Raw genomic sequence first — 70894 nt, 5'->3', positions numbered from 1 at the left:
CTCCCGGGTATATAAAGACCAAGGCAAGACCGGTTCAAACGTTCCGCCCGGACCGGACGTGGGATTCGAAAACGCAAAGCGAAACAGCCATTCCCTGGACAGCTCGCGCACGCGCAACGGCCGCCCCGCCAACCACTCGCCCCGTCGCATTAACTCCGCGGTGGGACAGGCGGCGCCTCTGGCAGGAGAAGCGGACGACGCTTCGCCTTCGCCATAATAACCACGCCAAAAAAGGTACGTCGCGTCGTTCGATTTCGTATCCTTTTCCTTTTTTCCTCTTTCTCTCTCTTGCAACAGGGACCGGGAAAGGGGGATACCCCGAAAAGGATCCTTCCCCGTGAAGGAACCAGGCTCCGAGCCTCCCTACTGATCAGAGGTTCGAAGGCTGGCCCCCGGAAGGGTTCGACAGCCGCCTCAGATCGCGTGGGCCCTACACCCACTACTGGTCAGAGGTTCGAAGGCCGGCCCCTCAGAAGGGTTCCACGGCCGCCTCAGGCTACTCGGGCTCCGCGCCCATTACTGATCAGGGGTTCGAAGGCTGGCCCCCGAAGGGTTCACAGCCGCCTCAGACGCCGAGCGAGGGATGACCATGGGTACGTTCGATACATAACCAAGGCTCGGGCTGCGCTCCCGAGGTACCCTAGGACATTTCCGAGACCAGCGGGAACGATCTTGTAACGGAATCCCATCAGAGGGAGGCATCGAGCCCTCGGACCCTGTCGCCAGGGGACCGGGTCCGGCAGATCACCCATAGGTACTTTTGCGCGTGCCTCTGGGCCCCTAGCCGACCCCTAACGAACGGGGCACAGACGTCCACTCGGATTACCCGCTTGCAGCTCACCGGAGACACCATGTTCGGCGCCCATCGAGGGCAACATGGCGCTTTCCCCCCCTCCTCCTTGCGGAAAGGCGACGCAGGGGCGTATGTAAAAAAGCCGAGTCTGTCCCTGATCGCCCTCTCGCCCTGTGCAGAGGCTCGGGGGCTGCTCTCGCAAACCCAGCTCCGGCCGAACCGTTGACAGCGTCAACATACCAGCCCGAGAACTTGGGACCCGACCGTACACCCGGGCTACGGCCAGCTCGCATGAGGGAACAACCAGGCTAGCTGAAGCATTACGCGAGGCATTAAGACCTCGAAGGAGTGAAACCACTCCTCCGAGGCCTCGGGGGCTACACCCGGCGGGTGCGCTCGCGCGCACCCACCGGAACAAAATGCAACCGAGAAAGGCTGGTCCCCTTGCAAAAAAGTGCGACGAAAGCCTCCAAGCGAGTGCTAACACTCCCTTCGAGGCTCTGAGAGCACCTAGAGGGGGGCTGAATAGGTGATCCTGTATACTTCAAAACTTAAGCCACAAAACTTTGATTAAGTGTTAGCACAGTTAATGCCAAGTGGCTAGAGAGAAGATCTTGCACAATATGATAACCACAAGGAGTTCAACACAGAGTAGACACAGTGATTTATCCCGTGGTTCGGCCAAGTACAAAACTTGCCTACTCCACGTTGTGGCGTCCCAACGGACGAGAGTTGCACTCAACTCCTCTCAAGTGATCCAATGATCAACTTGAATACCACAGTGTTATGCTTTTCCTTTCAATTTCCCATTTGCGAGGAATCTCCACAACTTGGAGTCTCTCGCCCTTACACTTGAGATTCACAAAGAAATACGGAGTAAGGGAGGGAAGCAACACACACAAATCCACAGCAAAATGCGCACACACACGGCCAAGAATCGAGCTCAAAAGACTATCTCAAAGTTCTCACTAGAACGGAGCTCGAATCACTTAGAATGACAAACGAATGCGCAAAGAATAAGTGTGGATGATCAAGAATGCTCTTAGGTTGCTTGGTGTGCTCCTCCATGCGCCTAGGGGTCCCTTTTATAGCCCCAAGGCAGCTAGGAGCCGTTGAGAACAAATCTGGAAGGCCATCTTTGCCTTCTGTCGTCGGGCGCACCGGACAGTCCGGTGCACACCGGACACTGTCCGATGCCCGATTTCCTTCCTTAAACAGCGCAGTCGACCGTTGCATATGCAGGAGCCGTTGGCGCACCGGACATGTCCGGTGCACACCGGACAGTCCGGTGCCCCCTTCCGACCGTTGGCTCGGCCACGTGTCCCGCGCAGATCGCGCGGCCGACCGTTGGCCCGGCCGACCGTTGGCTCACCGGACAGTCCGGTGCACACCGGACAGTCCGGTGAATTTTAGCCGTACGCCGTCAGCAAATTCCCGAGAGCGGCCTCTTCGGCCGAGGCAGCCTGGCGCACCGGACACTGTCCGGTGCATCACCGGACAGTCCGGTGCTCCAGACCGAAACAGCCCTCTGGCTGTACACAGCCAACTCTTCTCTTTTTCTCTTCTTCCTGTTTCTGATACTTAGACAGGTATATTAGTACACAAAACCAATGTACTAAGACTTAGAAACATACCTTTGCTCTAGATTTGCACTTTGTTCATCCATGGGCATAGATTCACATTTAAGCACTTGTGTTGACACTCAATCACCAAAATACTTAGAAATGGCCCAAAGGCACATTTCCCTTTCAATCTCCCCCTTTTTGGTGATTTATGCCAACACAACATAAAGCAACTAGAACAAGTGCAAAATCACTTGAAATAGAACTCAAATCTATTTTGATTCATTTTTGGCATATATGGATCATCCTTTGCCACCACTTGGTTTGTTTTTGCAAATCAAATTCAAATCTCTATCTCTAAGTCAAACACATATGTTGAAGCATAAAGAGAGTCATTCAAAAGAGATTGATCAAAGATTTCAAAAAAAACTCCCCCTATTTCCCATAATCAACACTTCTCCCCACAAGAGGCCAAACTTTTGACAAAAGAGACAATGCAAGAGTTTTGACAAACAAAAAGCTCTATTCTACTATTTTCAAAATTTCTCATTTCTCAAGTGGTAGCTGATCCATCTATTGCTTTGGCCTTTATTTTCTCCCCCTTTGGCATCAAGCACCAAAACGGGATCAATCTTGGACCTTTAACCCCATTGCCTCACCAAAGTCTTCAATTAAGAGTGCAAAGGCAATAAGATCATAGAGATGAACTTGGAATAAGTTACCCTCTCATCGGAGTGCAGTGGAAGTCTTTCATGGTCCAAGTCCACCTTTTCCCTTTCAATCCTCCTTCGAGACTAAATCATCAAACTCAAGCACATGGTTAGTCTCAAAGGGTCAAGTTGTAACACATCTCCCCCTAAACATGTGCATCACTTTGCAACGGACTTGTGAGGTCCAGGGAGTGTTTGTACAACTTGAGCACCATAATAAGCAACAAAATGCAAAAAGGAACATGATCAAAAGCATAAATACATGTATGCTACAATTCAATCCAGGTTCCGCGAATCTAAGACATTTAGCTCACTACGCAACCTGCAAAAGGTCTTGTCATCTAGAGGCTTAGTGAAGATATCGGCTAGCTGGTTCTCGGTGCTAACATGAAACACTTCGATATCCCCCTTTTGCTGGTGGTCTCTCAAAAAGTGATGCCGGATGTCTATGTGCTTTGTGCGGCTGTGCTCAACAGGATTCTCCACCATGCGGATAGCACTCTCATTATCACATAGGAGTGGGACTTTGCTCAGATTGTAGCCAAAGTCCCGGAGGGTTTGCCTCATCCAAAGCAGTTGCGCGCAACACTGACCTGCGGCAACGTACTCGGCCTCAGCGGTGGATAGGGCAACGGAGGTTTGTTTCTTAGAGTTCCATGACACCAGGGACCTTCCTAAGAATTGGCACATCCCCGATGTACTCTTCCTATCGACCTTACATCCAGCATAGTCGGAGTCTGAGTATCCAACTAAGTCAAAGGTAGACCCCTTTAGATACCAGAGCCCGAAGCAAGGCGTAGCAACCAAATATCTAAGAATTCGCTTCACCGCCACTAAGTGACACTCCTTAGGATCGGATTGAAATCTAGCACACATGCATACGCTAAGCATAATATCCGGTCTACTAGCACATAAGTAAAGCAAAGAACCTATCATTGACCGGTATGCTTTTTGATCAACGGACTTACCTCCTTTGTTGAGGTCAGTGTGTCCGTCGGTCCCCATTGGAGTCTTTGCGGGCTTGGCGTCCTTCATCCCAAACCGCTTTAGCAGATCTTGCGTGTACTTTGTTTGGGAGATGAAGGTGCCGTCCTTGAGTTGCTTCACTTGGAACCCAAGGAAGTAGTTCAACTCGCCCATCATCGACATCTCGAATTTCTGCGTCATCACCCTGCTAAACTCTTCACAAGACTTTTGGTTAGTAGAACCAAATATTATGTCATCGACATAAATTTGGCACACAAACAAATCACCATCACATGTCTTAGTGAACAGAGTTGGATCGGCTTTCCCAACCTTGAAAGCATTAGCAAGTAAAAAGTCTCTAAGGCATTCATACCATGCTCTTGGGGCTTGCTTAAGTCCATAGAGCGCCTTAGAGAGCTTACACACGTGGTCGGGGTACCGTTCATCCTCGAAGCCAGGGGGTTGCTCTACGTACACCTCCTCCTTGATTGGCCCGTTGAGGAAAGCGCTCTTCACATCCATTTGGTACAACCTGAAAGAATGGTGAGCGGCATATGCTAGCAAGATACGAATTGATTCTAGCCTAGCCACAGGAGCAAAAGTCTCCTCGAAATCCAAACCTGCGACTTGGGCATAACCTTTTGCCACAAGTCGAGCCTTGTTCCTCGTCACCACCCCGTGCTCGTCCTGTTTGTTGCGGAACACCCACTTGGTTCCCACAACATTTTGCTTGGGACGAGGCACCAGTGTCCAAACTTCATTGCGCTTGAAGTTGTTGAGTTCCTCCTGCATGGCCAATACCCAGTCCGGATCTAGCAAGGCCTCCTCTACCCTGAAAGGCTCCATAGAAGAGACAAAGGAGTAATGCTCACAAAAGTTAACTAATCGAGATCGAGTAGTTACTCCCTTGCTAATGTCACCCAGAATTTGGTCGACGGGATGATCCCTTTGAATCATCGCTCGAACTTGGGTTGGAGGTGCCGGTTGCGCTTCTTCCTCCATCACATGATCATCTTCTGCTCCCCCTTGATCACACGCCTCCTGTTGATGAACCTGTTCATCGTCTTGAGTTGGGGGATGCACCGTTGTTGAGGAAGAAGGTTGATCACGTTCATCTTGTTCCTGTGGCCGTACTTCTCCAATCGCCATGGTTCGTATAGCGGCCGTCGGAACATCTTCTTCATCTACATCATCACAATCAACAACTTGCTCTCTTGGAGAGCCATTAGTCTCATCAAATACAACGTCGCTAGAGACTTCAACCAAACCCGATGATTTGTTGAAGACTCTATACGCCTTTGTATTTGAGTCATAACCTAACAAAAACCCTTCTACAGCTTTGGGAGCAAACTTAGAATTTCTACCCTTCATCACTAGAATGTAGCATTTGCTCCCAAATACACGAAAGTAAGATACATTGGGTTTGTTACCGGTTAGAAGCTTATACGACGTCTTCTTGAGGAGGCGATGAAGGTAGACCCTGTTGATGGCGTGGCAAGCCGTGTTCACGGCTTCCGACCAAAAACGCTCGGGGGTCTTGAATTCTCCAAGCATAGTCCTCGCCATGTCGATTAGCGTCCTGTTCTTCCTCTCTACCACACCATTTTGTTGTGGTGTGTAGGGAGCGGAGAACTCATGCTTGATCCCTTCCTCCTCAAGGAACTCCTCCACTTGAAGGTTCTTGAACTCGGACCCGTTGTCGCTTCTTATCTTCTTCACCTTGAGCTCAAACTCATTTTGAGCTCTCCTGAGGAAGCGCTTGAGGGTCCCTTGGGTTTCAGACTTATCCTGCAAAAAGAACACCCAAGTGAAGCGGGAAAAGTCATCAACAATAACTAGACCATACTTACTCCCTCCTATGCTCAGATAGGCGACGGGTCCGAAGAGGTCCATATGCAGCAGCTCCAGGGGTCTTGAAGTGGTCATCACATTCTTGCTGTGATGTGCTCCTCCCACTTGTTTACCTGCTTGACAAGCTGCACAAGGTCTATCTTTTTCGAATTGCACGTTAGTCAAACCTATCACGTGTTCTCCCTTTAGAAGCTTGTGAAGGTTCTTCATCCCCACATGTGCTAAGCGGCGATGCCACAGCCAGCCCATGCTAGTCTTAGCTATTAAGCATGCATCTAGACCGGCCTCCTCTTTTGCAAAATCAACTAAATAAAGTTTGCCGTCTAATACACCCTTAAAAGCTAGTGAACCATCACTTCTTCTAAAGACAGACACATCTACGTTTGTAAATAGACAGTTATACCCCATGTTGCATAATTGACTAACAGATAGCAAATTATATCCCAAGGACTCAACTAAAAACACATTAGAAATTGAGTGCTCATTTGAGATTGCAATTTTACCTAATCCTTTTACCTTGCCTTGATTCCCATCACCGAATATAATTGAATCTTGGGAATCCTTATTCTTGACGTAGGAGGTGAACATCTTCTTCTCCCCCGTCATATGGTTTGTGCATCCGCTATCAATAATCCAGCTTGAACCCCCGGATGCATAAACCTGCAAGGCAAATTTAGGCTTGGGACTTAGGTACCCAACTCTTGTTGGGTCCTACAAGGTTAGTGCAAATATCCTTAGGGACCCAAATGCAAGTTTTGTCTCCCTTGCATTTTGCCCCTAACTTCTTAGCAACTATCTTCCTATCCTTTCTACAAATAGCAAAGGAAGCATTCAAAGCATGATATATTGTAGAAGGTCCATTCATAACTTTTCTAGGAACATTAACAACATTTTTCTTAGACATATTATGAACAACATTTCTCCTATCAACATTTCTATCATGCACATAGAAAGAACTAGAAGCAAACATGGCATGAGAATCAAAATCATCATAAGCATTATAACTCCTATAAGCATTTCTAGTTTGTCTCCTATCATGGTACATAAAGGCATGGTTCTTTTGCATACTACTAGCCATAGGGGCCTTCCCTTTCTCCTTGGCGGAGATGGGAGCCTTATGGCTTGTCAAGTTCTTGACTTCCCTCTTGAAGCCAAGCCCATCCTTAATTGAGGGGTGTCTACCAATTGTGTAGGCATCCCTTGCAAATTTTAGTTTATCCAAATCACTCTTGCTAGTCTTAAGTTGGGCATTAAGACTAGCTACTTCATCATTTAATTTAGAAATGCACTCTAGGTGTTCACTACAAGCATCAACATTAAAGTCTTTACACCTAGTGCAAATCACAACATGTTCTACACAAGATGTTAATTTACTAGATTTTTCTAGCTTAGCATTTAAATCATCATTTATGCTCTTTAAGCTAGAAATTGTCTCATGGCAAGAAGATAATTCACTAGAAAGCACTTCATTTCTTTTAACTTCTAAAGCATAGGATTTTTGTGCTTCTATAAACTTATCATGTTCATCATACAACAAATCCTCTTGCTTCTCTAAGAGTCTATCCTTTTCATTCAAGGCATCAATCAATTCATTGATTTTATCAATTTTATTTCTATCCAATCCCTTGAACAAACTAGAGTAATCTATTTCATCATCACTAGACTCATCGTCACTAGAAGAATCATAAGTGACATCATTACGAGTGATTACCTTCTTCTCTCTTGCCATGAGGCAAGTGTGACGCTCGTTGGGGAAGAGGGATGACTTGTTGAAGGCAGTGGCGGCGAGTCCCTCATTGTCGGAGTAAGACGAGGAGCAGTCCGAATCCCATTCCTTGCCAAGATGAGCCTCGCCCTTTGCCTTCTTATAATTCTTCTTCTTCTCCCTCTTGTTCCCTTGGTCCTGATCACTATCATTGTCGGGACAGTTAGCAATAAAATGACCAAGCTTACCGCATTTGAAGCACGAACGCTTTCCCTTGGCTTTGGTCTTGCTTGACTGTCCCTTGCGACCTTTAAGCGCCGTCTTGAATCTTTTGATGATGAGAGCCATCTCTTCATCATTCAGTCCGGCCGCCTCAATTTGTGCCACCCTGCTAGGTAGCGCCTCCTTGCTTCTTGTTGCCTTGAGAGCAAGGGGTTGAGGTTCGTTGATTGGTCCATTCAAGGCGTCGTCCACGTATCTTGCCTCCTTGATCATCATCCGCCCGCTTACGAATTTTCCGAGAACCTCCTCGGGCGTCATCTTCGTGTACCTGGGATTCTCACGAATATTGTTCACGAGATGAGGATCAAGAACGGTAAATGACCTTAGCATTAGGCGGACGACGTCGTGATCCGTCCATCGCGTGCTTCCGTAGCTCCTTATTTTGTTGATAAGGATCTTGAGCCGGTTGTATGTTTGCGTCGGCTCCTCGCCCCTTATCATCGCGAATCGTCCGAGCTCGCCCTCCACCAACTCCATCTTGGTGAGTAAGGTGACATCATTCCCCTCATGAGAGATCTTGAGGGTGTCCCAAATCTGCTTGGCATTGTCCAAGCCGCTCACCTTGTGATACTCGTCCCTGCACAAAGAGGCTAGCAACACAGTAGTAGCTTTGTGCATTTTTATGGATCTGTTCATTAATAAATGAAGGACTATCCGAGCTATCAAATTTCATTCCACTTTCTACAATCTCCCAAATGCTTGGATGGAGAGAAAATAGGTGTGTACGCATTTTGTGACTCCAAAATCCGTAGTCCTCTCCATCAAAGTGAGGAGGCTTGCCAAGTGGAATGGGGAGCAAATGAGCATTTGAGCTGTGCGGAATGCGCGAATAATCAAAAGAGAAGTTTGAGTTAACCGTCTTTTGTTTGTCGTAGTCGTCATCCTTGTGGGACGAAGTAGACTCATCGCTGTCGTAGTAGACGATCTCCTTGATTCGTCTTGTCTTTTTCTTCTTCCCATCTTTACGTCTGTGGCCCGAGCCAGAGTCGTTGGATTTGTCATCTTTTGGCTCGTTGAAGAACTCCTTTTCCTTGTCGTTGATCACGATTCCCTTCCCCTTAGGATCCATCTCTTCGGGCGGTTAGTCCCTTTCTTGAAGAGAACGGTTCTGATACCAATTGAGAGCACCTAGAGGGGGGGTGAATAGGTGATCCTGTATACTTCAAAACTTAAGCCACAAAACTTTGATTAAGTGTTAGCACAGTTAATGCCAAGTGGCTAGAGAGAAGATCTTGCACAATATGATAACCACAAGGAGTTCAACACAGAGTAGACACAGTGATTTATCCCGTGGTTCGGCCAAGTACAAAACTTGCCTACTCCACGTTGTGGCGTCCCAACGGACGAGAGTTGCACTCAACTCCTCTCAAGTGATCCAATGATCAACTTGAATACCACAGTGTTATGCTTTTCCTTTCAATTTCCCGTTTGCGAGGAATCTCCACAACTTGGAGTCTCTCGCCCTTACACTTGAGATTCACAAAGAAATACGGAGTAAGGGAGGGAAGCAACACACACAAATCCACAGCAAAATGCGCACACACACGGCCAAGAATCGAGCTCAAAAGACTATCTCAAAGTTCTCACTAGAACGGAGCTCGAATCACTTAGAATGACAAACGAATGCGCAAAGAATGAGTGTGGATGATCAAGAATGCTCTTAGGTTGCTTGGTGTGCTCCTCCATGCGCCTAGGGGTCCCTTTTATAGCCCCAAGGCAGCTAGGAGCCGTTGAGAACAAATCTGGAAGGCCATCTTTGCCTTCTGTCGTCGGGTGCACCGGACAGTCCGGTGCACACCGAACACTGTCCGGTGCCCGATTTCCTTCCTTAAACAGCGCAGTCGACCGTTGCATATGCAGGAGCCGTTGGCGCACCGGACATGTCCGGTGCACACCGGACAGTCCGGTGCCCCCTTCCGACTGTTGGCTCGGCCACGTGTCCCGCGCAGATCGCGCGGCCGACCGTTGGCTCACCGGACAGTCCGGTGCACACCGGACAGTCCGGTGAATTTTAGCCGTACGCCGTCAGCAAATTCCCGAGAGCGGCCTCTTCGGCCGAGGCAGCCTGGCGCACCGGACACTGTCCGGTGCACCACCGGACACTGTCCGGTGCATCACCGGACAGTCCGGTGCTCCAGACCGAAACAGCCCTCTGGCTGTACACAGCCAACTCTTCTCTTTTTCTCTTCTTCCTGTTTCTGATACTTAGACAGGTATATTAGTACACAAAACCAATGTACTAAGACTTAGAAACATACCTTTGCTCTAGATTTGCACTTTGTTCATCCATGGGCATAGATTCACATTTAAGCACTTGTGTTGACACTCAATCACCAAAATACTTAGAAATGGCCCAAAGGCACATTTCCCTTTCAGGCTCGGGGGCTACTGTCGGGGACCATAATTAGGGGTACCCTCAAGACTCCTAATTCTCAACTGGTAACCCCCATCAGCATAAAGCTGCTAAGGCCTGATGGGTGCGATTAAGTCAGGGATCAGTCCGTTCGAGCGACTCGATCATGCCTCGCTCGAGCCTAGCCTCGGACAAGGGCAGCCGACCCCGGATGATTTCCGTCTCGCCCGAGGCCCCCCTCCGACGGCGAACATATTCCCGGCTCGCCCGAGGCCCTGCCTTCGCTAAGAAGCAACCTTGACTAAATCGCCGCACCGACCGACCAAATCGCAGGAGCATTTAATGCAAAGGTGGCCTGACACCTTTATCCTGACGCGCGCCCCCCGGCAGAGCCGAAGTGACCGCCGTCACTTCGCCGCTCCACTGACCGGCCTGACAGAAGGACAGCGCCGCCTGCGCCACACCGACTGCGGTGCCACTTGACAGAGTGAGGCTGACAGGCAGTCAGGCCCTGCCGAAGGCACCATAGGAAGCTCCGCTTCGCCCGACCCAGGGCTCGGACTCGGGCTAAGTCCCGGAAGACGGCGAACTCCGCTCCGCCCGACCCAGGGCTCGGACTCGGGCTAAGTCCCGGAAGACGGCGAACTCCGCTCCGCCCGACCCAGGGCTCGGACTCGGGCTAAGTCCCAGAAGACGACGAACTCCGCTTCGCCTGACCCCAGGGCTCGGACTCTACCTTGGCTTTAGCCGACGACCTCCGCCTCGCCCGACCCAGGGGCTCGGACTCGGCCTCGGCCACGGGAGACAGACTCGACCTCGCCTTCGGAGGAGCCTCCACATCACCCAACCTAGGGCGCAGGCCAGCCACGTCAACAGGAGGCGTCATCATCACCCTACCCCGAGCTGACTCGGACCGCAGGGAACAAGACCGGCGTCCCATCTGGCTAGCTCCGCCAGATAGGCAATGACGGCGCCCCGCATACTATGTGACGACGGCGGCTCTCAGCCCCCTTACGGAAGCAAGAGGACGTCAGCAAGGACCCAACCGCTCCAACAGCTGTCCCTCCGCCAGGCTCCATCGCTCCTTGAAAGGGAATTAGGCTTACACCTAGTCCCTAATTAATTTTGGTGGTTGAATTGCCCAACACAAACATTTGGACTAACTAAGTTTGCCCGAGTGTATAGATTACACAGGTGTAAAAGGTTCACACTCAGCCAATAAAAAGACCAAGTTTTGGATTCAACAATGGAGCTAAGTGGGAACCGAAGGCCCTCTGGGCTGGGAGCACCGGACAGTGTCCGGTGCACCATCGGATAGTGTCCGGTGCACCAGAGGACTCCAGCTCAAACTCTCCACCTTCGGGAATTCCTAGAGGCGACTCGGCTATAATTCACCGGACTGTCCGGTGTACACCGGACAGTGTCCGGTGCGCCAAGGGAGGTCGGCCTCAGGAACTCGCCAGCTTCGGGAAACTCCAACGGCTAGTCCGCTAAAATTCACCGGACTGTCCGGTGTGCACCGGACTGTCCGGTGCGACTCCGGAGCAACGGCTAACTCCGCGCCAACGGCTACCTGCTGCGCAATAAATGCGCGCTCTGCGCGCGCAGAAGGCAGGCGCGCCCATTCCGGCGCACCGGACAATGAACAGGAGTTGTCCGGTGTGCACCAGACACCCAGGCGGGCCCACAAGTCAGAAGCTCCAACGGTCAGAATCCAACGGCAGTGATGACGTGGCAGGGGGCACCGGACTGTCCGGTGTGCACCGGACTGTCCGGTGCGCCATCGAACAGACAGCCTCCCAACGGCCACTTTTGGTGGTTGGGGCTATAAATACCCCAACCACCCCACCATTCATTGCATCCAAGTTTTCCACTTCCCAACTACTACAAGAGCTCTAGCATTCAATTCAAGACACACCAAAGAGATCAAATCCTCTCCAAACTCCACACAACGCCATAGTGATTAGAGAGAGTGATTTGCTTGTGTTCTTTCGAGCTCTTGCGCTTGGATTGCTTTCTTCTTTCTTGATCCTTTCTTTGCAATCAAACTCACTTGTAATTGAGGCAAGAGACACCAATCTTGTGGTGGTCCTTGCGGGAACTTTGTGTTCCAAGTGATTGAGAAGAGAAAGCTCACTCGATCCGTGGATCGTTTGAGAGAGGGAAGGGTTGAAAGAGACCCGGCCTTTGTGGCCTCCTCAACGGGGAGTAGGTTTGCAAGAACCGAACCTCGGTAAAACAAATCTCCGTGTCTTACTTGCTTATTCGCTTGGGATTTGTTTTGCGCCCTCTCTCGCGGATTCGTTTATATTTCTAACGCTAACCCGGCTTGTAGTTGTGTTTATATTTGTAAATTTCAGTTTCGCCCTATTCACCCCCCCTCTAGGCGACTATCAATTGGTATCAAAGCCCGGTGCTTCATTAGAGCCTAACCGCTCGAAGTGATGTCGGGAGATCACGCCAAGAAGGAGATGGAGACCGGCGAAAAGCCCACTGCAAGCCAAGGGAGCACTTCATCGGAAGAGTCCCGCACCAAGAGGAAGGAGAAGAAGAAGGACTCCTCCAAACGGAAGGAGAAAAAGTCTTCCTCTTCTCACCACAAAGAGAAGAAGGAAAAATCTTCTTCCCACAAGCCGCATCGGAAAAGCGACAAGCACAAGAGGATGAGGAAAGTGGTCTACTACGAGACCGACACTTCATCAACATCGACCTCTGACTCCGATGCACCCTCCGTCACTTCTAAGCGCCAAGAGCGCAAGAAGTATAGTAAGATCCCCCTACACTACCCTCGCATTTCCAAACATACACCTTTACTTTCCGTCCCATTAGGCAAACCACCAACTTTTGATGGTGAAGATTACGCTAGGTGGAGCGATTTAATGCGATTTCATCTAACCTCGCTCCACAAAAGTATATGGGATGTTGTTGAGTTTGGTGCACAGGTACCGTCGGTAGGGGATGAGAACTATGATGAGGATGAGGTGGCCCAAATCGAGCACTTCAACTCTCAAGCAACAACAATACTCCTCGCCTCTCTAAGTAGAGAGGAGTATAACAAAGTACAAGGGTTGAAGAGCGCCAAGGAGATTTGGGATGTGCTCAAAACCGCACACGAGGGAGACGAGCTCACCAAGATCACCAAGCGGGAAACGATCGAGGGGGAGCTCGGTCGGTTCCGGCTTCGCAAAGGGGAGGAGCCACAACACATGTACAACCGGCTCAAGACCTTGGTGAATCAAGTGCGCAACCTCGGGAGTGTAAAATGGGATGACCACGAGATGGTTAAGGTTATTCTAAGATCTCTTATTTTCCTTAACCCTACTCAAGTTCAATTAATCCGTGGTAATCCTAGATATACTAAAATGACCCCCGAGGAAGTTATCGGGAATTTTGTAAGTTTTGAGTGCATGATCGAAGGCTCGAGAAAGATCAACGAGCTTGACGAACCCACCACATCCGAAGCTCAACCCGTCGCATTCAAGGCGACGGAAGAAAAGAAGGAGGAGGCTACACCAAGTCGACAACCAATAGACGCCTCCAAGCTCGACAATGAGGAAATGGCGCTCGTCATCAAGAGCTTCCGCCAAATCCTCAAGCAAAGGAGGGGGAAAGACTACAAGTCCCGCTCCAAGAAGGTTTGCTACAAATGTGGTAAGCCCGGTCATTTTATTGCTAAATGTCCTATATCTAGTGACAGTGACCGAGGCGACGACAAGAAGGGGAGAAGAAAGGAAAAGAAGAGGTACTACAAGAAGAAGGGCGGCGATGCCCATGTTTGTCGGGAATGGGATTCCGACGAAAGCTCAAGCGACTCCTCCGATGACGAGGACGCCGCCAACATCGCCGTCACCAAGGGACTCCTCTTCCCCAACGTCGGCCACAAGTGCCTCATGGCAAAGGACGGCAAACGGAAGAAGGTTAAATCTAACTCCTCCACTAAATATGAATCTTCTAGTGATGATAATGTTAGTGATGAGGAAGATAACTTGCGTGTCCTTTTTGCCAATCTTAACATGGAGCAAAAAGAAAAATTAAATGAATTGATTAGTGCTATTCATGAAAAGGATGACCTTTTGGACTCCCAAGAGGATTGTCTAATTAAAGAAAACAAGAAACATGTTAAGGTTAAAAATGCTTATGCTCTAGAAGTAAAAAAATGTCAAAAACTATCTAGTGAGCTAAGCACTTGCCGTGAGATGATTGACAACCTTAGAAATGAAAATGTAAGTTTAAATGCTAAGGTTGATTCACATGTTTGTAATATTTCAATTCCCAATCCTAGAGATAATAATGATGATTTGCTTGCTAGGATTGAAGAATTGAACATTTCTCTTGCTAGCCTTAGAAATGAAAATGAAAAATTGCTTGCTAAGGCTAAAGATTTTGATGTTTGCAATACTACTATTTCCGATCTTAGAGATAAGAACGATATTCTACATGCTAAGATTGTTGAACTTAATTCTTGCAAACCCTCTACGTCTACCATTGAGCATGTCACTATTTGTGCTAGATGTAGAGATATTGATGTTGATGCTATTCATGATCACATGATCTTAATTAAGCAACAAAATGATCATATAGCTAAACTAGATGCTAAAATTGCCGAGCACAACTTAGAAAATGAGAAATTTAAATTTGCTCGTAGCATGCTTTATAATGGGAGACGCCCTGGCATTAAGGATGGCATTGGCTACCAAAGGGGAAACAATGTTAAACTTAATGCCCCTCCTAAAAGATTGTCAAATTTTGTTAAGGGCAAGGCTCCCATGCCTCAGGATAACGAGGGTTACATTTTATACCCTGCCGGTTATCCCGAGGACAAAATTAGGAAAATTCATTAGGAAGTCTCACTCTGGCCCTAATCATGCTTTTATGTATAAGGGTGAGACATCTAGTTCTAGGCAACCAACCCGTGCCAAGTTGCCTAAGAAGAAAATTCCTAATGCATCAAATGAACACAGCATTTCATTTAAGACTTTTGATGCATCATATGTTTTGACTAACAAATCCGGCAAGGTCGTTACCAAGTTTGTTGGGGGCAAACACAAGGGCTCCAAGACTTGTGTTTGGGTACCCAAAGTTCTTGTTTCTAATGCCAAAGGACCCAAAACCGTTTGGGTACCTAAAGTCAAGAACTAAAATTGTTTTGTAGGTTTATGCATCCGGGGGCTCAAGTTGGATACTCGACAGCGGGTGCACAAACCACATGACAGGGGAGAAAAGGATGTTCTCCTCATATGAGAAAAACCAAGATCCCCAAAGAGCAATCACATTCGGGGATGGAAATCAAGGTTTGATCAAAGGACTTGGTAAAATTGCTATATCTCCTGACCATTCTATTTCCAATGTTTTTCTTGTTGATTCTTTAGATTACAATTTGCTTTCCGTATCCCAATTATGTCAAATGGGCTACAACTGTCTATTTACTGATGTAGGTGTTACTGTCTTTAGAAGAAGTGATGATTCAATAGCATTTAAGGGAGTGTTAGAGGGTCAGCTATACTTGGTAGATTTTGATAGAGCTGAACTCGACACTTGCTTGGTTGCTAAGACTAACTTGGGTTGGCTCTGGCACCGCCGACTAGCCCATGTTGGGATGAAGAATCTTCACAAGCTTCTAAAGGGAGAACACATTTTAGGATTAACAAATGTTCATTTTGAGAAAGACAGGATTTGTAGCGCATGCCAAGCAGGGAAGCAAGTTGGCACCCATCATCCACACAAGAACATCATAACGACCGACAGGCCACTTGAGCTACTCCACATGGATCTATTCGGCCCGATTGCTTACATAAGCATCGGCGGGAGTAAGTATTGTCTTGTAATAGTGGATGATTATTCTCGCTTCACTTGGGTATTCTTTTTACAGGAAAAATCTCAAACCCAAGAGACCTTAAAGGGATTCTTGAGACGGGCTCAAAATGAGTTCGGCTTAAGGATCAAGAAAATAAGAAGCGACAACGGGACGGAGTTCAAGAACTCTCAAATTGAAGGCTTTCTTGAGGAGGAGGGCATCAAGCATGAGTTCTCTTCTCCCTACACGCCACAACAAAATGGTGTAGTTGAGAGGAAGAATCGAACTCTATTGGATATGGCTAGAACCATTGTAACACCCTGAATTTGGGGGTATAAAATTTCTTTGCTCATATTCACAAATTCAGGTGTTACTTCCTTTTCTCACCCTTCCTAATTCTTTTCTCTCTCATTTCAATAGGAACTAAGTACTTATTTTACTTGTAATTATAGTCTATTATGTTAAACCCTAGTGGAGTATGAATTGTTGCATCATGTTGAACCCTAGATTTCACTTTTGTTTGGTGCATAATTCTCAAAAGGTCTAATTTGAATTTGGGGCCCATTTGAATTTGAATCAAATAGAATAAATAAAAGAAAAGGGAGAAACAATTCAGAATAAAAGAAAAAGGTAAAGCAGTCCAACCCAGCCGCCCCCTCGGCCTTTCGGCCCAGCCGGCCCATCTCTCGCGCGCGCACCTCCCTCCCCTCCTCTCTCTGCGCAGCGGGTCCCACCTGTCGGCGCTCCCGCCTTCCGCGCACCCGCTCCGTTCTCTCTCTGTTCGCCCGGTCCCACCTGTCGGCGCCCGCTTTCCCCGCGCGCGCTCGCTCCCTCGCTCTCTCTCTGCTCGCGGGCCCGGGGTGTCAGCCCCGTCTTCCTCGCGTAACCGCCGCCCGAGCTACTCGCGCCCGCCTTCCCCGCGCCCACGTCGCGCGTGGAACTCGCCCCACCTCGCCCCTGGCCACTTGAGCCCCGAACCCCACTCGCCCTCACCCCCTCCCCCATTTGCGCCCCAGCAGACTCTCTCTCCCCCTCGCTGCGCGCACGCAGAGCGCCGCCGCCACTAACCATCGCCGCCCGAGCCGTTTCCTCGTCGCCGGTGGAGCTCCGCCGCGCCCTTAGCCCCGGTGAGCTCCGCTCTGGCGTCCGCAACCCGGAACGCGCCCCAATTCCCTCTCCCCCTCCCTATTTCTCTCTGCCCGCGCTCACCCGTCGTTCGCCGTGCAGCCGCCACCGTCGACCCGTGTCTCCGTCGCGTCCCCGTCGCCGCCGAGGAGTCCCCGGAGCCCGCCTTGAGGTAACGGACCCCTCCAGCCCCTATCGCCCCTTGTTTTGCTCTCTGTTGCGCTTGATTGCTCGCCGGAGTAGATTAACCCCGCCGCCGAGCCGCCCCGCCGTGAACCGCCCCCCTCCGGTGCCTCTGCCCCGACCCAAACCCTACCGGAGAACTCCCCGCGCCCTCCCCGACCTCCCCGACCACTCGGATTGCCCCAGAGCCCCGCCAGTCGCCCGCGCCCCTCGTCTCCGGCGAGCCCTCCGCCGCGGGGACGAGCGCCGCCGCCCCAGCTAGCTGTAGGGGAAGCCCAGGCCGGCCACCCGATCCCCACCGTCCATCCCAGATCGGGCGGCCTCGTTTTAATTTGTCCAAGCCCAATCCTGGCCGTCCGCCGGAGATCCAGCGGCCCAGGCTCGCTTCCCCCTCACCCCGTCTCTCTGCCGTTTGGGCCCAGCCTGTCAGCCCGCCCGCGCGCTCGCTCTGCCCGCCCGGCCCCGCTTGCCAGTCGCCCGCGCGCCCGCGCTGTCCGCCCGGCCCCGCCTGTCAGCCGCTCCCGCCGCCGCGCGCTCGCGCGCCCGCCCGCAGGATCTAATCCTGGCCGTTCGCTTTAGATCTGACGGCTGTAGGCGCTCGATACCCCTTCGCCCGCGCTTTTTCTTAAAGAGACCCCCGGTTTTCTGGAATTTGAACCCGCCGTCCCTGGTTTCTCGCAGTTAAGTCCCTGGCCATTTTATTTAATTAAAAATAAGTCCTTAGGGTATAATTTTAACCCCTAAACTTGTAAAATTCATAACTTTGTCATATGAACTCCAAATTAGGTGCTTCAAATTGCAAAATGTTCATAATATTATTATCTATCTGTTTATGCAATGTTTCCCTGCTGTTTCCATGTATTAATTAATAGCTAATCACTAGGATAGGATTAAGACTATTGAAACCCCATTTAGGATAATTGGAAATAAGTAGACTTTAATAAAAGTTGGATTACTTAAGTTTGTGGACTTAAACACTTAAGTTTAGAAACTCAAACCAGATAATTATTTAATCCCACCACCAACTTAGACCTGATTAGTGGTTAGTGAATCACTCTGTGTAACCCTCTACCCCCAGACCTAGGGAACCTTAGAGTGCCTATCCCTCTTCTGTTATGAACTTGTGACCCCTCTCTGCTGCATATGTTTGGTATATTGTTTTTGTCTGTTATTTTCCCAAGTGCATAGTGTGAATGATTGCTTTGCGTAGACACCGAGCAGTCTGTGTTTCCCGAGGCAGTTGCAGAGGAAGTCCCTGATCAGCAGTTTGGTGAAGGCAAGTGTCCTCTGTCCCATTATGTCCTATTCATTTATAATTTACTACCCCGCATTACTTACTTGAAACCTAAGGATTGACTAGCTTTACACTTTACTTTATCCTTGATGACCTATTGGGTTGTTATGGTTAGCACTTTGCTATTGCTTTAACATAATCAATGAACATGATGTGACTATTTATGATACTGTTATCCTGTTGATGTTGATGATCTTGTGATATTCTAGGGGGCTCAGGCTGTTTCCTGAGTACCTCTCCGTAAGGACTGGTTCGTTGAGAGACCACCCGGGATAACAGTGCAACCATGAGGGTGAAATGGGATGCCCTTAGCTGATTAATTGGATGAACTAGAGGTGTAGTTGCTTAGCCGTCGTGCCGTCAATGGGGTCCAGACACAGTGCTTGCTCTGCCGAGGCTGAGTGCCGAGGTTCTTTCGTTTTGCTCTTTGTTAGTCACTCTCCTGCGGGGAGGGGTACTGTGTTTATCAAACTGGAGAAACCTAACGGGCAGCTATGATCTCTAGGGAATCTTTGTAAAAGCTACGTAGTGATGCCCTGCCGGACCACCTAGGTAGTGGTCAATGGGGATTAGCTCTCCCCGGGTAGAAAGGGAATCATGACTCATGGGTAAAGTGTGCAACCTCTGCAGAGGGTAGTGAAACTGGTATATCAGCCGTGCTCACGGTTAAGAGCAGCCTTGGGATCCTCTTTGATTAGAGATACAGATGGTTCGAGATACAATGGTTGTGATATGGTTTTGGTTCGACTATGATGATGTTGTTCCTCGATGAGGAAATGGCTTACGGGTTGGTTAATGCTAAAATCTGGCTTCTACTAATGATAAATACTTGACCAACTAAAAGCAACTGCTTGAGCCTAACCCCACATAAAGCTAGTCCACCTCAGCCAAACGGGACATTTGCTGAGTACGTTGATGTGTACTCATCCTTGCTTTACCACCAAACACCAGGTTGTCCGCATTGTAACCACTGCTCGGGAGAAGGCGAAGCCGTGGAAGGAGACTTCCAGGAGTTTCAAGACTACGATGAATTCTAGGTGTGGGTTGGCGGCAACCCCCAGTCAGCTGCCTGTGAAGGCCTTATCTTTACTGCGTTTCGCTTAGCACTTTGATTTACCTGTTAAGACAATGACTATGTGGATGTCTATGACTCTGTGATGTAACAAGTTATTACTCTTTTATGTTATTATTCGAGCATTGTGCGATGATGTTCATTTATGTAATCGCTGTGTACGTGAGTTCTGATCCTGGCACGTACATAGTTCGCATTCGGTTTGCCTTCCAAAACCGGGTGTGACATAAGTGGTATCAAAGCTGTGCTGACTGTAGGACCGCTGACCTAGAGTAGCACTGGTCGTACTAAGGACTATTGACCTTCCCTCTCACCTTGACCTCTGTTGTTACTTCAAAAGTCGGTCACCTCGACCAACCCTATGTTTTACTACCTATCTATACTATACCTTGTTAAAATTTTTATCTTATTCTGTCTTTGGTTTATTCACTTGTCATATTAGTTCTGCTCTTACTCTTGTGCTTACGGTGTCTTTTGTAGATGGCTCGTCTTAGACACACTGCACGTAAGTCGGTGATTCCTTTCCTGCCGTCTCGACTGGCGGAGCGTCCTCTGCACCGCACCGTGTCCGGTCAGTCGAGTCACCTGGAGAGGCTGCACCACCGTCTGCGTGAGGAGCAGGAACGCCGGCGCCAGCACGGAGAGCAGCAGGGCTCTTCCTCCTCACCCCAGCAGGAGGTGGAGACCGTGAGGCCCCGTTCCTCTGTGGCCCAGCTGGAGGCGCCCCTTGTTCCACCGCGGGACGTCCCGGCTGTTGGAGGAGCTACTGGAGGAGACCCCGACGACGACGACTCAGACCACAGCACGGAGTCCTCTGAGCCGCAGGAGGCGGAAGGATGGGTCGCCCGACCCATCACCCGTGACGCCGCTCGTGGTTGTCACTTCCACGACGCACTCGACACCTTGCTGCGCCAGGCTTTCGACCGGCACACCTGGTCGATCGAGTACCGTTGTGTAGTCTACCAGCACAGTCGCGGGAGGTACCCGGACCGCTGGGAGGCTACCTGCCTAGTTCGCCGTCCGGAGGATGACCTCCGGGGTGCGGAGGCTGTTTCGGAGCACTATTCCATCTCCGAGAGGGACACTGCAGAGGCGGCTATGCAGGATGCAGCACGACGTGCACTCTCTCAGTACTGTTCTTTGTTCGGTGGCGTGGCCGACGGCCTTAACCTTCGGTACTACCCCCGCCGCCCTACTGGCAGCACAGAGAGTGTGGTTGTTTCACCTGTTGGTGAGGCTAACCCTAGGTTGAGCAGCACAGTCAACCTAGTCGCAGTGCTTAACACGGAGCTGGATCACTCTCTGGACGAGCTAAGCAGGGCTCGAACGGAGATTGCGGAGTTGCGTGCTGAGTTGGCAGAGCGCCATCACCAGGAGGGTGGTTCTCCCGCTCCTGTTGGGACTCAGCACCCATACCGCTCACCGCCACGTGGTCATCACACTTATGGTTCCCCTGTCTGTAAGACCAGGATAGATCTGGATCCTTAGATCGTTAGCGTCGGAGTTTGTAATAATTCTTAAGTCAGATGTCTCAGTCTTAGGTAGTCAGTTTAGTTTGCTTATCAGTTGCTTCCATTTAGTTTAGTTTGCTTATCAGTCGCTTGCATGCTTGTTATGATGAACTTGTGTTGGATTTGGATCTTTGTAATGACTGTAGCCAACATGTGGGTTTCCCCTGCAGTTTGGCTTAGCTAGTAATATTAATGAAGTCAGTTGTTTAGTTGGGAAGCCATTTACTCTTACTTTCCTTTCTTATCTGAGAGGCTGTATTGAATCATGAATGAGGATCAGTGAAGCTCTTTGTTCACTCAGTGTCATGAAGAATTCTGTATTCTCTTTTCTTATGCTGAAAGATTGTAAGATCAATGCTGATGTATGAATGTCTTCCACAGATGTCTGACAACAGGCGCCGATGCAACAGGCGTGCTCAGCTAGAGCAGCATGACCAGCAGGAGGAAAATCAGAGGCAGCCTCCCCCGCCACCCCCGATGTCAGTGGAGCAGATGTTCTTGATGCAGACCCAGGCAGTGCAGGCCATTGGACAGACTCTGGCAGCCATGCAGCAGGCTCAACAGCAGCCCCAACCCCAGTTGCAAGTGCAGATGCCCCAGATGCCACGAGATAAGCGTGGTGAGTTCATGAGAGGGCACCCTCCTACCTTCGCCCATTCTGCCGACCCCATGGATGCAGAAGACTGGCTGCGCGCAGTGGAGAGGGAACTGCGCACCGCCCAATGCGACGACAGGGAGAAGGTTCTGTATGGTCCCCGCCAGCTGAGGGGAGCAGCCCAGTCCTGGTGGGAGTCCTACCTCGCCACCCATGCTGACCCCGAAGCCATCACTTGGGAGGAATTCAGCGAGAGTTTCCGTCGGTACCATGTGCCAGAGGGACTGATGATCGTAAAGAAGGAGGAGTTTCTGGCCCTGAAGCAGGGACCCCTGTCTGTTAGTGAGTACAGAGACAAGTTTTTGCAGCTGTCTCGTTACGCACCTGAGGATGTTAACACTGATGCCAAGAGGCAGTACAGGTTCATGAGGGGTTTGGTGGATCCCCTGCATTACCAGCTGATGAATCACACCTTCCCCACCTTCCAGCACCTGATCGATAGGGCAGTCATGACTGAGAAGAAGCGTAAGGACATGGAAGATCGGAAGCGCAAGATGAGTGGACCCCAGTCCGGAGGCATCAGCCGTCCACGTTTCTCAGGCAGTTCATCTCAGCAAGGCAGACCTGGTCACCCACAGGGATATCAGAATCAGAATCAGCGTCCGCATCAGCAGCAGTTTCAGAGACAGTACCCGCAGCAGCAGCAGCAGTATCGTCAGCACAGCCAGCAGGGAGGTAATCAGTATCAGAAGCAGAACAACCAGGCACCTCGCCTTCCTGCCCCAGCAGCGAATCAGAGCAACCAAGCAGCCCCGGCACAAGGAGGAGGCAGAGGATGTTTCCACTGTGGAGAACAAGGCCACTGGGCGATGCAGTGCCCAAAGAAATTGGCGCAGCAGCAGACCAACCCCAATGCTCCAACAAGGCAAGGTGTACTGCAGCCGGCAGCAGGCAATCGTAACCAAGCGTACAACCGCGGAAAGGTGAACCACTTGGAGGCCGAAGCGATCCAGGATGCACCAGATGTGGCAGTAGGTATGTTCTCAGTCGAATCTTATCCCGCGAAAGTGCTATTTGATACTGGTGCAACTCATTCTTTTGTCACTGCAACATGGGTAGAATTGCATAACATCTCAGTAGAGGCAATGATGCCACCCATGAGGATTAATTCGGTTGGTGGCAAGGTGCAAACAGATAAAATATGCTCAAACATAATGGTGGAAATAAGGGGGATAGGTTTCCCCAGTGACTTAATAGTAATAGGCACCCCTGGGATAGATGTCATTCTAGGGATGAACTGGTTAATGAAGTATGAAGCAAATGTTAGTTGTGACAAGAGGACCATAACATTGAAATCCCCGTCAGGAGAAGAGGTAGTGGCCGAGCTAAGGATGCCTAAGTCAGAAGAGGGAGTCTGTCATCAGATTTCAGTTGATAGTAAGGAGCCCAACCCGCTCGAGACTATCAAGGTTGTGTCGGACTTTCCGGATGTGTTTCCCGAGGAGCTAACGGGCATGCCACCCGAGAGAAAGGTTGAATTTGCCATAGAGCTTATCCCTGGTACCGCCCCCATTTCAAAGAGAGCCTATCGAGTGTCTGGACCAGAATTGGTGGAACTCAAGAAGCAGATAGATGAGATGCTAGAGAAGGGTTACATCAGGCCAAGCACCTCGCCTTGGGCCGCTCCAGTGTTGTTTGTAGAGAAGAAAGATGGTACCAAAAGGATGTGCATAGACTACAGAGCCTTGAATGAAGTCACTGTCAAGAACAAGTACCCCCTGCCAAGGATAGAAGATTTGTTCGACCAGCTCAGAGGTGCCAGCGTATTCTCGAAGATAGATCTGAGATCTGGTTATCATCAACTCAGAATCCGACCCTCGGATATACCGAAGACGGCATTCATCACCAAGTACGGGCTATATGAGTTCACAGTTATGTCCTTTGGTTTGACAAATGCGCCAGCCTTCTTTATGTACCTGATGAACAGTGTGTTCATGGATTATCTGGACAAGTTTGTGGTAGTGTTCATCGATGACATTCTCATATACTCTCAAAGTGAGGAAGATCATGTGGAGCATTTGAAGATGGTATTGCGAAGACTTCGAGAGCATCAGTTGTATGCCAAGCTGGGCAAATGCGAGTTCTGGATTCATGAAGTCTTATTTCTGGGTCACATCATAAACCAAGATGGGTTAGCAGTGGATCCAAAGAAAGTAGCAGATATCCTGAACTGGAAAGCACCGAAAGATGTTCGTGGGATCAAGAGCTTCATTGGAATGGCTGGGTATTATAGGCGTTTCATTGAAGGCTTTTCAAAGATTGCTAGACCAATGACAGCGTTGCTAGCGAAGAAGGTTGAGTTTAAGTGGACCCAAAAGTGTCAGGAAGCATTTGAAGAACTGAAGAATAGATTGACTACAGCTCCTGTGTTAGTTCTGCCTGACGTTCACAAGTCATTCTCAGTGTATTGCGACGCTTCGTACACCGGATTGGGATGTGTGCTGATGCAAGAAGGGAGAGTTGTAGCGTACTCATCTCGACAGCTGAAGATCCATGAGAAGAATTACCCCACACATGACCTGGAATTGGCAGCAGTGGTTCATGCTTTAAAGACTTGGAGACATTACCTGTATGGGCAGAAGTGCGACATCTACACAGATCATAAGAGTCTGAAGTACATATTCACCCAGTCAGAGTTAAACATGAGGCAGCGAAGATGGTTGGAATTGATCAAAGACTATGAGTTGGAGATACATTACCATCCGGGCAAAGCCAATGTTGTTGCAGATGCTCTGAGCAGGAAAAGTCAAGTCAATATGTTGGCCTCGCACCCAATGCCGTATGAGTTAGCCAAGGAGTTTGACAGACTGAGCCTCGGTTTCCTGAACAGTACGCAAGGAGTGACAGTGGAATTAGAGCCCACCCTAGAGCGGGAGATCAAAGAAGGGCAAAAGGATGATGAAAACATCAACAAGATCCGGCAGCTGATCCTAGAAGGAAGAGGCAAAGACTTTCGAGAGGATGAAGAAGGAGTAATCTGGTTCAAGGACCGATTGTGTGTTCCCGACCTCAAACCTATCCGGGAACTGATCCTCAAGGAAGCTCATGAGACAGCCTACTCCATACACCCTGGAAGTGAGAAGATGTACCAGGATTTAAAAAGGAGGTTTTGGTGGTATGGTATGAAAAGGGAGATTGCAGAATATGTCGCCATCTGTGATAGCTGTCAGAGAACCAAAGCAGAGCATCAGAGGCCTGCCGGATTGTTGCAGCCATTGCGGATTCCTCAGTGGAAGTGGGATGAAATCGGGATGGATTTTATAGTTGGCCTACCTCGTACCCGGGCCGGCTACGATTCCATCTGGGTGGTTGTGGACCGCTTAACAAAGGTGGCCCATTTCATACCTGTGAAGACGACATACACCGGAGCAACGTTAGCCGAGTTATACATGTCACGAATAGTCTGCCTTCATGGTGTGCCGAAAAAGATAGTATCAGATCGAGGAACGCAGTTCACATCTCATTTTTGGCAGCAGCTACAAGAAGCTTTGGGCACCCATTTGAACTTCAGCTCAGCTTATCACCCGCAGACAGACGGTCAGACTGAAAGAACTAATCAGATCCTAGAAGATATGTTGAGAGCCTGTGCGTTGCAAGACAAGTCAGGATGGGACAAAAGGTTACCTTATGCAGAATTCTCTTACAACAATAGTTACCAGGCCAGCCTGAAGATGTCACCGTTTCAGGCACTCTACGGACGGAGTTGTAGGACTCCGCTGCACTGGGACCAGCCTGGAGAGAGACAGGTGTTTGGCCCCGACATCTTGCTTGAAGCCGAAGAGAATATCAAAATGGTTCGGGAGAATCTGAAGATAGCCCAATCAAGACAGCGGAGCTATGCAGACAGAAGGAGAAGAGAACTGAGTTTTGAAGTGGGAGACTACGTCTATCTGAAGGTGTCACCTATCAGGGGAGTCAGAAGGTTCGGAGTTAAAGGCAAGTTAGCACCCCGGTACGTCGGACCATATCAGATTCAAGCCAAGCGTGGAGAAGTGGCCTACCAGCTCGACCTACCAGAGAGTTTGTCAGCAGTGCACAATGTGTTCCATGTGTCGCAATTGAAGAAATGTTTGCGAGTACCAGAAGAACAGTTGCCAGTGGAGGGTTTGGAAGTCCAAGAAGATCTGACATACATAGAGAAGCCAACGCAGATTCTGGAGTTTGCAGACAGAGTCACCCGGAGGAACACCATCAGAATGTGCAAAGTCAGATGGGGTCACCACTCGGAGGATGAAGCAACCTGGGAACGAGAAGATGACCTGAAGGCCAAATACCCTGAACTCTTTGCTGACCAACCTTGAATCTCGGGGCGAGATTCTTTTAAGGGGGATAGGTTTGTAACACCCTGAATTTGGGGGTATAAAATTTCTTTGCTCATATTCACAAATTCAGGTGTTACTTCCTTTTCTCACCCTTCCTAATTCTTTTCTCTCTCATTTCAATAGGAACTAAGTACTTATTTTACTTGTAATTATAGTCTATTATGTTAAACCCTAGTGGAGTATGAATTGTTGCATCATGTTGAACCCTAGATTTCACTTTTGTTTGGTGCATAATTCTCAAAAGGTCTAATTTGAATTTGGGGCCCATTTGAATTTGAATCAAATAGAATAAATAAAAGAAAAGGGAGAAACAATTCAGAATAAAAGAAAAAGGTAAAGCAGCCCAACCCAGCCGCCCCCTCGGCCTTTCGGCCCAGCCGGCCCATCTCTCGCGCGCGCACCTCCCTCCCCTCCTCTCTCTGCGCAGCGGGTCCCACCTGTCGGCGCTCCCGCCTTCCGCGCACCCGCTCCGTTCTCTCTCTGTTCGCCCGGTCCCACCTGTCGGCGCCCGCTTTCCCCGCGCGCGCTCGCTCCCTCGCTCTCTCTCTGCTCGCGGGCCCGGGGTGTCAGCCCCGTCATCCTCGCGTAACCGCCGCCCGAGCTACTCGCGCCCGCCTTCCCCGCGCCCACGTCGCGCGTGGAACTCGCCCCACCTCGCCCCTGGCCACTTGAGCCCCGAACCCCACTCGCCCTCACCCCCTCCCCCATTTGTGCCCCAGCAGACTCTCTCTCCCCCTCGCTGCGCGCACGCAGAGCGCCGCCGCCACTAACCATCGCCGCCCGAGCCGTTTCCTCGTCGCCGGTGGAGCTCCGCCGCGCCCTTAGCCCCGGTGAGCTCCGCTCTGGCGTCCGCAACCCGGAACGCGCCCCAATTCCCTCTCCCCCTCCCTATTTCTCTCTGCCCGCGCTCACCCGTCGTTCGCCGTGCAGCCGCCACCGTCGACCCGTGTCTCCGTCGCGTCCCCGTCGCCGCCGAGGAGTCCCCGGAGCCCGCCTTGAGGTAACGGACCCCTCCAGCCCCTATCGCCCCTTGTTTTGCTCTCTGTTGCGCTTGATTGCTCGCCGGAGTAGATTAACCCCGCCGCCGAGCCGCCCCGCCGTGAACCGCCCCCCTCCGGTGCCTCTGCCCCGACCCAAACCCTACCGGAGAACTCCCCGCGCCCTCCCCGACCTCCCCGACCACTCGGATTGCCCCAGAGCCCCGCCAGTCGCCCGCGCCCCTCGTCTCCGGCGAGCCCTCCGCCGCGGGGACGAGCGCCGCCGCCCCAGCTAGCCGTAGGGGAAGCCCAGGCCGGCCACCCGATCCCCACCGTCCATCCCAGATCGGGCGGCCTCGTTTTAATTTGTCCAAGCCCAATCCTGGCCGTCCGCCGGAGATCCAGCGGCCCAGGCCCGCTTCCCCCTCACCCCGTCTCTCTGCCGTTTGGGCCCAGCCTGTCAGCCCGCCCGCGCGCTCGCTCTGCCCGCCCGGCCCCGCTTGCCAGTCGCCCGCGCGCCCGCGCTGTCCGCCCGGCCCCGCCTGTCAGCCGCTCCCGCCGCCACGCGCTCGCGCGCCCGCCCGCAGGATCTAATCCTGGTCGTTCGCTTTAGATCTGACGGCTGTAGGCGCTCGATACCCCTTCGCCCGCGCTTTTTCTTAAAGAGACCCCCGGCTTTCTGGAATTTGAACCCGCCGTCCCTGGTTTCTCGCAGTTAAGTCCCTGGCCATTTTATTTAATTAAAAATAAGTCCTTAGGGTATAATTTTAACCCCTAAACTTGTAAAATTCATAACTTTGTCATATGAACTCCAAATTAGGTGCTTCAAATTGCAAAATGTTCATAATATTATTATCTATCTGTTTATGCAATGTTTCCCTGCTGTTTCCATGTATTAATTAATAGCTAATCACTAGGATAGGATTAAGACTATTGAAACCTCATTTAGGATAATTAGAAATAAGTAGACTTTAATAAAAGTTGGATTACTTAAGTTTGTGGACTTAAACACTTAAGTTTAGAAACTCAAACCAGATAATTATTTAATCCCACCACCAACTTAGACCTGATTAGTGGTTAGTGAATCACTCTGTGTAACCCTCTACCCCCAGACCTAGGGAACCTTAGAGTGCCTATCCCTCTTCTGTTATGAACTTGTGACCCCTCTCTGCTGCATATGTTTGGTATATTGTTTTTGTCTGTTATTTTCCCAAGTGCATAGTGTGAATGATTGCTTTGCGTAGACACCGAGCAGTCTGTGTTTCCCGAGGCAGTTGCAGAGGAAGTCCCTGATCAGCAGTTTGGTGAAGGCAAGTGTCCTCTGTCCCATTATGTCCTATTCATTTATAATTTACTACCCCGCATTACTTACTTGAAACCTAAGGATTGACTAGCTTTACACTTTACTTTATCCTTGATGACCTATTGGGTTGTTATGGTTAGCACTTTGCTATTGCTTTAACATAATCAATGAACATGATGTGACTATTTATGATACTGTTATCCTGTTGATGTTGATGATCTTGTGATATTCTAGGGGGCTCAGGCTGTTTCCTGAGTACCTCTCCGTAAGGACTGGTTCGTTGAGAGACCACCCGGGATAACAGTGCAACCATGAGGGTGAAATGGGATGCCCTTAGCTGATTAATTGGATGAACTAGAGGTGTAGTTGCTTAGCCGTCGTGCCGTCAATGGGGTCCAGACACAGTGCTTGCTCTGCCGAGGCTGAGTGCCGAGGTTCTTTCGTTTTGCTCTTTGTTAGTCACTCTCCTGCGGGGAGGGGTACTGTGTTTATCAAACTGGAGAAACCTAACGGGCAGCTATGATCTCTAGGGAATCTTTGTAAAAGCTACGTAGTGATGCCCTGCCGGACCACCTAGGTAGTGGTCAATGGGGATTAGCTCTCCCCGGGTAGAAAGGGAATCATGACTCATGGGTAAAGTGTGCAACCTCTGCAGAGGGTAGTGAAACTGGTATATCAGCCGTGCTCACGGTTAAGAGCAGCCTTGGGATCCTCTTTGATTAGAGATACAGATGGTTCGAGATACAATGGTTGTGATATGGTTTTGGTTCGACTATGATGATGTTGTTCCTCGATGAGGAAATGGCTTACGGGTTGGTTAATGCTAAAATCTGGCTTCTACTAATGATAAATACTTGACCAACTAAAAGCAACTGCTTGAGCCTAACCCCACATAAAGCTAGTCCACCTCAGCCAAACGGGACATTTGCTGAGTACGTTGATGTGTACTCATCCTTGCTTTACCACCAAACACCAGGTTGTCCGCATTGTAACCACTGCTCGGGAGAAGGCGAAGCCGTGGAAGGAGACTTCCAGGAGTTTCAAGACTACGATGAATTCTAGGTGTGGGTTGGCGGCAACCCCCAGTCAGCTGCCTGTGAAGGCCTTATCTTTACTGCGTTTCGCTTAGCACTTTGATTTACCTGTTAAGACAATGACTATGTGGATGTCTATGACTCTGTGATGTAACAAGTTATTACTCTTTTATGTTATTATTCGAGCATTGTGCGATGATGTTCATTTATGTAATCGCTGTGTACGTGAGTTCTGATCCTGGCACGTACATAGTTCGCATTCGGTTTGCCTTCCAAAACCGGGTGTGACAACCATGCTTGATGAATACAAGACTTCGGATCGGTTTTGGGCGGAGGCAGTCAACACCGCTTGCTACGCCATCAACCGGTTGTATCTACACCGAATCCTCAAGAAGACATCATATGAACTCCTAACCGGTAAAAAGCCCAACATTTCATATTTTAGAGTCTTTGGTAGCAAATGCTTTATTCTTGTTAAAAGAGGTAGAAAATCTAAATTTGCTCCTAAAACTGTAGAAGGCTTTTTACTTGGTTATGACTCAAACACAAGGGCATATAGGGTCTTTAACAAGTCCACTGGACTAGTTGAAGTCTCATGTGACGTTGTGTTTGATGAAACTAACGGCTCTCAAGTAGAGCAAGTTGATCTTGATGAGATAGGTGATGAACAGGCTCCATGCATAGCGCTAAGGAACATGTCCATTGGGGATGTGTGTCCTAAGGAATCCGAAGAGCCTCCACATGCACAAGATCAACCATCCTCCTCCACGCTAGTATCTCCACCAACTCAAAATGAGGATGAAGCTCAAGTTGATGAAGTAGAAGATCAAGCAAATGAGCCACCTCAAGATGACGGCAATAATCAAGGGGGAGATGCAAATGATCAAGACAAGGAGGATGAAGAGCAAAGGCCGCCACACCCAAGAGTCCACCAAGCAATCCAACGAGATCACCCCGTCGACACCATCCTCGACGACATTCATAAGGGGGTAACTACTAGATCTCGGGTTGCTCATTTTTGTGAACATTACTCTTTTGTTTCCTCTATTGAGCCACACAGGGTAGAGGAAGCTCTCCAAGATTCGGATTGGGTGGTGGCGATGCAAGAGGAGCTCAACAACTTCACTAGAAATGAGGTATGGCATTTGGTTCCACGTCCTAACCAAAATGTTGTAGGAACCAAATGGGTCTTCCGCAACAAGCAAGATGAGCATGGTGTGGTGACAAGGAACAAAGCTCGACTTGTGGCCAAAGGATACTCCCAAGTCGAAGGTTTGGATTTCGGTGAAACTTATGCACCCGTAGCTAGGCTTGAGTCAATTCGCATATTATTAGCCTATGCTACTTACCATGGCTTTAAGCTTTATCAAATGGACGTGAAAAGTGCCTTCCTCAACGGACCAATCAAGGAAGAGGTCTATGTTGAGCAACCTCCCGGCTTTGAAGATAGTGAGTACCCTAACCATGTCTATAGGCTCTCTAAGGCGCTTTATGGGCTCAAGCAAGCCCCAAGAGCGTGGTATGAATGCCTTAGAGATTTTCTTATTGCAAATGGCTTCAAAGTCGGCAAAGCCGATCCTACACTCTTTACTAAAACTCTTGAAAATGACTTGTTTGTATGCCAAATTTATGTTGATGATATTATATTTGGGTCTACTAACGAGTCTACATGTGAAGAGTTTAGTAGGATCATGACACAGAAATTCGAGATGTCGATGATGGGGGAGTTGAAGTATTTTCTAGGATTCCAAGTCAAGCAACTCCAAGAGGGCACCTTCATTTGTCAAACCAAATACACTCAAGACATACTAACCAAGTTTGGAATGAAGGATGCCAAGCCCATCAAGACACCCATGGGAACAAATGGGCATCTCGATCTCGACACGGGAGGTAAGTCCGTGGATCAAAAGGTATACCGGTCGATGATTGGTTCATTGCTTTATTTATGTGCATCTCGACCGGACATTATGCTTTCCGTTTGCATGTGTGCAAGATTCCAATCTGACCCTAAGGAATCCCACCTTACGGTCGTAAAACGAATCTTGAGATATTTGGCTTATACTCCTAAGTTTGGGCTTTGGTACCCTCGGGGATCCACATTTGATTTGATTGGTTATTCGGATGCCGATTGGGCGGGGTGTAAAATTAATAGGAAGAGCACATCGGGGACTTGCCAGTTCTTGGGAAGATCCTTGGTGTCATGGGCTTCAAAGAAGCAAAATTCGGTCGCTCTTTCTACCGCCGAAGCCGAGTACATTGCCGCAGGCCATTGTTGCGCGCAATTGCTTTGGATGAGGCAAACCCTGCGGGACTACGGTTACAAATTAACCAAAGTCCCTTTGCTATGTGATAATGAGAGTGCAATCAAAATGGCCGACAATCCCGTCGAGCACAGCCGCACTAAACACATAGCCATTCGGTATCATTTTCTTCGGGATCACCAACAAAAGGGGGATATCGAGATTTCATACATTAACACTAAAGATCAATTAGCCGATATCTTTACCAAGCCACTCGATGAACAATCTTTTACCAGACTTAGGCATGAGCTTAATATTCTTGATTCTAGAAATTTCTTTTGCTAAACTTGCACACATAGCTCATTTTATATACCCTTGATCATATCTCTTTCATATGCTATGACTAATGTGTTTTCAAGTCTATTTCAAACCAAGTCATAGGTACATTGAAAGGAAATTGGAGTCTTCGGCAAAGACAAAGGCTTCCACTACGTAACTCATACTTCGCCGTCACTCCAAGCATGAGCATCCAAGAAAAGGACCTTGTCTTTGGGGGAGAAAGTAAGAGCCCAAAGCTAAAGGACCGGACTTCGCCTTTGGTATAATCTTAACTCATTTATTTATGACCAAAGGGGAAGATAGCACTTCGAGGGCTCTAATGACTCCGTTTTTGGCGATTCATGCCAAAAAGGGGGAGAAATAAGCCCAAAGCAAAAGGACCGCACCACCACCAATTTCAAAAACTTAGTGTTGAATATTTTCAATTGGTTTTCCTATTGTGTTCAAAAGGGGGAGAAAGTAGTATTTTAAAATGATATATCAAAACCCTCTTGAACACTAAGAGGTGGATCTCATTTAGGGGGAGTTTTGTTTAGTCAAAAAGAGAAGCATTTGAAACAGGGGGAGAAAATTTCAAATCTTGAAAATGCTTGGCAAAATCTTATTCATTCACCTTTGACTATTTGCAAAAGAACTTTGAAAAGGATTTACAAAAGAGTTTGCAAAAACAAAACATGTGGTGCAAGCGTGGTCCAAAATGTTATATAGAAAGAAATAATCCATTCATATCTTGTAAGTATTTATATTGGCTCAATTCCAAGCAACCTTTGCACTTACATTATGCAAACGAGTTCAATTATGCACTTCTATATTTGCTTTGGTTTGTGTTGGCATCAATCACCAAAAAGGGGGAGATTGAAAGGGAATTAGGCTTACACCTAGTCCCTAATTAATTTTGGTGGTTGAATTGCCCAACACAAACATTTGGACTAACTAAGTTTGCCCGAGTGTATAGATTACACAGGTGTAAAAGGTTCACACTCAGCCAATAAAAAGACCAAGTTTTGGATTCAACAATGGAGCTAAGTGGGAACCGAAGGCCCTCTGGGCTGGGAGCACCGGACTGTCCGGTGCACACCGGACAGTGTCCGGTGCACCACCGGACAGTGTCCGGTGCACCAGAGGACTCCAGCTCAAACTCTCCACCTTCGGGAATTCTTAGAGGCGACTCGGCTATAATTCACCGGACTGTCCGGTGTACACCGGACAGTGTCCGGTGCGCCAAGGGAGGTCGGCCTCAGGAACTCGCCAGCTTCGGGAAACTCCAACGGCTAGTCCGCTAAAATTCACCGGACTGTCCGGTGTGCACCGGACTGTCCGGTGCGACTCCGGAGCAACGGCTAACTCCGCGCCAACGGCTACCTGCTGCGCAATAAATGCGCGCTCTGCGCGCGCAGAAGGCAGGCGCGCCCATTCCGGCGCACCGGACAATGAACAGGAGTTGTCCGGTGTGCACCGGACACCCAGGCGGGCCCACAAGTCAGAAGCTCCAACGGTCAGAATCCAACGGCAGTGATGACGTGGCAGGGGGCACCGGACTGTCCGGTGTGCACCGGACTGTCCGGTGCGCCATCGAACAGACAGCCTCCCAACGGCCACTTTTGGTGGTTGGGGCTATAAATACCCCAACCACCCCACCATTCATTGCATCCAAGTTTTCCACTTCCCAACTACTACAAGAGCTCTAGCATTCAATTCAAGACACACCAAAGAGATCAAATCCTCTCCAAACTCCACACAACGCCATAGTGATTAGAGAGAGTGATTTGCTTGTGTTCTTTCGAGCTCTTGCGCTTGGATTGCTTTCTTCTTTCTTGATCCTTTCTTTGCAATCAAACTCACTTGTAATTGAGGCAAGAGACACCAATCTTGTGGTGGTCCTTGCGGGAACTTTGTGTTCCAAGTGATTGAGAAGAGAAAGCTCACTCGATCCGTGGATCGTTTGAGAGAGGGAAGGGTTGAAAGAGACCCGGCCTTTGTGGCCTCCTCAACGGGGAGTAGGTTTGCAAGAACCGAACCTCGGTAAAACAAATCTCCGTGTCTTACTTGCTTATTCGCTTGGGATTTGTTTTGCGCCCTCTCTCGCGGATTCGTTTATATTTCTAACGCTAACCCGGCTTGTAGTTGTGTTTATATTTGTAAATTTCAGTTTCGCCCTATTCACCCCCCCTCTAGGCGACTATCACTCCTCCGACGGCCACGACATCACACCAGCTGGGTGCCAAAATCTCTCCGGCTGCCACAACAGCATGTACTTAGGGCGCTAGCTCCCCTCCGCTAGACACGTAGCACTCTGCTACACCCCCCATTGTACACCTGGATCCTCTCCTTACGCCTATAAAAGGAAGGACCAGGGCCCTCTTAGGGAAGGTTGGCCGCGCGGGGACGAGGACGAGATAGGCGCCCGCTTGGAGCCGCTCGCTTCCCTCTCCCGCGTGGACGCTTGTAACCCCCTACTGCAAGCGCACCCGACCTGGGCGCGGGACGAACACGAAGGCCGCGGGATTCCCACCTCTCTCACGCCGGTCTCCGGCTGCCTCGCTCTCCCCCCTTCGCGCTCGCCCTCTCGCTCGACCCATCTGGGCTGGGGCACGCAGCGACACTCACTCGTCGGCCCAGGGACCCCCCGGTCTCGAAACGCCGACAGCTATAATTCACCGGACATGTCCGGTGTACACCGGACTGTCCGGTGTGACATCGAAGCAACGGATACTTCGGCGCCAACGGCTACCTGCAGCGCATTGAATGCGCGCCAGCGCGCGCAGAAGTCAGGCAGGCCCATACTGGCGCACCAGACACTCTACAGTACATGTCCGGTGCACCATCGGACATCCAGGCGGGCCCAAAATACAGAGCTCCAACGGTCAGAACCCAACGGCTTTGGTGACGTGGCTGGCGCACCGGACATGTCCGGTGTGCACCGGACTGTCCGGTGCACTATGCGACAGACAGCCCCACCAAACGGCTAGTTTGGTGGTTGGGGCTATAAATACCCCCAACCACCCACCATTCATTGCATCCAAGTTTTTACACTTCCAACCACTTACAAGAGCTAGGCATTCAATTCTAGACACACTCAAGAGATCAAATCCTCTCCCAAATTCCACACAAAACTTTAGTGACTAGTGAGAGAGATTTGCTTGTGTTCTTTCGAGCTCTTGCGCTTGGATTGCTTTCTTCTTTCTTTGATTCTTCATTGCGATCAAACTCATTTGTAATTGAGACAAGAGACACCAATCTTGTGGTGGTCCTTGTAGGAACTTTGTGTTCCAAGGCAATTGAGAAGAGAAAGCTCACTCGGTCTGAGGGACCGTTTGAGAGAGGGAAAGGGTTGAAAGAGACCCGGCCTTTGTGGCCTCCTCAACGGGGAGTAGGTTTGCGAGAATCGAACCTCGGTAAAACAAATCCTTGTGTCTCACCGCTTTACTCGCTTGCGATTTGTTTCTACGCCCTCTCGCGGACTCGATTATATTTCTAACACTAACCCGGCTTGTAGTTGTGATTATTTTTTAGAATTTCAGTTTTGCCCTATTCACCCCCCTCTAGGCGACTATCACTAGCCGTTGGCTGCCTGGCTCGGTGCCTCGGTGCACGTTCTGAAGAATAGAAGAAGGCAAGAAGCTAATTAGCCAAGACCCAAGAAGCGAGCAGGCAAGCAGCCACGAAGACGAAGGTAAGCACTTAGGCACTTAGCAGTTAGCACTAAACAGACGAAGGTAAGCACTTAGGCACTTAGCAGTTTGCTTGCCTTGATCCAAAGAAGTCATTTTCTATGTTCAATTTGGAGAAGCTTGTTAAGCTTGCTAAGTTATATGATCAAGATTTCACAGTTGTTGATCGTGCAATGTTAAGAGAGCAACTCGAGACATATATTGTTCATGTGAGAAGGCATGCTGCTTTTAGTACTTGTGAAGATATTGCATCTCTTTCTATTAAGATGGTTCAGGCTGGAAAGCATGTTGTGTTTCCTTTAGTCTACAAGCTAATTGAGTTGGCCCTATTATTACCTGTGTCAACGGCAAGTGTTGAAAGAACATTTTCAGCTATGAATATAATTAAGAGAGAATTGCGTAACAAGATTGAAGATGATTGGTTGAATGATTTAATGGTTTGCTACACTGAGAAAGAGATCTTCAAATCCGTGGATGATGAGCTTATTATTCGACGATTTCAACGTCTCAAAACTAGAAGGATGCAATTGCCTCGGTCAACAAGAACTTAACGGTATGTTTGCTTTTTTTATTTATATGGTTTTTTCTTTGAATTTTGTATCATGTATTGATATAAAACTTGAATTTTATGCGACGGTAGTTGTTTACGGTATGGCTTGATTTTATCATGTGATTTTTTGGCCCACCCTGAATTCTTGTCCTGCGTCCGCCACTGGCTGTAGCCGTTACTCCGCTTGGCACACCGGACAGTCCGGTGCTACACCGGACAGTCCGGTGAATTATAGCGGAGAGCCATTTTCAGAAACTCGAAGCTGAGCAGTTCGAGTGGATTCACCCTGGTGCACCGGACACTATCCGGTGGTGCACCGAAAACTGTCCGATGCGCCAGACCAGGGCAGCCTTCGGTTGTCTTTTGCTCTTTTTATTTGAACCCTTTCTTGAACTTTTTATTGGTTTGTGTTGAACCTTTGGTACCTGTAGAACTTATAATCTAGAGCAAACTAGTTAGTCCAATTATTTGTGTTGGGCAATTCAACCATCAAAATCATTTAGGAAAAGGTGTGAGCCTATTTCCCTTTCAGCTATATATCCCTCGTCTCCAGGGGCGTCCATGGGCCTGTGCAGGCTGGGCGACCGCACAGGGCCCCCAAAGTTGAAGGGCCCCCAAGTTAATCTAAAATATATGTATATATCTATAGACATTCAGCAGCTTCTAATTTTCTAGGTCATCAGTTTATCATCTCCCACCTCGGCGTCATTCTAACTTCCAATTCTACATTAGCCGGCGGGACTGCAAGAGCCGAGAGCGCGCGGCCAACGCCGGAGGCCAGAGAGACTGCGGTAGCGGGAGCGCGCCGTCGACCGTCGTGCCCAGTGCGTCAGTGCCCACCGGCCACCGCCAAGGCGACGTCGGCCAGCCGTAGAGCAGAGTACGTAACGTACGCATTGATAATTCTATTTTTAGCAATTCTATTGTCTGCTCGTCTACTTGTCTAGTTGTCTTATCCTATTTTTTAATAATTAATGATGTTTTTCAAGTAAAAATTATGTAGCAGGTACAATACTTAGACTACTACTATAATTTATAATATAGTTTATTGATATATATTACTATTTTGTTATTTTGCTAAGTTAAACTAGGCTTTATCTATTATTTAGCACAGGGCCTCTAATTCCTTCGGGACGCGCCTGCTCGTCTCCATCGCTACCTCTGTCCCGCTGCAGTCCTTTCTTTAGCTCTTCTCTCTGTCGCTCTTCCTCTCCACCGGTTGGACGACTCCGACACCTCGACGCTATCCCGTACCGTACCTGGTGACTGGTTGCGTTAGGTGGTCAATGGTCATTTTCCTATCGTGGTCTCCCTCGTCGCCTTTGTGTCGTTACTCTCCTCCATGATCAATATCCTCTCCTTTCGCTGTTGCTCGCCGCCGGTTGGCCAACTCCAGCCCCTTGACCCAACACTATACCTGACTCAACGCCTTATCGTGTTCGGTGGTCGTTCCTCGGCTGTGTTCAGTCATCCCCACTCTCTGGTATATGCCTACTTGATTTGTTAAGAATGAAAATGATGCTTAGTAGAATCTAGGAACCACTAATGAAAGACATGATATCATTTGTTAAGAATTTTAAAGCTATGTGCTATGCTCCTAGTCATTTTAAACCATATATAGGTTTGCTCAAGGATCATGAATCAGATTGAGCAATCCTACCATGTGATTGTCGTAGTATATGTATGCTTATTTTTTTAAAAGATGCATAACAAAAACTACACATAAAAGGTAAACTAGATACCACATGTAAGATATGCCTACCAAATAGGAGTAAAAACCAATTATCTTATCATGGGTGGGGAATTTGGGTCCATAATTTTTACTAATCCACTTGGCAATAAACTTGAACCAATATGATGTACCTCATAAAGCTATAATATACATTCCAACTTTGTCAAGTTTTCAAATTCTCCGAAATCCATTGGACTTCTCACTTTCCTCTTGGGGGCAAAACCTTTTTAGTGATCTTCATGTTTGATATGATTTCTTTCGGCACCCAAATCTGCTTGGCCCCTTTTATTTTCGCTTGCTTGCTCATATTGATGGCTACCACCTTGTTGTTTTTCTTCTTCTTGAGAAGATAACGCGTGGTAGCCTTTTTGTTCAGCTTGTTGGTGCAGGTGTTGGAGAGCTTTCTTGTTAGTTTTTTGCTTTTCTCCCCATTCTTCACCTTCCACTAAAAATACTTGTGGTCTTTTTTATGGCATACAAAATGAACCATAGTTTCTCTGTCATCAAGTTTCTCCATTTCTTTGATGGTGTATCTTGATGGAGTTGGGTGAGCTTCGTCTTGCCTTTCTTTTTTTAAGTCCCTTTGTGAGGAGAACCACTTTTTGTTTGAGCTACTCATTCTTCCTTACAAATTCCTTTGAGCATGTTTCTACAATGACATCCTTAACACATACTTGATTGCAAGGGGGTGAGATGAATGCAAGAAGTAGAGATATCATTTTTTATCAATTTTAATTGTTTCAATTTTAGGTGCCTCGGGGGTACTACCGATAGCTTCTAGCTTGTTAGACTGCTTATTATAGTGTGTACTAAGAATTTATATTTTGTTTAGCATACTATCATAAGCATCTTGAAAGCTACTAATTTTGCTTTTCAATGTTTCATTTATCTTCATTGTGCATCGGAACCACACGTTGTCCACATCAATCTCCATCGTTGTGATCTAACTCAAATTTGTCCCTCCAAAACATTCATTAGTTATAATAATCTTATTCTACCGTTAATTATCAAAACACTTAAGAGCTTAGACGATGTTTTTAGGTGTAGTTTGGAATATAGAAAATAGGACGGAAAAACTTTTTTTGTCCGAGTAGTTAGGATGTGGTGGACAAAAAAATGGAATTAATTTTGGCTCTTGAAATAATCTAAAATATTTTTTTAGTAAATCTAAAATCATAAATCTTTTATTATGAAACTATATATTTTTTTAAAAAAGGATAAAAGATAGAAATGTTTAATCTAAGATAAACCTAATATGATATGTATATAAAACTAGTATGCAGGAACCAACAAAAGGAGCATTTTTTTGTCGCATGTGATCTTGTGGTTTACTTTTTTTTGACAAGTTATGTTGTGGTTTAGTTGAGTACGGTGGAGCGCATCACGTTTGAACTCAATGATTATGGATTACCGTTCAATCATCATGGAAGGTAAACTGCATATGGGATTACGGCACGTAAATAATTATAAAACTTAACCACAGTCACTTCAGGGTAAATTCACACAGAAGTGCAGACTAACCACGGCACGAAACCTATCAAAGAGGTCTCCACGGCGTTCATATTGCTAATGCAAACCGTTATAAAAGGAGACACGAGTATGCACACTTCGCCATCCCATCTCTGATCTCTCCACTCAATACTCGTAGAACAGCTACCTAAAGTAAGCTGGGCACCCTCGATCAAGCCATGGCAAACCGAGCTCTAGCTCCATTCCTGCTCGTGACCACCCTCTTGGTGTCGCTCCTTGCCACATGCCATGGCGGTGGCATCGCTGTCTACTGGGGCCAGAACGACGGCGAGGCGTCCCTGTCCGAGACGTGTGCGTCAGGAAACTACAAGTTCGTCATCCTCGCCTTCGTCTACAAGTTCGGCAAGGGCCAGACGCCGCAGCTAGACCTTGCCAGCCACTGCGACCCCTCATCGGGCGGCTGCACGGGGTTGAGCAAGGACATACGTTCGTGCCAGAACAGCGGCATCAAGGTCCTGCTCTCTATCGGCGGCGGCGACGGCAGCTATGGCCTGTCGTCCGAGGGGGACGCGCGGGACGTGGCCGCGTACCTCTGGAACAATTACCTCGGCGGCACGTCGTCGTCGCGGCCCCTCGGCGACGCCGTTCTTGATGGAATTGACTTCGACATCGAGCTTGGCGGCGCCAAGTACTGGGACAGCCTGGCCAGGTAAACTCTCACACAGCCTTCTCGTCGTCGCACACGCGCTCGGTCGTGTTGATTGACTCCGCGTTTGCTCACCGTCTCCACCTCGGCCGCACGCCGCCGTGCAGGGACCTCAAGAACAAGGGCGGCAAGGGGGTGCTCCTGAGCGCGGCGCCGCAGTGTCCGTTCCCGGACGAGTGGGACGGCGGCGCGATCAACACGGGGCTGTTCGACTACGTGTGGGTGCAGTTCTACAACAACCCTCCGTGCCAGGTGAACGCCGGCCGCGGCGCGTTCATGGACGCGTGGAAACAGTGGGAGTCGGTTCCGGCGGGGCAGATCTTCCTAGGCCTGCCCGCCTCCAAGGACGCGGCCGGCACTGGGTTCGTGCCCGCCGACGATCTCAACTCTAACGTGCTGCCGCTCATCAGGGGATCGCCCAAGTACGGCGGCGTCATGCTCTGGTCCAAGTACTACGACGACCGCGCAGGCTACAGTGACGCCATCAAGAGCCATGTGTGAATTATAAGGCCTACTTAGGAATTAGGATACGCTTGTGCATACACACGCGCTTGGTGTTAGCGTCTACCGTTCGTTTTTGCATTGTGTGCGACTTATTGTATTTTGTGTGTAGTCTTTTCGATTCATTAGTTTGTCACATGTATATTGTACCAGACTGCTGAATAAAAAGGTGAGATCTTTTCGTTTTGTATGGAAAAAAACACCAGTCTTCTTACAGATAACTAGGTAACAAAAAACAAAATTCAGTACTACAAAACTCAACTAAATTCAGCATTGTATCTCTGGACATTAGAGTAAAAAACAAACAAATACACACAAACTAAAACTCAACTCAGCTAAATTCACCATTACAACACATAATTGCTCAATTAAATCCACATAACACAAACAAATGAAAAGGGCATTTGACTATGACATAGGAGACATGATTGATGAATAAACAACACAGACACACCTTCTGTTGCTCCCTCGCACAACAAGTAATCAGCACACCAATAACTGAATGGGTTATACACGTACTAATAATAGAGGAAACATCTCAGTTGGGACGATATCTATCTACTTGGAAGGCTAGAACCTGCATGGCGCACGCATCCTACCGGCCTGTCAAGGAAGCAAGCAGCTCCATCTTCTCTCCTGTGTTTCTCTCCCTGTCCATGACCTGATAATCACCCATGGTAATCCTTGGCTGGACTCAATCATCACATGCCAACAAGCTTTATAAGAGATATAGATTTCGTCAGGAGAGCCATTTTAGCGCTATGATTTACGAACCTGCTCGAGGACGCGTCTCCTTCTGCAAACAACAAAGCCGTCTGTGATGTTCTATACTTCTATGGGCCAGGCCTGTACATATTGTCTGTTGTTTCCATTTGAATGCCAATGTTTATATAGTATAGCACGCCTTAAATACTTCCCAAGCAGATAAGCAGTATGCCACCGTGACTGCAGGGGAATGGAGAATGTTGCTGCGTCTGACATCAACCGAAGTGTACTTTTGTTTCACGAAGCTGAAAGGGTTTGGTATATTAGAAATTAGAAATGGAACAAGCCAAGGAGCAACAACTAGTTCGTTCGGCCGGCCGGCTGTCCACTCTCCTGTCCAGGAGCGCCGAGCGACGCCGCGGCATGCCGGACCAGTAACTATCTATAGGCCCATCCATCCCGTGACGCTCACATTGCTATTGATAACACTAGAAAACCGCTATAAAAAGGTGGCCGGACATTGATCAATCTTCGCCAGCGCCATAGCTACTCAAAGCACATCCTTACTAGCTAGCACTAGCAATAGCACTGTCTCGGGTTAGGCTAGGCGTAGGATCATCAGTCGCTATCTAGCTAGCCGGTTTAACCATGGCAGTAGCCCGACCTCTGGCTCCCTTCCAGCTCATCGCCGTCCTCTCGCTGGCGCTCCTCGTCACGAGCCACGCCGGCGGGATCGCCGTGTACTGGGGCCAGAACACGGGAGAAGTGACCCTGTCCGCGACGTGCGCGTCCCGCAGGTACCAGTTCGTCATCCTCGCCTTCGTCTCCCAGTTCGGCGAGGGCCGGGCGCCGCGGCTGGACCTGTCGGGCCACTGCGACGACGCCTCGTCGGGCGGCTGCTCCGGCCTGAGCGACGACATCCGCTCGTGCCAGCGCCGCGGCGTCAAGGTCCTGCTCTCCATCGGCGGCGGCGAAGGCAGGTACGGCCTGTCGTCGCCCGCGGACGCGCGGCTCGTGGCCGCGTACCTCTGGAACACCTTCCTCGGCGGCACGTCGTCGTCGCGCCCGCTCGGCGATGCCGTCCTCGACGGCATTGACTTCGACATCGAGCTCGGCCGCGCCAAGTTCTGGGACAACCTCGCCAGGTACGCATGCACTTTGGCAGCCGCCCGCCTAATTGCTCATTGCTCTGATCGGGCACCACGCAACGCAGGGACCTGAAGGACATGGGCAAGGACGGCGACAAGGCGGTGCTCCTGAGCGCGGCGCCGCAGTGCCCGTTCCCGGACCAGTGGGATGGCGCCGCGATCAACACGGGGCTGTTCGACTACGTCTGGGTGCAGTTCTACAACAACCCGGAGTGCCAGTTCAGCTCGGGTCGCAACGCCTTCCTGGACGCGTGGAAGCAGTGGGAGTCGGTGCCGGCGGGGCAGATCTTCCTCGGCCTGCCCGCCTCCAAGGACGCGGCAGGCACCGGGTTCGTGCCCGCGGGCCAGCTCACGTCGCAGGTGCTGCCGCTCATCAAGGGCTCGCCCAAGTACGGCGGCGTCATGCTCTGGTCCAAGTTCTACGACGACCGCACGGGATACAGCTCCGCTATCAAGAGCCACGTCTGAATGTCTGGTAGAATGGTAGCATATTTACAAGCGTGCATGTACTGTATGCGTCTGTGAGTGCGTGTGGAGTTGTCCTGTGCTAGATAGTTTTATATCTCAGCATGTTCGTATTCGATGTAGCAGAGCAAAAATACCAGCTTTGCAATTTTCACTCGCCATGACTCCATCTCAGTAGGCCCTTTATCAACAAATAAAGCGACTTTTATGATCTATACAGTTTTTGACGATACAGCCCGATCCCCAGAAAAAAATAATTGAGTGCATGGACCTTAGAAATAGAAAAACAATCAAACAACTTAATACACATGAGCTTTGTGGAACGAACGTTGAATGCTACAATACTTGAGTACCATGAATGATTAAGGGTGTGTTAGGTTGGAGAGTTAACTAGAATTAAACAGCTCTATTCTAGTTTTTGAGAATGGAACTGTTCTATTCTGAGTTTGGCAAACCGAACAGAGCCGCTCTATTTTTTTGTCTGGTTGAAGAATAGAATAGAACGCAGCCACTACGTTGGTTGGAGAGCCATATGAGTATAGAGGAGAAGAGAGAGAGGAGAGCGCCTATGTATATGTGAGCACTCACATCCGATCGTTTTTGTGAAGCGGGAGCATTACAACTATTTATGATAAATTTCTATATGGAGACTCTAAGCTTCGCTCCGCTCCTATTCTCTTGAAAATCAAACATATAAAAAAAAATAGGAATAGAGTCACTCCATTCTCTTCTATCCTCAACCAAACACACCCTAAGATTCTCGAGATGTGTCAGGGAAGATTTTATTATACTAGACCATAGAGGTGAGCACATCCAACACATAACCAATCACAAAGTATCATACTTTGTGTTTAAATGTGTAAGAAATTAAAACGACATGCTGCATATATTAATATGGGCCTCTTTTATAGTGCATAAGGCCTAATACAGGTAAACAATTCAACCATAGCAACACCCTTCAGGCTTAATGAAGGTTTAGATTATGATGCAAGACAAGCTCCCATCCTATATAAATATAGAGAGCTTAGACTGTCTGCAACGCACAGCTCTACGGCTCGCCTCCCCTATTACTGTGCTCATGCAAGAGGCAAAAATCACCCCCTTCCTCCCGCATTGCCTCCCCCTGCAGTGCCCCCTACCTGGCGTTCTGAGAGCACCTAGAGGGGGTGAATAGGTGATCCTGTGAAACTTGAAAACTTAATGCCACAAAACTTGGTTAGGCGTTAGTACAATAATGCCAAGTGGCTAGAGAGGAGTCTCAACAAAACACAATAACCACGAGAGATCAATCACAGAGATGGCACAGTAGTTTATCCCGTGGTTCGGCCAAGACCAACGCTTGCCTGCTCCACGTTGTGGCGTCCCAACGGACGAGGGTTGCAATCAACCCCTCTCAAGCGGTCCAAAGACCCACTTGAATACCATGGTGTTTTGCTTGCTTTACTATATCCCGTTTGCGAGGAATCTCCACAACTTGGAGCCTCTCGCCCTTACACTTGAAGTTCACAAAGAAGCACGAAGTAAGGGAGGGATGAGCAACGCACACAAGACACTAAAATCAGAGTGTCAACACGCACACAAGTCGCAACAAGAGCTCGCAACAAAACCCGACGAGTTCACAACTCAACTAGAGCTCTAGATGCTATCACGAAGAAACAAATGTGTGGAATCGAAGTCTTGGTGCTTAGGAATGCTTTGAGAATGCTTGGTGTGCTCCTCCATGCGCCTAGGGGTCCCTTTTATAGCCCCAAGGCAGCTAGGAGCCGTTGAGAGCATTCCAGGAAGGCAGCTCTTGCCTTCTGTCGCCTGGCGCACCGGACAGTCCGGTGCACCACCGGACACTGTCCGGTGCGGATTTCTTTCCTTCTATGGCGCAGTCGACCGTTGAAGATCTAGAGCCGATTGGCGCACCGGACACTGTCCGGTGCACACCGGACAGTCCGGTGCACCAATGTGACCGTTGGCTCGGCCACGCATCACGCGCGGAATCCTCGACCGATCGTTGCCCCGGCTGACCGTTGGCTCACCGGACAGTCCGGTGCACACCGGGCAGTCCGGTGAATTATAGTCGTACGCCGTTAATCATCTCCCGAGAGCAATGAGTTCGCCTGTGAACGGCTCACCGGACAGTCCGGTGCACCACCGGACAGTCCGGTGCACCACCGGACAGTCCGGTGAATTATAGTCGTACACCGCCGTCGAAGTCCCGAGAGCAGCAAGTTCGCTAGAGTCAGCCTGGCGCACCGGACACTGTCCGGTGCACCACCGGACAGTTCGGTGCACCCAGACTGAGCAGACTTTGGCTGAACAAAGCCATCTCTTCTCTAACTTGATTTTTCCTGTTTCCAGCACTTAGACACAATACATTAGTCCATAAAACAATGTACTAAGTCTAGAAACATACCTCTTGACATGATTTGCACTTTGTCCACCACTTTGCATATACTAACACAGAAGCACTTGTGTTGGCACTCAATCACCAAAATACTTAGAAATGGCCCAAGGGCACATTTCCCTTTCAATCTCCCCCTTTTTGGTGATTTATGCCAACACAACATAAAGCAACTAGAACAAGTGCAATATCAATGCAAATGAAAACTCAATATAGTTTTGATTCATATTTGGCATATATGGATCACTCTTTGCCACCACTTGGTTTGTTTTTGCAAATCAAACTCAATTTCCTATCTCTAAGTCAAATTCACTTGTAGAGACATAAAGAGAGGTATTCCAAAAGAAATTGATCAAGTATTTCAAAAACTCCCCCTTTTTCCCATAATCAACACTTCTCCCCATAAGAGGCCAACTTTTGACAAAAGAGATAATAAAAGAGTTTTGACAAACCAAAAGCTCTATTCTACTATTTTCAAAATTTCTCAAGTGGTAGCTGATCCATTTATTGCTTTGGCCTTATTTTCTCCCCCTTTGGCATCAAGCACCAAAATGGGATCAATCTTGGCCCTTAAACCCCATTGCCTCACCAAAATCTTCAAATAAGAATACAAAGGCAATAAGAGTACATGAGATGAACTTGGAATAAGTTACCCTCTCATCGGAGTGCAGTGGAAGTCTTTCATGGTCCAAGTCCACCTTTTCCCTTTCAAACCTCCTTTGAGACTAAATTAAGAAAACTCAAGCACATGGTTAGTCTCAAAGGGTCAAGTTGTAGCACATCTCCCCCTAAATATGTGCATCACGTGCAAAGGACTTGTGAGGTCCGGGGAGTGCTTGTACAACTTGAGCACCATACATAAGCAACAAAATGCATAAGGAACATGATCAAAGGCATAAACACATGTATGCTCTAAATCAATCCAAGTTTCGTGAATCTAAGACATTTAGCTCACTATGCAGCCTGCAAAAGGTCTTCTCATCTAAAGGCTTGGTAAAGATATCGGCTAGCTGGTTCTCGGTGCTAACATAAAACACTTCGATATCTCCCTTCTGCTGGTGGTCTCTCAAAAAGTGATGCCGGATGTCAATGTGCTTTGTGCGGTTGTGCTCAACAGGATTTTCCGCTATTCGGATAGCACTCTCATTATCACATAGGAGTGAGACTTTGCTCAGATTGTAGCCAAAGTCCCGGAGGGTTTGCCTCATCCAAAGTAGTTGCGCGCAACACTGTCCTGCGGCAACGTACTCGGCCTCAGCGGTGGATAGGGCAACGGAAGTTTGTTTCTTAGAGTTCCATGACACCAAGGACCTTCCTAAGAATTGGCACGTCCCCGATGTACTCTTCCTATCGACCTTACATCCAGCATAGTCAGAATCTGAATATCCAATCAAGTCAAAGGTAGACCCCTTTGGATACCAGATCCCGAAGCAAGGCGTAGCGACTAAATATCTAAGAATTCGCTTCACGGCCACCAAGTGACACTCCCTTGGATCGGATTGAAATCTAGCACACATGCATACGCTAAGCATAATATCCGGTCTACTAGCACATAAATAAAGCAAAGAACCTATCATTGACCGGTATGCCTTTTGATCAACGGACTTACCTCCTTTGTTGAGGTCGGTGTGTCCGTCGGTTCCCATCGGTGTCTTTGCGAGCTTGGCGTCCTTCATCCCAAACCGCTTTAGCAAGTCTTGTGTGTACTTCATTTGGGAGATGAAGGTGCCGTCCTTGAGTTGCTTCACTTGGAACCCAAGGAAGTAGTTCAACTCGCCCATCATTGACATCTCGAATTTCTGCGTCATCACCCTGCTAAACTCTTCACAAGGCTTTTGGTTAGTAGAACCAAATATTATATCATCGACATAAATTTGGCACACAAAAAGATCACCATCGCAAGTCTTAGTAAAAAGAGTTGGATCGGCTTTCCCAAACTTGAAAGCATTAGCAATTAAAAAGTCTCTAAGGCATTCATACCATGCTCTTGAGGCTTGCTTAAGTCCATAGAGCGCCTTAGAGAGCTTACACACGTGGTCGGGAAACCGTTCATCCTCGAAGCCAGGGGGTTGCTCCACGTACACCTCCTCCTTGATCGGCCCGTTGAGGAAAGCGCTCTTCACATCCATTTGGAACAACCTGAAAGAATGGTGAGCGGCATATGCTAGCAATATACGAATAGATTCTAGCCTAGCCACAGGAGCAAAAGTCTCCTCAAAGTCCAAACCTGCGACTTGGGCATGACCTTTTGCCACAAGTCGAGCCTTGTTCCTTGTCACCACCCCGTGCTCGTCCTGTTTGTTGCGGAACACCCACTTGGTTCCCACAACATTTTGCTTGGGACGAGGCACCAGTGTCCAAACTTCATTACGCTTGAAGTTGTTGAGCTCTTCCTACATGGCCAACACCCAGTCCGGATCTAGCAAGGCCTCTTCTACCCTGAAAGGCTCAATAGAAGAGACAAAAGAGTAATGCTCACAGAAATTAACTAATCTTGAACGAGTAGTTACTCCCTTGCTAATATCTCCCAAAATTTGGTCGACGGGATGATTCCTTTGAATCGTCGCTCGAACTTGGGTTGGAGGTGCCTGAGGTGCTTCTTCCTCTTCAACTTGAACATCCTGTGCTCCCCCTTGATCACACGCCTCCTTTTGATGAACCTGTTCATCGTCTCGAGTTGGGGGATGCACCATTGTTGAGGAAGAAGGTTGATCTTGCTCCAATTGTTCCTGTGGTCGCACATCGCCAATCGCCATGGTGCGCATTGCGGCCGTTGGAACGCCTTCTTCATCTACATCATCAAGATCAACAACTTGCTCTCTTGGAGAGCCGTTAGTCTCATCAAATACAACGTCGCTAGAGACTTCAACCAAACCCGATGATTTGTTGAAGACCCTATACGTCTTTGTATTTGAGTCATAACCTAATAAAAACCCTTCTACAGCTTTGGGAGCAAATTTTGAAGTTCTACCTTTCTTCACAAGAATATAACACTTGCTCCCAAATACACGAAAGTAAGACACATTGGGTTTGTTACCGGTTAGAAGCTCATACGAAGTCTTCTTGAGGGGGCGGTGAAGGTAGACCCGGTTGATGGCGTGGCAAGCTGTCGGTGTTTCGAAACCCGGGGGGGTCCCTGGACCGACGAGTGAATTGTCGTCGCGTGCCCCAGCCCAGATGGGTCGACGCGAGGCGGAACGCGAAGGGGGGAAAGGAAGCAGCCGGAGGGAGGCAGGCGTGAGAGAGCGGATCCCGCGGCCTTCGTGTTAGCCCCGCGCCTGAGTCGGGTGCGCTTGCAGTAGGGGGATACAAGCGTCCACGCGGGAGTGGGAGCGAGCGGCCTTGCGCGAGCGCCGTCCCGTCCTTCTCCGCGCGGGCCAACCCTCTGTAAGAGGGCCCTGGTCCTCCCTTTTATAGGCGTAAGGAGAGGATCCAGGTGTACAATGGGGGGTGTAGCAGAGTGCTACGTGTCTAGCGGAGGAGAGCTAGCGCCCTAAGTACATGCCGTCGTGGCAGCCGGAGAGGTTTGGGCACCCGGTTCGTGTGGTGTCGTGGCCGTCGGAGGAGCGCTGGAGCCTGGCGGAAGAATAGCTGTCGGGGCTGTCGAGTCCTTGCTGACGTCGTCTTGCTTCCGTAAGGGGGCCGAGAGCCGTCGTCGTCACAGAGCGTGCGGGGCGCCATCATTGCCTATCTGGCGGAGCGAGCCAGATGGGACGCCGGTCTTGTTCCCCGTAGCCTGAGTCAGCTCGGGGTAGGGTAATGATGGCGCCTCCTGTCGACGTGGTCGGTCCGCGCCCTAGGTTGGGCGATGTGGAAGCTCCTCCGAGGTCGAGGTCGAGTCTGTCTTCCGTGGCCGTGGTCGAGTCCGAGCCCTTGGGTCGGGCGAGGCGGAGACCGTCGGGTGAGGCCAGGGCTGAGTCCGAGCCCTGGGGTCGGGCGAAGCGGTGTCCGTCGTCTCCTGGGGCTGAGCCCAAGTCCGAGCCCTGGGTCGGGTGGAGCGGAGTTCGCCGTCTTCCGGGGCTGAGCCCGAGTCCGAGCCCTGGGTCAGGCGGAGCGGAGTTCGCCGTCTTCTGGGGCTGAGCCCGAGTCCGAGCCCTGGGTCGGGCGGAGTGGAGTTCGCCGTCTTCCGGGGCTGAGCCCGAGTCCGAGCCCTAGGTCGGGCGGAGCGGAGTTCGCCGTCTTCCGAGGCTGAGCTCGAGTCCGAGCCCTGGGTCGGGCGAGGCAGAGTTTCCTATGACGCCCGAGGCCGGCCTTGGCTGCTGTCAGCTTCACTCTGTTGGGTGGCTCAGCAGTCAGTGCGGCGCAGGCGGCGCTGTCCTCTTGTCAGACCGGTCAGTAGAGCGGCGAAGTGGCTGCGGTCACTTCGGCTCTGTCGACTGGTGGGCGTGCGTCAGGATAAAGGTGTCAGGCCACTTTTGCATTAAATGCCCCTGCGATTTGGTCGGTCGGCGTGGCGATGTGGCCAAGGTTGCTTCTCGGTGAAGACTGGGCCTCGGGCGAGCTGACAGTGTGCCCGTTGCTGGAGGGGGGTCCTCGGGCGAGACGTAGGTTCTTCGGGGTCGGCTTCCCTTGCCCGAGGCTAGGCTCGGGCGAGGCACGATCGTGTCCCTTGAGTGGACCGTCCTTGACTTAATCGCACCCATCAGACCTTTGCAGCTTTGTGCTGATGGGGGTTACCAGCTGAGATTTAGGGGTCTTGAGGGTACCCCTAATTGTGGTCCCCGACAGTAGCCCCCGAGCCTCCAAGGGAGTACTAATACTCGCTTGGAGGCTTTTGCCGCACTTTTTTGCAAGGGGACCAGCCTTTTTTGGTTACATTCTGTTCCGGTGGGTGCGCGCGAGCGCACCCGCCGGGTGTAGCCCCCGAGGCCTCGGAGGAGTAGTTTTACTCCTTCGAGGTCTTAGTGCGTTTCGCAACACTTCAGCTGGTCTAGTTGTTCCCTCATGTGAGCTGGCCGTAGCCCGAGTGCACGGTCGGGTACCAAGTTCTCGGGCTGGTATGTTGACGCTGTCAACGGTCTGGCCGGAGCCGGGTTTGCGAGAGCAGCCCCCGAGCCTCTGCATAGGGCGAGAGGACGGTCAAGGACAGACTCGTCTTTTTTACATACGCCCCTGCGTCGCCTTTCCGCAAGGAGGAGGGGGGAAAGCGCCATGTTGCCCTCGGAGGGCGCCGAACATGGTGTTTCTGGTGAGCTGCTAGCGGGTAATCTGAGCGGACGCCCGTGCCCCATTTGCTAGGGGTCGGCTAGAGGCCCGGAGGCGCGCTCCAAAAGTACCTGCGGGTGATCTGCCGGACCCGGTCCCCTTTGACGGGGTCCGAGGGCTCGATGCCTCCCTCTGATGGGATTCCGTTACAAGATTGCTCCCGCTGGTCTCGGAAATGTCCTAGGGTACCTCGGGAGCGTAGCCCGAGCCTTGGTTATGTATCGAACGTACCCATGGTCATCCCTCGCTCTGTGTCTGAGGCGGCTGTGAACCCTTCGAGGGCCAGCCTACGAACCCCTGATCAGTAGTGGGCGCGGAGCCCGAGTGGCCTGAGGCGGCCGTTGAACCCTTCGAGGGGCCGGCCATCGAACCTCTGACCAGTATTGGGCGCAGAACCCAATCGATCTGAGGCGGCCGTTGAACCCCTCCGAGGGGCCGGCCTTCGAACCTCTGATCAGTAGGGAGGCTCGGAGCCTGTTTCCTTCACGGAGAAGGGTCCTTTTCGGGGTATCCCCCTTTCCCGGTCCCTGTTGTAAGAGAGAGAAAGAGGAAAAGGAAAAGGATGCGAAGTCGAATGACGTGGCGTACCTTTTTCGACGCGGTCATTATGGCGAAGGCGAAGCGTCGCTTGCTTCTCCCGCCTGAGGCGCCGCCTGTCCTGCCGCGGAGTTAATGCGACGGGGCGAGCGGTTCGCGAGGCGGTCGTTGCACGTGTGCGAGCCGTTCGAGGAACGGATCACGGGCGCGCCGTCTTCACGCCGTGAGAGAGGGCTCCCCCGCTGCCCCTGGATGGGACGTGAGCTTGGCTGACGACGTGACCGCTGCTTCTGCCCGCCTGTCACCGCCATTACTGCTGGCCCAATTTTGACCGCATTTGACCGTCGCGCTTGGCTGGCACTGCAGGGTTGCCTCGAGTCGCGGTATTGACTCCGCAGTCGAGGAGGCACGGTAGTGGCGTGAGTGGCGGTGCAATTGCTCACACGTAGCAACCGGCGCGCCGGTTGCATGACGCGTGGGCCTGGATCTCCATGCTGGGCTTGTTGGAGTCGAAGGGGTGCGCCCACTTGGCACGGTTGCATGCCGCCTGCATGGCTGTCCGCCCTTTCGCCCGCTGGTCTGGGCGAAAGTGGAGGAGTGCTTGTAACCGCCGGGTGGTTGCATGCACCGCGCGCGCGTGGCGGTTTGGCTTCTTCTCCCCTGGACCGGCTTGCATGACGTGTGGGACCCAGCCCCCACGCCGTGGGGGGGGGAGAATCTTGGAGCGTGTCAGAGAAGACTCAACCCGCGACGGTTGAGGGCGCAAGTGGGGAGAGTCGCCTTTAAAAAGGGGGGCGACCCCCTTGGAGGGCCACCATGTCTTCGCGCTCCCCTCATGCATCGTGTCTTTTCACCTTCCGAGCCCCCGGATGGGGGACGCCCGCAATCCTTCCGCCTTGTCATCGGAGGAACGCAACTTCGTGGAAGTTGGTACCTTTCAGCCATCGTTCGGCTTCAAGGATTTTCATCATGCAGCCCGGCTGCATCCCCTCGCCGGTGGTCACCCAAGACGGTGACCTCCAGCTTCTGGACGGGGAGAAGCAAGCCGGGCTGCGATCTTGGTCCCGCCCTCAGCTTCAAGGATGTTTATCATCCTTGCTGGGGCGGAGGCCGGGCTGAGCCGGAGCTCTACCTCCCGCGCGGGCCAGCTGGCCACCTCCTCTTCTAGCTTCTGGTGGTGGAAACCATCCTCCAGCCTTGCGGAGGAGGCGTCCTCCAGCCATGCCGGGGAAGGCGAAGTGTTGCTGTCCAGCTAGGATGCAACATTCCGTCCTTCTCCTCGCTTTCGCGGCGAGGACAGGAGTGAGGACCTGTCGGTGCGCCTTGCCGACCGTCAGCGTTAGTGGAGAGGCGGACGCCGCCGTCCGTGCTTATGTGGTGGCAGCCGGAGGAAGCTCCCCCCTCATTAAGGCCGTCAGCGCCGCCCACGGGCCGGCCCCCGGTTCTTTGGCTTTGATGTCTGTTTCGCGTCCCTTGAGTAGGGACGCGAACGAAAGCCTTCCGGTGGCCGCGCCCGTACTGGGATCATGGCTGCTGCTGTGGGGTCGGAACCGGAGTTCCGTTTGTAATGGCACCTTGAGTGCCGGTGTTTTGTTCATTGCGGCTGTCGAGGCCTGAACGTGTATGTATTTTCGGCACGGAGCCGTGTTTTTTCTTCAGTTCGAGCACTAAGACTCGCCTGTTGGTTATCTGAACCGCTTCACCAAGTGTGAGTCACCTCGTGCGAAGGAGACGAGTGAGGTATCCATATCCCGGAGGCGTAGGAGTCCCTCGGCTCGGTCAGCCATGCTGTCCGAGGCCCCTCTTGCTTAGTTAAAGGAACCCCTCGGCCGCCCTTCGATGAGCCGAAGCTGGAGGTAGCGGTGTCAGCACAGACGGGGGCAGAGTTGGCTTCGAAAAGGAGGTGTGGTTGGCCAGAGCCTTGCCGGGTCGTCCACTGGCGGAACCGACGCGGGGGTTGAGCTGCCGAGGCCACAAGCCGAGCTGATGTCTTTGGGGGACAGCTGGCCGAGGCCTCGGGGTGGCCGGCCGAGCCGCCTGCTCGGGCCGGATTCTCGAAGAAGACCCTGGCGGCGATGGCCTGGGCGTGGTGCTGATGTCGTCCTTCAGAGTGGGGGCCCTCCGACCGCGTCGCCGTCCGAGGCTAGCTCAGACCCTGCCGAAGGTGTAGTTGATGCCGATGGTGCTGCTGCCCCCTTCGGCTGTCGACGTCTGAGCCTGCAGGATCAGGTTGTCTTGTAGTGTGTGTATGTCTTCTGCGGCCGCCGAGGCCTAAACACACCGTCGTCGTGTTGTAAAGCTGCGTTTCTTTTCCTCTTGTTTCGAGTATCCGGACTCATTTGTCGGTAACAGAATTGTTTATGCGGGCGAGAGTTGCTTTTCACGGAAGGCGATGAGTGAGGTATCCGTATCCCGGAGGCGTAGGAATCCCTCGGCTCGGTCGGCCTTGCCGCTTACGCGCGCTCTTACTCGTCCATAGGGTTCTGTTACCGACGCAGTCGAGAAGGCTCGAAAAATCATTTAGGCAGAGGAGCTCTCGAGCATGAAGACTTGTTCGGTCCGCGGAGTCACTTATCCGAGCGCGAGTTACTTATCGCAGAAGGTGATGAGTGAGGTATCCGTATCCCGGAGGCGTAGGAGTCCCTCGGCTCGGTCAGCCTTGGCTGCTTACGTGTACTCCGTCGTTTTCAGGATCCACTTTTGAAGTAGTCGAAGAGCACGAAAGGCATTCTGGCAGAAAATATTTTTTTTCTTTTTTCGAGGAAAATTTCGACGCAGAGGGGGTTGCCCCCTTCTAGCCCCCGAGGGAGGGTCGGGCTTTGCCGAGGCAAGGCTGACCCTTCCTTGACGACCAGACTTGGTGTGTGAACGAGGTATGCGAGCAACTTGAAAGCGTCTTAAGGGTAGAAGCGACGTAGCTGTTGGATGTTCCAAGCGTTGCTGTAGACCTCGCCTTGGCTGTTGGCCAGCTTGTACATTCCGGGCTTCAGGACCTTGGCGATGACGAACGGCCCTTCCCAGGGAGGCGTGAGTTTGTGCCGCCCTCGGGTGTCTTGTCGCAGCCGAAGCACCAGGTCGCCCACTTGGAGGTCTCGGGACCTAACCCCTCGGGCGTGGTAGCGTCGCAGGGACTGCTGGTACCGCGCCGAGTATAGTAAGGTCACGTCCCAAGCCTCCTCCAGCTGGTCCAGTGAGTCTTCTCGGTTGGCTCGGTTGCTTTGGTCGGTGTAGGCCCTCGCCCTCGGGGAACCGTATTCCAAGTCTGTGGGCAAGATGGCCTCGGCCCCATAGACTAGAAAGAACGGTGTGAAGCCCGTGGCTCGGCTCGGCGTTGTTCTCAGACTCCAGACCACCGAGGGGAGTTCCTTCATCCACCGCTTGCTGAACTTGTTGAGGTCGTTGTAGATCCGAGGCTTGAGTCCTTGCAGGATCATGTCGTTGGCCCGCTCCACTTGCTCATTCATCATGGGGTGTGCCACGGCAGCCCAGTCCACCCGGATGTGGTGATCCTCGCAGAAGTCCAGGAACTTTCTGCCGGTGAACTAGGTACCGTTGTCGGTGATGATGGAGTTCGGGACCCCAAAGCGATGGATGATGTTGGTGAAGAACGCCACCGCCTGTTCGGACCTAATGCTGTTTAGGGGTCGGACCTCGATCCACTTGGAGAATTTGTCAATGGCGACCAACAGGTGCGTGTAGCCCCCGGGTGCCTTCTGCAAGGGGCCAACGAGGTCCAGACCCCACACAGCAAACGACCAGGTGATGGGTATGGTTTGCAGAGCCTGAGCGGGCAGGTGGGTCTGCCTCGCGTAGAACTGACACCCTTCGCAGGTGCGGACAATTCTAGTAGCGTCGGCCACCGCCGTCGGCCAGTAGAATCCTTGTCGGAAGGCGTTTCCAACGAGGGTTCGAGGTGCTGCGTGATGGCCGCAAGCCCCCGAGTGTATCTCTTGCAAGAGCTCCTGGCCTTCGGTGATGGAAATGCATCGCTGGAGGATGCCTGAGGGGCTGCGGTGATAGAGCTCCTTCCCATCTCCCAGCAAGACGAAAGACTTAGCGCGCCGCGCCAACCGCCGAGCTTCGGCTTGGTCGAGGGGCAGCTCTCCTCGGTGGAGATATTGCAGGTACGGGGTCTGCCAGCTTTGATTAGGCGTGACCTCGCTCGGTTCCCCCTCGACATGCAGTGCCTCACCCTCGGGGGCCGAGGGTACCTTGGGCTGAGCAGAAGGTACCTCGGACTGGGCCGAGGGTACCTCGGACTGCGCCGAGGGTGCCTCGGGCGGAGCCGAGGGTGCCTCGGGCTCGGGCGTGTCCTCGGTCTTGACGGAGGGTTGATGCAGGTCTCGGGAGAATACGTCCGGGGGAACTGTTGTTCGTCCCGAGGCTATTTTAGCCAGCTCGTCCGCAGTCTCGTTGTAGCGTCGGGCGATGTGGTTGAGCTCGAACCTGTAGAACTTGTCTTCCATGCGCCGAACCTCATCGCAGTAGGCTTCCGTCTTCGGGTCGCGGCAGTGGGAGTTCTTCATGACTTGGTCGATGACGAGCTGCGAGTCACCGCGAGCGTTGAGGTGTCGGACCCCTAGCTCGATGGCGATTTGCAACCCGTTTACCAGAGCCTCGTACTCAGCCACGTTGTTGGACGCTGGGAAGTGGAGGCGTAGCACGTAGCGTAGGTGCTTCCCGAGGGGCGAGACGAAGAGGAGGCCTGCGCCGGCCCCCGTCTTCATCAGCGACCCGTCGAAAAACATGGTCCAGAGCTCCGGTTGGATCGGAGCCGTCGGGAGCTGGGTGTCGGCCCATTCAGCCACGAAGTCCGCCAGGACCTGGGACTTGATGGCCTTCCGAGGGGCGAACGAGATCGTCTCGCCCATGATCTCCACCACCCACTTCGCAATTCTACCCGAGGCCTCTCGGGACTGGATGATCTCTCCTAGGGGAAGGATGACACCACAGTCACCGGATGAGACTCGAAGTAGTGTCGCAACTTCCGCCGTGTCAGGATCACCGCGTACAACAGCTTCTGGATTTGTGGATAGCGGATCTTGGTCTCGGACAGTACCTCACTGATGAAGTAGACTGGCCTCTGGACGGGCAATGCATGCCCTTCTTCTCGTCTCTCAACCACGATCGCGGCGCTAACCACCTGGGTGGTTGCGGCGACGTAGATCAAGAGGGCTTCTCCGGCAGCGGTGGGGCACCAAGATGGGCGCGTTCGTGAGGAGCGCCTTCAGGTTCCTGAGGGCTTCCTCGACCTTGGGAGTCCAAGCGAAGCACTCAGCTTTTCTTAAGAGGCGGTACAGAGGCAGACCTCTTTCGCCGAGGCGGGAGATGAAGCGGCTCAGAGCCGCGAGACATCCCATGACCCTCTGTACGCCTTTCAAGTCCTTGATTGGCCCCATGCTGGTGATGGCTGCGATCTTCTCCGGGTTGGCTTCGATGCCCCGCTCGGAGACGATGAACCCCAAGAGCATGCCTCGGGGGACCCCGAAGACACACTTTTCGGGATTAAGCTTCACGCCTTTCGCCTTGAGACATCGGAATGTCGCTTCAAGGTCGGAAAGGAGGTCGGAGGCCTTCCTCGTCTTGACTACGATGTCATCGACGTAGGCCTCGACCGTTCGGCCGATGTGTTCGCCAAACACATGGTTCATGCATCGCTGGTACGTTGCCCCCGCATTCCTCAAACCAAACGGCATTGTAACATAGCAGTACATGCCGAAGGGTGTGATGAATGAAGTCGCGAGCTGGTCGGACTCTTTCATCCTGATCTGATGATACCCTGAGTAGGCATCGAGGAAAGATAGGGTTTCGCACCCAGCAGTGGAATCCACGATCTGATCGATGCGAGGCAGAGGGTAGGGAACCTTCGGACATGCTTTGTTTAGACCAGTGTAGTCTACACACATCCGCCATTTCCCCCCTTTCTTTCTCACAAGCACAGGGTTGGCAAGCCATTCGGGATGGAATACCTCTTTGATGAACCCGGCCGCTAGTAGCTTGTGGATCTCCTCGCCTATGGCTCTGCGCTTTTCTTCGTCGAATCGGCGCAGAGGTTGCTTCACGGGTCGGGCCCCAGCTCGAATATCCAGAGAGTGCTCGACGACTTCCCTCGGTATGCCGGGCATGTCCGAAGGACTCCACGCGAAAACGTCGGCGTTCGCGCGGAGAAAGTCGACGAGCACTGCTTCCTATTTGGGGTTGAGCTCGGAACCGATCCGAATCTGCTTGGAGGCGTCATCGCAGGGTTCAAGAGGGACAGACTTGACCGTCTCCGCTGGTTCGAAGTTGTCGGCGTGGCGCTTCACGTCGGGCGCCTCCCTAGAGAGGCTCTCCAGGTCAGCGATGAGGGCCTCGGATTCGGCGAGGGCCTCGGCGTACTCCACGCACTCCACGTCGCATTCGTACGCGTGTCGGTACATGGGCCCGACGGTGATGACCCTGTTGGGGCCCGACATCTTGAGCTTGAGGTAGGTGTAGTTGGGGACGGCCATGAACTTGGCGTAGCATGGCCTCCCCAGCACTGCGTGGTAGGTTCCTCGAAACCCGACCACTTCGAACGTGAGGGTCTCCTTTTGAAAGTTGGAGGGCGTCGCGAAGCAGACGGGTAGGTCGAGTTGTTCAAGGGGTTGAACGCGCTTCCCGGGGACGATCCCGTGGAAAGGCGCAGCGCCCGTCCGAACCGAGGACAGATCGATCCGCAGGAGCCCGAGGGTCTCGGCGTAGATGATGTTGAGGCCGCTGCCTCCGTCCATGAGGACCTTGGTGAGCCTGACGTTGCCGATGATGGGGTCGACAACAAGTGGGTATCTCCCCGGGCTCGGCACGTAGTCTGGATGGTCGGCCCGGTCGAAGGTGATGGGCTTGTCGGACCAGTCTAGGTAGACTGGCGCTGCCACCTTTACCGAGCAGACCTCCCGATGCTCTTGCTTGCGGTGACGAGCCGAGGCGTTCACCACTTGCCCGCCGTAGATCATGAAGCAGTCGCGGACCTCGGGGAACCCTCCTGCCTTGTGATCTTCCTCCTTCGCGTCGTCGAGGGCCTTGCCACCCTCCGCGGGTGGCCTGGCCTTGTGGAAGTGTCATCGAAGCATGGCACACTCCTCGAGGGTGTGCTTGACGGGCCCCTGATGATAGGGACACGGCTCCTTGAGCATCTTGTCGAAGAGGTTGGCACCTCCGGGAGGCTTCCGAGGGTTCTTGTACTCAACAGCGGCGACAAGGTCCGCGTCAGCGGTGTCGCGTTTCGCTTGCGACTTCTTCTTGCCCTTCTTCTTGGCGCCGCGCTGAGTTGACGCCTCGGGAGCATCTTCCGGCGGGCGGCCCTGGGGCTGCTTGTCCTTCCGGAAAATGGCCTCAACCGCCTCCTGGCCAGAGGCGAACTTGGTGGCGATGTCCATCAGCTCGCTCGCCCTGGTGGGGGTCTTGCGACCCAGCTTGCTCACTAGGTCGCGGCAGGTGGTGCCGGCGAGGAACGCACCGATGACATCTGAATCGGTGACGTTGGGCAGCTCTGTGCGCTGCTTCGAGAATCGCCGGATGTAGTCCCGGAGAGACTCTCCCGGCTGCTGGCGGCCGCTTCGGATATCCCGGGAGTTTCCAGGGCGCACGTATGTGCCCTGGAAATTGCCGGCGAAGGCTTGGACCAGGTCGTCCTAGTTGGAGATCTGCCCCGGGGGCAGGTGCTCCAGCCAGGCTCGAGCGGTGTTGGAGAGGAACAGGGGGAGGTTGCGGATGATGAGGTTGTCATCGTCCGTTCCACCCAGTTGGCAGGCCAGCCGATAGTCCGTGAGCCACAGTTTCGGTCTCGTCTCCCCCGAGTACTTTGTGATAGTAGTCGGGGTTCGGAACCGGGTCGGGAATGGTGCCCGTCGTATGACGCGGCTGAAAGCCTGCGGACCGGGTGGTTCGGGCGAAGGACTCTGATCCTCCCCGCTGTCGTAGCGTCCCCCACGCCTGGGGTGGTAGCCTCGGCGTGCCCTGTCGTCGAGGTGGGCCCGACGGCTGTGATGATGACGCTCGTTGCCGAGGCGACCCGGGACTGCAGGCGCTGTGTTGCGCGTGCGCCCGGAGTGGACCGAGGCTTCCCGCATGAATCGGGAAGTCGCGGCGCGATGTTCCGAGGGGAACCCCTGCCTTCGGGAGGCAGAGCTTTCGGCCCGTCGGAACGCGGCGTCCTCCAGGAGATTCTTGAGCTCTCCCTGGATACGTCGCCCCTCGGTGGTTGATGGCTCCGGCATCGCGCTGAGGAGTATTGCCGCTGCAGCCAGGTTCTGGCCGACTCCGCTGGAATCCGGCGGTGGCCTCACCCTGACGTCGTCGGCGATGCGGTGCTGGATGTCCTGGGGGAGATGACGCGCTTCTCCGGCCGGGGGTTGGACCGCCCATTCCTGCCCGATGTCCCGGCGGATCGGCACAAGCGTTCCTGCTCCCTCGTCGAGCCTGGCCTGCCTCTCGCGGATTTGCTCGAGCTGTGGGTCAGGACCCCCCGCCGGGACGGGGACTACAACTAGCTCCCGAAGGATGTCAACGTGAGGCACGGGCCTAGGGGGATCACCATTTTCCGGCATACAAGATGGTTGCCTTCGCCGGGACCCCCTAGATCAACGTGGAAACATTCACGACTTGGGTCGTGGTCCTCGTTGTCGAGGCCGCGGCTGCCGTCGGAACAGTCGGAACGACAGTAGTCACATGCGGTCATGAAGTCCCGCACGGCACTGGGGTTACCAAGTCCGGAGAAATCCCAACAAAGGTCGGGCTCGCCATCTTCCTCGGACCCCGAGGGCTTGTAGGTCGAGTCGGCCGTCAGTTGGTCCCAGGGTGACCGCACACGATACCCCAGAGGGTTTGGACTCGCCTCTAAGAGAGTGCTCACCGAAGCGGAGTCGCTTGGTGGGTCGAGGCCGAATCCAAATGACGCGAGATGGGAATCGGTCGGTACCTTTCGGTCGACGGTCGGTGACGAGGTCGCGTCTGGGACTGACTGCACCATTGTCTCAGGTACGAGGGTGACGCCCGTCAAGTCCTTCGCGAGCGTGCTGGCGTCGTGCGTTTGCTTGAGATTGGCGTGTTGCGGGGAGGCGGCGCTCGTCTTTGTCTCAGACGCGAGATCGATGCCCGACGCACCCTTCGTTGGGGCGCCGGCGCCGTCGACTCGCTCGACAGCCAACGAGGTGCCGCTTCCCGCTTGGCCTTGGTTTCCCCGCCTCCTCCTCCGTCAGCGGGGGAGGGGACGGGACAAGCCCGAATGTCGTCCTTCCACCACGTGGGGAAGGCGTCGTCGATTTCCCCGCCGGCGAGCGGGTTGTCGACCGTCGTTGTCGCTGTCGCGCGGCGGGGGAAGGAGTATCATGTCGTAGCTGCCGTCGAGGGACATCAACTCAAGATTCCCGAAACGGAGCACCGTCCCGGGCCGGAAAGGTTGCTGGAGTCTGCCCATCTGGAGCTTGACGAGAAGTTGTTCGTCAACACGCAGCAGGCCCCTACCTAGCGCGCCAACTGTCGGTGTTTCGAAACCCGGGGGGTCCCTGGACCGACGAGTGAATTGTCGCCACGTGCCCCAGCCCAGATGGGTCAACGCGAGGCGGAACGCGAAGGGGGGAAAGGAAGCAGCCGGAGGGAGGCAGGCATGAGAGAGCGGATCCTGCGGCCTTCGTGTTAGCCCCGCGCCTGAGTTGGGTGCGCTTGCAGTAAGAGGATACAAGCGTCCACGCGGGAGTGGGAGCGAGCGGCCTTGCGCGAGCGCCGTCCCGTCCTTCTCCGCGCGGTCCAACCCTCTGTAAGAAGGCCCTGGTCCTCCCTTTTATAGGCGTAAGGAGAGGATCCAGGTGTACAATGGGGGGTGTAGCAGAGTGCTACGTGTCTAGCGGAGGAGAGCTAGCGCCCTAAGTACATGCCGTCATGGCAGCCGGAGAGGTTTGGGCACCCGGTTCGTGTGGTGTCGTGGCCGTCGGAGGAGCGCTGGAGCCTGGCGGAAGGACAGTTGTCGGGGCTGTCGAGTCCTTGCTGACGTCCTCTTGCTTCCGTAAGGGGGCCGAGAGCCGCCGTCGTCACAGAGCGTGCGGGGCGCCATCATTGCCTATCTGGCGGAGCGAGCCAGATGGGACGCCGGTCTTGTTCCCCGTAGCCTGAGTCAGCTCGGGGTAGGGTAATGATGGCGCCTCCTGTCGACGTGGTCGGTCCGCGCCCTAGGTTGGGCGATGTGGAGGCTCCTCCGAGGTCGAGGTCGAGTCTGTCTTCCATGGCCGTGGTCGAGTCCGAGCCCTTGGGTCGGGCGAGGCGGAGACTGTCGGCTGAGGCCAGGGCTGAGTCCGAGCCCTGGGGTCGGGCGAAGCGGAGTCCGTCGTCTCCTGGGGCTGAGCCCAAGTCCGAGCCCTGGGTCGGGCGGAGCGGAGTTCGCCGTCTTCCGGGGCTGAGCCCGAGTCCGAGCCCTGGGTCGGGCGAGGCGGAGTTTCCTATGACGCCTGAGGCCGGCCTTGGCTGCTGTCAGCTTCACTCTGTCGGGTGGCTCAGCAGTCAGTGCGGTGCAGGCGGCGCTGTCCTCTTGTCAGACCGGTCAGTAGAGCGGCGAAGTGAATGCGGTCACTTTGGCTCTGTCGACTGGTGGGCGTGCGTCAGGATAAAGGTGTCAGGCCACTTTTGCATTAAATGCCCCTGCGATTTGGTCGGTCGGCGTGGCGATGTGGCCAAGGTTGCTTCTCGGTGAAGACTGGGCCTCGGGCGAGCTGACAGTGTGCCCGTTGCTGGAGGGGGGGTCCTCGGGCGAGACGTAGGTTCTCCGGGGTCAGCTTCCCTTGCCCGAGGTTAGGCTCGGGCGAGGCACGATCGTGTACCTTGAGTGGACCGATCCTTGACTTAATCGCACCCATCAGGCCTTTGCAGCTTTGTGCTGATGGGGGTTACCAGCTGAGATTTAGGGGTCTTGAGGGTACCCCTAGTTATGGTCCCCGACACAAGCCGTGTTCACGGCTTCCGACCAAAAGCGCTCGGAGGTCTTGAACTCTCCAAGCATAGTCCTCGCCATATCGATGAGCGTCATGTTCTTCCTCTCTACCACACCATTTTGCTGTGGTGTGTAGGGAGCGGAGAACTCGTGCTTGATCCCTTCCTCCTCAAGATACTCCTCCACTTGTAGGTTCTTAAATTCGGACCCGTTGTCGCTCCTTATCTTCTTCACCTTGAGCTCAAACTCATTTTGAGCTCTCCTGAGGAAGCGCTTGAGGGTCCCTTGGGTTTCAGATTTATCCTGCAAAAAGAATACCCAAGTGAAGCGGGAAAAATCATCAACTATAACAAGACCATACTTACTTCCTCCTATGCTTAGATAGGCGACGGGTCCGAAGAGGTCCATATGAAGCATCTCCAAGGGTCTTGATGTGGTCATCACATTTTTGGTGTGATGAGAGCTTTCCACCTGTTTCCCTGCTTGACAAGCTGCACAAGGTCTATCTTTTTCGAAATGCACATTAGCTAGACTTATCACGTGTTCTCCCTTTAGAAGCTTGTAGAGGTTCTTCATCCCCACATGTGCTAAGCGGCGATGCCACAGCCAGCCATGCAAGTCTTAGCAATTAAGCATGCATCTAGACCGACCTCTTCTTTTGCAAAATCAACCAAATAAAGTTTGTCGTCTAGTACACCCTTAAAAGCTAGTGAACCATCACACCTTCTAAAGACAGACACATCTACATTTGTGAATAGACAATTATATCCCATATTGCATAATTGACTAACAGATAACAAATTATATCCAAGAGACTCAACTAAAAACACATTAGATATAGAGTGCTCGGATGAAATAGCAATTTTACCTAACCCTTTTACCTTGCCTTGGTTCCCATCACCGAATATTATTGAATCTTGGGAATCCTTGTTTTTGACGTAGGAGGTGAACATCTTCTTCTCCCCCGTCATATGGTTTGTGCATCCGCTGTCGATAATCCAGCTTGAACCCCCGGATGCATAAACCTGCAAGGCAAATTTAGGCTTGGGTCTTAGGTACCCAACTCTTGTTGGGTCCTACAAGGTTAGTCACAATTGTCTTAGGGACCCAAATGCAAGTTTTATCTCCCTTGCATCTTGCCCCTAACTTCCTAGCAATCACCTTCTTATTCTTTCTACAAATGGCAAATGAAGCATTGCAAGCATGATATATTGTAGAAGGTTCATTAACTTTCTTAGGAACATTAACAACATTTCTCCTAGGCATATGATGAACAACATTTCTCCTAGCAACATTTCTATCATGCACAACACAGGAACTAGAAGCAGTCATAGCATGAGAATCAAAAGCATCATAACTTCTAAAGGCATTCCTAGAATGTCTCCTATCATTATACATGAAAGCATGGTTCTTTTGCACACTACTAGCCATAGGGGCCTTCCCTTTCTCCTTGGCGGAGATGGAAGCCTTATGGCTTGTTAAGTTCTTGACTTCCCTCTTGAAGCCAAGACCATCCTTAATTGAGGGGTGTCTACCAATCGTGTAGGCATCCCTTGCAAATTTTAGCTTGTCAAATTCACTCTTGCTAGTCTTAAGTTGAGCATTAAGACTAGCCACTTCATCATTTAATTTAGAAATGCAAACTAGGTGTTCACTACAAGCATCAATGTCAAAATCTTTACACCTAGTGCAAATCATAACATGTTCTACACAAGAGTTAGATTTATTTGCTACTTCTAGTTTAGCATTTAAATCATTGTTAATTCTCTTTAAGCTAGAGATAGAGTCATGACATGTAGACAATTCACTAGAAAGCATTTCATTCCTTTTAACTTCTAGAGCAAGTGAATTTTGTGCACTAACAAATTTATCATGATCTTCATATAAAAGGTCCTCTTATTTCTCTAAAACTCTATCCTTTTCATTCAAGGCATCAATCAATTCATTAATCTTGTCTATTTTACTTCTATCCAATCCCTTGAACAAACTAGAGTAATCTATTTCCTCATCACTAGACTCATCATCACTAGAAGAATCATAAGTAGTATTGTCTCGAGTACATACCTTCTTCTCCTTCGCCATGAGGCATGTGTGACGCTCGTTGGGGAAGAGGGATGACTTGTTGAAGGCGGTGGCGGCGAGTCCTTCATTGTCAGAGTCGGATGACGAACAATTCGAGTCCCACTCCTTGCCAAGGTGTGCCTCGCCCTTAGCCTTCTTGTATGCCTTCTTCTTCTCCCTCTTGCTCCCTTGTTCCTGGTCACTTCCATTATCGGGACAGTTAGCGATAAAATGACCAATCTTACCACATTTGAAGCATGAGCGCTTCCCCTTTGTCTTGGTCTTGCTTGGCTGTCCCTTGCGACCCTTTAGCGCCGTCTTGAAGCGCTTGATGATGAGGGCCATCTCTTCATCATTAAGCCCGACCGCCTCTACTTGCGCCACCTCGCTAGGTAGCGCCTCCTTGCTCCTCGTTGCCTTGAGAGCAATAGTTTGAGGCTCTTGGATTGGTCCATTTAGTGCATCGTCGACGTATCTCGCCTCCTTGATCATCATTCGCCCGCTTACGAATTTCCCAAAAACTTCTTCGGGCGACATCTTGGTGTACCTAGGATTTTCACGAATATTGTTCACCAGATGTGGATCAAGTACAGTAAAGGACCTTAGCATTAGACGAACAACGTCGTGGTCCGTCCATCGCGTGCTTCCGTAGCTCCTTATCTTGTTGATGAGGGTCTTGAGCCGGTTGTATGTTTGGGTTGGCTCCTCGCCCCTTATCATCGCGAATCTTCCAAGCTCGCCCTCCACCAACTCCATTTTGGTGAGCAAGGTGACGTCGTTCCCCTCATGAGAGATCTTGAGGGTGTCCCAGATCTGCTTGGCATTCTCCAAGCCGCTCACCTTATGGTACTCATCCCTGCACAAAGATGCTAACAACACAGTAGTAGCTTGTGCATTTTTATGAATCTGTTCATTAATAAATATAGGACTATCCGAGCTATCAAATTTCATTCCATTCTCAACAATCTCCCATATGCTTGGATGGAGAGAGAACAAGTGACTACGCATTTTGTGACTCCAAAATCCGTAGTCCTCCCCATCAAAGTGTGGAGGTTTGCCAAGAGGGATGGAAAGCAAATGAGCATTTGAACTCTGAGGAATACGAGAGTAATCGAAAGAAAAATTCGAATTAACCGTCTTTCTTTTCTCGTAGTCGTTGTCGTCGTCCTTGTGGGAAGAAGTGGACTCGTCGCTGTCGTCGTAGTAGACGATCTCCTTGATGCGTCTCGTCTTCTTCTTCCCATCTTTGCGTTTGTAGCCCGAGCCCGAGTCGGTAGGCTTGTCATCCTTCGGCTCGTTGACGAAGGACTCCTTCTCCTTATCGTTGATCACAATTCCCTTCCCCTTAGGATCCATCTCTTCGGACGATTAGTCCCTTCGTGAAGAGAACGGCTCCGATACCAATTGAGAGCACCTAGAGGGGGGGTGAATAGGTGATCCTGTGAAACTTGAAAACTTAATGCCACAAAACTTGGTTAGGTGTTAGTACAATAATGCCAAGTGGCTAGAGAGGAGTCTCAACAAAACACAATAACCACGAGAGATCAATCACAGAGATGGCACAGTGGTTTATCCCGTGGTTCGGCCAAGACCAACGCTTGCCTACTCCACGTTGTGGCGTCCCAACGGACGTGGGTTGCAATCAACCCCTCTCAAGCGGTCCAAAGACCCACTTGAATACCACGGTGTTTTGTTTGCTTTACTATATCCCATTTGCGAGGAATCTCCACAACTTGGAGCCTCTCGCCCTTACACTTGAAGTTCACAAAGAAGCACGGAGTAAGGGAGGGATGAGCAACGCACACAAGACACAAAAATCAGAGTGTCAACACGCACACAAGTCGCAACAAGAGCTCGCAACAAAACCCGACGAGTTCACAACTCAACTAGAGCTCTAGATGCTATCACGAAGAAACAAATGCGTGGAATCGAAGTCTTGGTGCTTAGGAATGATTTGAGAATGCTTGGTGTGCTCATCCATGCGCCTAGGGGGTCCCTTTTATAGCCCCAAGGCAGCTAGGAGCCGTTGAGAGCATTCCAGGAAGGCAGATCTTGCCTTCTGTCGCCTGGCGCACCGGACAGTCCGGTGCACCACCGGACACTGTCCGGTGCGGATTTCTTTCCTTCTATGGCGCAGTCGACCGTTGAAGATCCAGAGTCGTTTGGCGCACCGGACACTGTCCGGTGCACACCGGACAGTCCGGTGCACCAATGTGACCGTTGGCTCGGCCACGCGTCACGCGCGGAATCCTCGGCCGACCGTTGCCCCGGCTGACCGTTGGCTCACCGGACAGTTCGGTGCACACCGGACAGTCCGGTGAATTATAGCCGTACGCCGTTAATCATCTCCCGAGAGCAACGAGTTCGCCTGTGAACGGCTCACCGGACAGTCCGGTGCACCACCGGACAGTCCGGTGAATTATAGCCGTACACCGCCGTCGAAGTCCCGAGAGCAGCAAGTTCGCCAGAGTCAGCCTGGCGCACCGGACACTGTCCGGTGCACCACCGGACAGTCCGGTGCACCCAGACTGAGCAGACTTTGGCTGAACAAAGTCATCTCTTCTCTAACTTGATTTTTCCTGTTTCCAGCACTTAGACACAATACATTAGTCCATAAAACAATGTACTAAGTCTAGAAACATACCTCTTGACATGATTTGCACTTTGTCCACCACTTTGCATATACTAACATAGAGCTTCGCTCCGCTCCTATTCTCTTGAAAATCAAACATATAAAAAAATAGGAATAGAGTCACTCCATTCTCTTCTATCCTCAACCAAACACACCTAAGATTCTCAAGATGTGTCAGGGAAGATTTTATTATACTAGACGATAGAGGTGAGCACATCCAACACATAACCAATCACAAAGTATCATACTTTGCGTTTAAATGTGTAAGAAATTAAAACGGCATGCTGCATATATTAATATGGGCCTCTTTTATAGTGCATAAAGCCTAATACAGGTAAACAATTCAACCATAGCAACACCCTTCAGGCTTAATGAAGGTTTAGATTATGATGCAAGACAAGCTCCCATCCTATATAAATATAGGGAGCTTAGACTGTCTACAACGCACAGCTCTACGGCTCGCATCCCCTATTACTGTGCTCATGCAAGAGGCAAAAATCACCCCCTTCCTCCCGCATTGCCTCCCCCTGCAGTGCCCCCTACCTGGCGTTCCCCTTCTCTCTCCCTCCTATTCTGGCGCTGCCCGTTGCTACTGTTGACAGTCTCGTGTTTCGTGCCCGAGTAATTGTTAGTTGATAACAAATTGATAATAGATGTAAAGTAGGGATAGAAAAATATATTTTATGTGTAGGGGATATATAGGGAAATATATAGAGGGAACGGTTGCGGTAAGAGTAAATATAGGAAAGAGAATCTTATTAACGTGGCTATATAGTAGCATTTAGAGGAAAAAATTTAGAAGACATCGCTGCAGACAGCCTTATCAGGTGCAAACCAACCATTTGATGCAAAACTAGAATTCCAAATTGCGGTGGAGCCTCTATCTGCTCTGCCTGCTCTGTGCTCTCTGCTAGTGTGGCATCAGCACGTGAACCGCCGTTTCCCTTTTTTTTTCGCCGCTGTTGAAGTTGGAACTTCGAATCAAGTTAACGCTAGAACTGAAAGAAGGCAAGGAGCAGTTGGTCTGGTCCGGACGGGTGTCTATTCCTTTGTCCAGCCGTCCAGCCGTCCAGGGGCACTACAATCTCTTCTGACGTGTTTGGTTTGATGAATCACTCTATCAAATTGAAGTGGTGCATCATGGGTCCATTTCTTAAATTTGGTGGGATAACTCTATTCCACATATTATTACTAAACAACTAACTATGAGAAATGAGGTCGTGATGGATTAACTCATTCTATTCCACAAATCAAACAAAAAAGTGAGGAGTGAGAAGATGATGGACTATATCATTCCTCAAACCAAACACTCCATTCATTCTTCAACCAGTCTCCAATCTCCATACGTTAGACTGGCTCCAACAGGTCCTCTAAAGGGCCCTCTACCTTAAATTTAGAGGATACAACGCACTCTATCCAATCCAGCAAAAGACTGCAAACGAGTCTCTAAATTTTAGAGTGTGGTCTTCAGCCGCTAAATGTGGAGATACACTGTAGATCCGGTATCCTGCGCGAGATGGTTCTTTTAGCTGCTAGTGTACCTGGTGTATGTCCTTTTTATTATCTTTTATTTTTTGTCGACCAATGATGTAAAGAGAGAGAGAGTAGAGAACAGACTTTAGAGGATAAATTTAGAGGACTTTGTTGGAGACGCTGAAAATATAGAGAACGAACTTTTTTATAGTATGCTGTAAATGACAGAGAATATTTCTTTAGAGGATGAAATTTAGAGGATGTTGCTGGAGATAGTCTTATACGTACGCGCTGGCCCATCCCTAGTTGGTTAATCATTTGGATCGGGGCGACAGATTTGAGCGGTTTTTTTTTTTTGGCTTAGGCCTTGTTCGTTTACGTCGGATTGCACCCGGAATCGTTCCAGCTAATCAAAGTTTATATAAATTAGAGAAGCAATCCGGCTAGGAATCGTTCCGATCCACCAATCCGGTAGAAACGAACAAGGCCTTAAGAACCGAGTAAGACGACGATGCGTGACTCTGATGACGTCGCTCTGCTCATCAAACAGGGCCGATGAGCTCGTCCCCTTTGCTGTCTGATTCAGCGAAGGACGGCAGGAAAGGTGATTGTTCTCGCTATCAAAACCAAGCCAAGCTTTGTGGCCCTGGCTGGCCGTGGAAATGGACAGCGACTCAGCGAACAGCTGAGTCGTCTCTGACTGAGAGTAGCACCGAGGCCGACTTGGTTGCCATTAGCAGGAGAGGGCGTGCGGTTGATGCGCATGCATGATCGCGTCAAACGGAAACGCACTGTCCAAGTGTCCAGCGGCACATTGCCCTCGCGCACTGAGCGTTTAGTGAATTCTGACTTTATGAGCAGAGGCACGCGTGACAAAACTCGAAGAGCTGAGGAGGGAATGGTCGTCGCACTTGGACGCCCGATCAGTGGAGGCCGCTGTGTCTGTTCCATCAAAAGTCAATAGCGACGACCCTCGCGCACAGCGTCAGCGGTCAAACACTGCCGCCGACGACGCAGGCAGGACGCACTATCGTCGTAGCGCGCGCGCGATATATAAAGGCCATACCAAAGAGCTCGAGAAACAAGATGGGTAGGAGAAGCAGCCAGTTTCCGTCAATGGCACTGGCCATGGCCACGGTGCTGATGGCACTGGGCGGGGTAGCCGCCACAGCGCGCGCCGGCGGCGGCATCGCCATCTACTGGGGCCAGAACGGCAACGAGGGGACGCTGGCGCAGACCTGCGCCACGGGCAACTACAGGTTCGTCAACGTGGCCTTCCTCCCGACGTTCGGCAGGGGCCAGACGCCGGCGCTGAACCTGGCGGGCCACTGCGACCCGGCGAGCGGCGGGTGCACGGGCGTGGGCGCGGACGTCAAGGCGTGCCAGCGCATGGGCGTCAAGGTCCTGCTCTCCATCGGCGGGGGCGTCGGCAGCTACGGCCTCTCGTCCCGGGCCGACGCCCGGAGCGTCGCGGCGTACCTCTGGGACAACTACCTCGGCGGCGGCGGGTCCGAGTCCAGGCCCCTCGGCGACGCCGTCCTCGACGGCGTCGACTTCGACATCGAGAGCGGCGGGGGCATGTACTGGGACGACCTGGCCCGGTTCCTCAAGTCCTACTCCCGGCGCGGGCGCGGGCGCGCGCGGAGGCCCGTGTACCTGTCGGCGGCGCCGCAGTGCCCGTTCCCGGACGCGTCGCTGGGCACCGCGCTCGCCACGGGGCTGTTCGACTACGTGTGGGTGCAGTTCTACAACAACCCGCCGTGCCAGTACAGCGCGAGCGCCGGCGTGGGCAGCCTGGCGCAAGCGTGGGCGCAGTGGACGTCCATCAGGGCGGGGCGGGTGTTCCTCGGCCTCCCCGCCGCGCCCCAGGCCGCTGGCAGCGGGTTCGTGCCGGCGAGCGACCTCGTGGCGCAGGTGCTGCCGGTGGTCAAGAACTCCACCAAGTACGGGGGCATCATGCTCTGGTCGAGGTACTACGACGGGCTCACGGGGTACAGCGACGCGGTCAAGTCCTACGTGTGAGCTAGGCAGCCTCGTGTCATGTCGGGCGTGCAGGAGGGAGTAGGACTGTAGGAGGCACATGCTTCCATGTGCGTGCACGTGCGGGGCGTTATCATACCTATGGGTATACTGGGTCGCTATTCGCTAAGGAAGAGACTGGAAAGAAGCAAATCGCAAATACAGCTTCTTACTACTACTTTGCAAACTTCAGTTCGTTTCGGATGATCACCTTTTTTTCAGATTCAGAACATTTGTGCCTTAAAGTACACTAGATTGTTGCTGCTGCTGCTATAGACAGGGACTATTCCGACACACACACACACACACAGACAGTTCAGAGATAGATGGCACAAAACGAAGTTCAGAATTGTTCCTTGTGTGTTTGTCTGTTTGATACTCGTATACTGTCTGTCTACCGATAAATAGAGGTTGCTTCCGTAAATTGATGGCCAGACTGGGCTGTGTGGGCTTGATAAGTTGAAAATCAACGAGAGGACGACATGGTCCGGCCCAGCAAGACTTGGACGGCCATTACTACACCTACATTGCGCAGCCTATCTGGTCTCACTCTGCTATAAGCCTATAACTGCATTTTGCCCATAAAATAAAGGGAAATTTGGATCCATACCATTAAA

At 51.4% G+C, this 70894-nt stretch overlaps 3 protein-coding genes across 3 annotated transcripts; all 3 read left to right on the top strand.

Moving 5' to 3' along the window:
- The first annotated feature begins 39595 nt into the window (after positions 1 to 39595).
- LOC103650979 (acidic endochitinase) lies at positions 39596 to 40901 on the top strand. The gene is made up of 2 exons (XM_008676575.4): positions 39596 to 40203; positions 40308 to 40901. The coding sequence occupies exons 1-2, from the start codon at positions 39713 to 39715 to the stop codon at positions 40699 to 40701; spliced, it is 885 nt and encodes a 294-aa protein (XP_008674797.1). The 5' UTR covers positions 39596 to 39712; the 3' UTR covers positions 40702 to 40901.
- A 1007-nt stretch (positions 40902 to 41908) lies between these two features.
- Positions 41909 to 43176, top strand: LOC103650978 (acidic endochitinase). The gene is made up of 2 exons (XM_008676574.2): positions 41909 to 42551; positions 42620 to 43176. Exons 1-2 carry the CDS (start codon positions 42055 to 42057, stop codon positions 43020 to 43022), a joined length of 900 nt encoding a protein of 299 aa, XP_008674796.1. The 5' UTR covers positions 41909 to 42054; the 3' UTR covers positions 43023 to 43176.
- Positions 43177 to 69149: 25973 nt separating this feature from the next.
- Positions 69150 to 70634, top strand: LOC100284575 (hevamine-A). Its single transcript, NM_001321603.2, has one exon. The coding sequence runs from the start codon at positions 69345 to 69347 to the stop codon at positions 70278 to 70280; it is 936 nt and encodes a 311-aa protein (NP_001308532.1). The 5' UTR covers positions 69150 to 69344; the 3' UTR covers positions 70281 to 70634.
- The last annotated feature ends 260 nt before the right edge of the window (positions 70635 to 70894 follow it).

The sequence above is a fragment of the Zea mays genome, chromosome 3 (genome assembly GCF_902167145.1).
Source record: "Zea mays cultivar B73 chromosome 3, Zm-B73-REFERENCE-NAM-5.0, whole genome shotgun sequence".
In the NCBI taxonomy this organism is placed as follows: domain Eukaryota; kingdom Viridiplantae; phylum Streptophyta; class Magnoliopsida; order Poales; family Poaceae; genus Zea; species Zea mays.
Note: the sequence above shows the minus strand (reverse complement) of the source record. Positions and strands in the feature narration are given on the sequence as shown.

Excerpts from the sequence above, each read along its gene's own strand:
- LOC103650979 (XM_008676575.4), top strand. The coding sequence starts at position 39,713 with ATGGCAAACCGAGCTCTAGCTCCATTCCTGCTCGTGACCACCCTCTTG. Across the intron at positions 40,204-40,307 it reads TACTGGGACAGCCTGGCCAG|GGACCTCAAGAACAAGGGCG; the intron begins GTAAACTCTCAC and ends GCCGCCGTGCAG.
- LOC103650978 (XM_008676574.2), top strand. The coding sequence starts at position 42,055 with ATGGCAGTAGCCCGACCTCTGGCTCCCTTCCAGCTCATCGCCGTCCTC. Across the intron at positions 42,552-42,619 it reads TTCTGGGACAACCTCGCCAG|GGACCTGAAGGACATGGGCA; the intron begins GTACGCATGCAC and ends CACGCAACGCAG.
- LOC100284575 (NM_001321603.2), top strand. The coding sequence starts at position 69,345 with ATGGGTAGGAGAAGCAGCCAGTTTCCGTCAATGGCACTGGCCATGGCC.